At 44.3% G+C, this 72,089-nt stretch overlaps 2 protein-coding genes across 5 annotated transcripts in view; both read left to right on the plus strand.

Moving 5' to 3' along the window:
* The window catches only part of LOC139388355 (ubiquitin-fold modifier conjugating enzyme 1), a 14,075-nt gene extending 13,361 nt beyond the window's left edge, over window positions 1-714 (plus strand). For all 4 annotated transcript variants that reach the window (XM_071134973.1, XM_071134972.1, XM_071134971.1 and 1 more), the window contains exon 7: window positions 210-714. In XM_071134973.1, coding sequence (XP_070991074.1) covers window positions 210-290 — 81 coding nt within the window. In that variant the 3' untranslated portion in view covers window positions 291-714. The remainder of the gene's footprint in view (window positions 1-209) is intronic.
* Window positions 715-3,993: 3,279 nt separating this feature from the next.
* LOC139388510 (DIX domain containing 1b) lies at window positions 3,994-60,125 on the plus strand. Its single transcript, XM_071135207.1, has 20 exons — window positions 3,994-4,056; window positions 7,862-7,991; window positions 15,231-15,356; window positions 15,641-15,854; window positions 16,306-16,410; window positions 20,838-20,908; window positions 21,318-21,400; window positions 27,862-27,948; window positions 30,174-30,227; window positions 37,122-37,172; window positions 38,433-38,537; window positions 43,669-43,722; window positions 44,119-44,190; window positions 44,294-44,404; window positions 51,313-51,453; window positions 52,132-52,198; window positions 58,654-58,762; window positions 58,999-59,107; window positions 59,939-60,018; window positions 60,093-60,125. Exons 1-20 carry the CDS (start codon window positions 3,994-3,996, stop codon window positions 60,112-60,114), a joined length of 1,854 nt encoding a protein of 617 aa, XP_070991308.1. The 3' UTR covers window positions 60,115-60,125.
* Window positions 60,126-72,089: the final 11,964 nt, after the last annotated feature.

The raw sequence follows: 72,089 nt of genomic DNA on the forward strand, positions 1-72,089 counted from the left end.
ACACAACTACAGCACAGACACACACACACACAACTACAGCACAGAGACACACACACAGAACTATAACACACACACACACACACACACACAGAGAACTGTAGCACACAGAGACACACAGACTCAACTTTCAAGGGATATACTTACTTCTTCACAGCTCTATGTCCAGTAACTAACAACCTAACTGACGACCTCTCTCTCCGTGTATGTAGTTGGGTCCGTGGTTGGCGGTGGAGATTCCAGACCTGATCTCTAAAGGACTGATCACACACAGAGAGCAGCAGGGAAGCTGATACCTCCCTTCCCTCTTTGGGAACATGTTTACTGGTGTGGTCCCAGTGAAGGTGATGCTGCTGTTTGTTCTGAGAACCAGAAAACAGACTAATGATGTGGCTACCGACATGTGACCACTCACTCTTCTGTTGCTTTAAAAGGCAATGTTCCTGCGTTCACATTCAAGTTAAACTCTGCAGTTGTCGGCTCAATCAGAAATGACCTTTTAAATGTCGCACTATAACACCATGTTGGATTGAATCTCAGCCTAGATTCCTCTAGAAAACAGGATAACACCATGTTGGATTGAATCTCAGCCTAGATTCCTCTAGAAAATGGGTGTTTTACGATATTTAGTCACATGGCTGAGAAGCAAACTTCAGTGTTTGAGTTGACCGAATGTTGCTCCTGTGTCTCCTGTAATAAAACATGTCTGATACCTGTCATGTGTTTTATGTGTTCTGATTTGATACCTGTCATGTGTTTTATGCATTCTGATTTGATTCCTGTCATGTGTTTTATGCGTTCTGATTTGATACCTGTCATGTGTTTTATGCGTTCTGATTTGATACCTGTCATGTGTTTTATGTGTTCTGATTTGATACCTGTGATGTGTTTTATGTGTTCTGATTTGATACCTGTCATGTGTTTTATGCGTTCTGATTTGATTCCTGTCATGTGTTTTACGTGTTCTGATTTGATACCTGTCATGTGTTTTATATCTGTGTTTTGATGTGTGTGCTTAGCCCCCTCCTGTACTCCTTGTTCACCCATGACTGCATGGCTATGCACGCCTCCAATTCAATCAAGTTTGCAGATGACAATACAGTAGTAGGCTTGATTACCAACGATGACAAGACAGCCTACAGAGAGGAGGTGAGGTCTCTGGTAGTGTGGTGCCTGGAAAACAACCTCTCACTCAATGTCAACAAAACAAAGGAGATGATCGTGGACTTCAGGAAACAGCAGAGGGTGCACCCCCCTATCCACATCGACTGGACAGCAGTTGAGAAGGTGGAAAGCTTCAAGTTCCTCAGTGTATACATCACTGACAAACTGAAATAGTCCACCCACACAGACAATGTGGTGAAGAAGGCGCAACAGAACCTCTTCAACCTCAGGCTGAAGAAATGTGGCTTGTCACCTAAAACCCTTACAAACTTTTACAGATGCACAATTGAAAGCATCCTGTTGGGCTGTATCACCTCCTGGTACAGCAACTCCACTGCCCGCAACCACAAGGCTCTCCAGAGGGTGGTGCGGTCTACCCAACGAATTACTGGGGGCAAACTACCCACCCTCCAGGACAACTACAGCACCCGATGTCACAGGAAGGCAATTTTTTTTTATCAAGGACAACATTCACCCGAGCCACGGCCTGTTCACCCCGTTATCATCCAGAAGGTGAGGTCAGTACAGGTGCATCAAAGCTGGGACCGGGAGTCTGAAAAACAGCTTTTATCTCAATGCCATCAGACTGTTAAACAGCCATTACTAGCACATTAGAGGCTGCTGCCTATAGGCATAGACTAGGAATCACTGGCCACTTTAAGGAATGGAACACTAGTCACTTTATTAATGGCATTACTCATCTCATATGTACTGTATTCTATTCTACGGTATCTTAGTCACTTAATGTTTACATATCTGGCATTACTCATCTCATATGTACTGTATTCTATTCTACGGTATCTTAGTCACTTAATGTTTACATATCTGGCATTACTCATCTCATATTTCCAGTTGAAGTCATAGTTGACATACATCTTAGCCAAATACATTTAAACTCCGTTTTTCACAATTCCTGACATTTAATCCTACAAAAAGTCCCTGTCTTAGGTCAGTTAGGATCACCACTTTATTTTAAGAATGTGAAATGTCAGAATAATAGTAGAGTGATTTATTTCAGCATTTATTTATTTCATCACATTCCCAGTAGGTCAGAAGTTTACATACACTCAATTGGTTTTTGGTAGCATTGACTTTAAATGGTTTAACTTGGGCCATACGTTTCAGTTAGCCACCCACAAGCTTTCCACAATAAGTTGGGTGAATTTTGGCCCATTCCTCCTGACAGAGCTGGTGTAACGGAGTCAGGTTAGTAGGCCTCCTTGCTCGCACATGCTTTTTCAGTTCTGCCCACAAATTTTATAAAGGATTGAGGTAAGGGCTTTGTGACGGCCACTCCAATACCTTGACTTTGTTGTCCTTAAGCCATTTTGCCACAACTTTGGAAGAATGCTTGGGGTCATTGTCCATTTGGAAGACCCATTTGCCACCAAGCTTTAACTGATGTCATGAGATGTTTCTTCAATATATCCACATCATTTTCCATCCTCACGATGCCATCTATTTTGTGAAGTGTCAGGTAGCTAGCTAGTTACCAATAGCTGGCTAGCTAGTTTTATAGTTTGGTAACTTAGCTTCATAATTTTGGCTGCATTCCAAACATGTAAGAGACACACCCTCTCTCCTCAGCCCTCAAATTAAGTGGACACGTCAAATCACAAGGTGTGATGAGTGTAGGGCGAGGGAAGAATGAATGATTTTCAATGGATCACCCTTGCCCAGAAATTCATCACTCATTTGTCCCACGATTGTTTTCAGTCATCATGAAACCACCTGTAGCTGTTGTTTATGCTTTATATGTATTACAGTCAATTATGATTGCATTTCATATCTTGGCTAGAAGGCAATGCATCCGCAGACATGAAATACTAGCCATCCGACTATATTAGGTAAATTGAAAATGACAATGTGTGATGTCAGGAGAATTTGTATTCGCTAGCTAACGTTTCCAATAGCTACCCAAACAAAAACAGAATTACTTTTAGGTTATGTGTTTTTGCCATGTCCATTAGTAGCAACATTTCTAACTTATTTACATTCGATTTTACATAAACATGTATGTTGACTTCTCCATATTGATGTTGGTTTTACATTTTGGCTGACTTTCTTAGCGGATGTACAATCATTGCAAATTGAATTATGGGGTGTTTCAGGCCCTGGAGTGAAAATAATTATACACTCGATCACAAACCAGGGCTGAGGGGCTTACATTTCCAACTTCCCTTGTTGGCTAATTGTTTGGAAGGACTGCAAAGATGGCTGCGGGGATTCCCTCAAGGCCAAAATGTTAGGGTAAGTGGAGGAGGGTGTGTCTTTTATGTGTTTGAAACGCAGCCATTGTCTCACATGCCGAAAATGCAGCTGTGTTGATTAAGTTAGACACTTTCCAGGCCACCGGAGTTTGACACTTGACGACAGTTTGCATTGAATTGTGGGTCATACCAACCCCATAATATCAAAGTACTTCACTGGCAACGTTTGTGATTTTGGACCTCCACCGAGGAAAGAAATCAAACAGCATCCGTTTTCTAGGGGCCGAGGGAGGAAGTGACGTTTTGGGCTGCAGCCTGTTCTCAGGATCCGCCCGCTGTAACCATGGCGACAAGGACGCGGAGGCATGCGCCTGCGCAGTGGTTCTCTGTATCCCGTTTCAGGAGCAGAGAGAATGCTGGAAGCGAGAGGCTAATGTTGTTCTCACGTTTTCCCACGGGAGATGTAAATTTATGATGTCAGATAGCTAACCGTTAACTTTACCCAGTGCAGCTTCCTCATCTGGTACACTTGCTTTGTATGTTCTCTAGCGGTAGTTTAACATAACGGCCCGCCTGTCGCCCGGGTCGGGTGTGTGCGTTGTGTCCGGTTGCAGAAGGAAGGATGAAGGCGTCTCTCTCTAAAGGCATCCGGCTGGACGCTGTTCTCCAGGAGGGCTTCAACGAGGTACCGTTACAACCTAGATACCACTACCGTGCTGGGAGAGTCGTGTGTGCTTGTTTCTGTCTGTAAGATTATTTGGGCTCTTTCTTAGCTAAGTTACTCTCCCCTAGCTTGTTAAGTAGTTAGTTAGTTAGTTAGTTAGTTAGTTAGTTAGTTAGTTAGTTTAGCTGGTTGGTTTAGTAGATCAGTAGAGGTTTAGTTCTGGGTCTGTTTTCAGGGTTCAGAAGTTAGCCTGATGAGATAGACTAAAGCAGTGGTATTCAAAGTGTCGCGACCCTGGGAACTGCAGTGGGGTCGCCAAAATGTAAACAGTACATATTACTGTATAGGACAATATAAAAAGGTTGTTGAGAAAGATCATTTGAAAGAAAATGTTAATGAGTAAATGCATTTGTTTTATTTTCATTTTGATAAGAGATGAAAATGCAATGAATTGAAAGTTAACGTTATTTGTTGATGTAAAAATCTACCTGACCGATTTTAAGCTTGTCATTAGATTTGGGGTTGGGTGGGAGTGCAATACATTATGTTGAAAAAAATTGGGTCCCCAGAAATGATTGGGGGGAAATGGGGTCCCTGCTGAAAAAGTTTGAATAACACTGTTTTAATCTATCAACACCAAACCAACGGTTCAGACTGGCCCAACTTACATTTCTTGTTAACAAAGGCTGAGGGCTGACCCCATTTAATCAACTGGTTGATTGTTTGGTTGATAGGCTGTTGGTCGACCTAGATTTCTTTAGTCAAGCAGTAGCAAAGAATAAATAAAAAATGTCTGTCTGAGTGGACTAATCCATTGTGGAGGCCGTGGGGATGGCATAGTCCATCAGTCTAAGACACCTGTTTGATTGGCTCCTGTCTGAGTGGACTACTCCATTCTGGAAGCCGTGGGGATGGCACAGTCCATCAGTCTAAGACGTGCTATTGAAATGGTATATGGTTATATTAACATCTTATATTACCACAACATGTTATATTACGTAAAAACAATGGTGAATCATTAATAAATATTATTTTATCCCGAAGCTGGATAGTGGTCGCTGTCCATGGTTCTGAAACACATCAGTGCACTGTTGAATTAGTACCTTTTCCTAGACCCCTCAAACTCAAATCTGGACCTCGAAGCCAGTTCCACTGCATTTTGTAATTGTGCATTTATCAGGTATAACAGAAAACCAGCAGGCTCTGGACCTCGTAGGGTAAGACTTGAGTACCCCTGTCCTAGACCATGTTGCTATGTGCATAATAGTGAACCAGCATATTGGTGTTGAGAACAATGAGGCAGCAGTGGAGTTAGGAGACGAGGAAACAGCCATTTCCTTAAATTGTCTAAGAAAAGTGATGAGAGAGGAAACCATAACTTAATTAGGTCTACAATCAATAGTCTAACTGTTAAAATGTGCCTGGCTTTATAAATCATCTGTATTTTTCTACAGAAATAAGACAGATCCTGCTTCTGTTGCCTGTTTGAGTGTTTGTTCAATAGCCTACTGATTCCCTGAGCACCAAGACTCCCACAACCACAACATGTTGGATAAACAAGTTCACAAATGTGGCTGTTTTTAGTCTTTGTTGAAATAAAGGCTTTACTTTTTGTTTTGTCAGAACAGCTTCTCTGGTATTATTTATCATTTATTTAGTGTTGTTGACACTGTTTCAAATTGTCATCAATATAATATTTATAATAATAATAATCTCCTTTTTCTTGATCTCCTTCAGATTGTTAGTTTTTAATAGTAGTAGGCTTAGTATAGAACCACCAAGTCATTATCATTAGTAGACTCTGTATAGAACCACCATGTCATTATCCTTAGTAGGTTCTGTATAGAACCACCATGTCATTATCATTAGTAGATTCTGTATAGAACCACCATGTCATTATCATTAGTAGGTTCTGTATAGAACCACCATGTCATTATCATTAGTAGGCTCTGTATAGAACCACCATGTCATTATCATTAGTAGGTTCTGTATAGAACCACCATGTCATTATCATTAGTAGGCTCTGTATAGAACCACCATGTCATTATCATTAGTAGGTTCTGTATAGAACCACCATGTCATTATCATTAGTAGGCTCTGTATAGAACCACCATGTCATTATCATTAGTATGCTTAGTATAGAACCACCATGTCATTATCCTTAGTAGGCTTAGTATAGAACCACCATGTCATTATCCTTAGTAGGCTTAGTATAGAACCACCATGTCATTATCCTTAGTAGGTTCTGTATAGAACCACCATGTCATTATCATTAGTACACTCTGTATAGAACCACCATGTCATTATCATTAGTAGACTCTGTATAGAACCACCATGTCATTATCATTAGTAGACTCTGTATAGAACCACCATGTCATTATCATTAGTAGACTGTATAGAACCACCATGTCATTATCATTAGTAGATTACGTATAGAACCACCATGTCATTATCATTAGTAGACTCTGTATAGAACCACCATGTCATTATCATTAGTAGACTTAGTATAGAACCACCATGTCATTATCATTAGTAGACTCTGTATAGAACCACCATGTCATTATCATTAGTAGACTTAGTATAGAACCACCATGTCATTATCATTAGTAGACTTAGTATAGAACCACCATGTCATTATCATTAGTAGGTTCTGTATAGAACCACCATGTCATTATCATTAGTAGGTTCTGTATAGAACCACCATGTCATTATCATTACCAGGCCTCTCTCATCTTTCTAAGGGGGAGAACTTGCACAATTGGTGGCTGACTAAATACTTTTTTGCCCCACTGTATCTTCCCAGCTTTACTTCATGGTAAGTGGTGGGTTTATCGTCCCAGCTCTACTTCATGGTAAGTGATGGGTTTATTGTCCCAGCTCTACTTCATGGTAAGTGGTGGGTTTATCGTCCCAGCTCTACTTCATGGTAAGTGATGGGTTTATTGTCCCAGCTCTACTTCATGGTAAGTGGTGGGTTTATCGTCCCAGCTCTACTTCATGGTAAGTGGTGGGTTTATCGTCCCAGCTCTACTTCATGGTAAGTGGTGGGTTTATCGTCCCAGCTCTACTTCATGGTAAGTGGTGGGTTTATCGTCCCAGCTCTACTTCATGGTAAGTGGTGGGTTTATTGTCCCAGCTCTACTTCATGGTAAGTGGTGGGTTTATCGTCCCAGCTCTACTTCATGGTAAGTGGTGGGTTTATCGTCCCAGCTCTACTTCATGGTAAGTGGTGGGTTTATCGTCCCAGCTCTACTTCATGGTAAGTGGTGGGTTTATCGTCCCAGCTCTACTTCATGGTAAGTGGTGGGTTTATCTTCCCAGCTCTACTTCATGGTAAGTGGTGGGTTTATCGTCCCAGCTCTACTTCATGGTAAGTGGTGGGTTTATCTTCCCAGCTCTACTTCATAGTAAGTGATGGGTTTATCTTCCCAGCTCTACTTCATGGTAAGGGGTGGGTTTATCGTCACAGCTCTACTTCATGGTAAGGGGTGGGTTTATCGTCCCAGCTCTACTTCATGGTAAGTGGTGGGTTTATCGTCCCAGCTCTACTTCATTGTATCTCAATAGTTGTTTTATATTATTACATCACTAGACTAGTGTGGATCCCTGGGTCTTTAAATCCAACCCCAACACTAACCATAATACTGTCAAATTTATTGATAGAGCTCTGGATGTAAGGAATTACTATCTATAATATCAACATGATATGAAGTCAAAATTACAACTTTAAACATATTTTGAAGCTGTGTTTTTGGTGTGTTCATGGTGGTGTGTTTGTGTGTGTGTGTGTGTGTGTGTGTGTGTGTGTGTGTGTGTGTGTGTGTAGCAGCAGCTATCAACCTATGTGTTGTGGGTGAACAGCCAGTTGAAGAGGCGACCAGGCCTGAAGCACATCACAGACCTCAGAGTAGACCTGCAGGATGGAGTGGTGTTATCACACCTGGTGGAGATAGTGGGTTAGTACTCACACACACACACACACACACACACACACACACACACACACACACACACACACACACACACACACACACACACACACACACACACACACACACACACACACACACACACACACACCTACCACAACACACACGTCATACCTACCACAACACACACACCACCACAACACACACCACCACACCTACCACAACACACACACCACCACAACAGACACCACCACACCTACCACAACACACACATCACACCTACCACAACACATCTACCACAACACACACATCACATCTACCACAACACAAACATCACAACACACACATCACACCTACAACAGCACACACCACCACACTTACCACAATACACACACCACCACAACACACACACACACACACAGACACACACACACACACACACACACACACACACACACACACACACACACACACACACACACACACACACACACACACACACACACCTACCTACCACAACACACACGTCACACCTACCTCAACACACACACCACCACACCTACCACAACACACACACCACCACACCCACCACAACACACACCACCACAACACACACCCACCACAACACACACATCACACCTACCACAACACACACATCACACCTACCACAACACACACCACTACACCTACCACACCACCACACCTACCACAACACACACACCCCCACAACACACACATCACCACAACACACACATCACACCTACCACAACACACACGTCACACCTACCACAACACACACACCACCACAACACACACATCACACCTATCACAACACACACCTACCATAACACCACACCTAAAACAACACACTTACCACAATACACCTACCACAATACACACACCACACCTACCACAACACACACACCACACCTACCACACCTACCACAACACATACCTACCATAACACCACAACTACCACCACACACACACACCACCACACCTACCACAACACACACACACACACCACCACAGCACACATCTACCATAACACCTCACCTACCACAACACACACACCACCACAACACACACACACCACCACAACACACACACCACCACAACACACACACACCACCACAACACACACCTACCATAACACCACACCAATCACAACACACACATCACACCTACCACCACACACACACACACACACACACACACACACACACACACACACACACACACACACACACACACACACACACACACACACACACACACACACACACACACGTCACACCTACCACAACACAACCTACCATAACACCACACCTAACACAACACACACATCACACCTACCACAACACACACACCACCACAACACACACATCACACCTATCACAACACACACCTATCATAACACCACACCTAAAACAACACACACCACCACACCTACCACACCACACACACTACACCTACCACAACACACAACAACACACCTACCACAACACACTTACCACAATACACACACCACACCTACCACAACACACACACCACACCTACCACAACACACCACACCTACCACAACACACACCTTCCATAACACCACACCTACCACCACACACACACAACCACACCTACCACAACACACACACACCACCACAGCACACATTTACCATAACACCTCACCTACCACAACACACACACCACCACAACACACACACACCACCACAACACACACCTACCATAACACCACACCAATCACAACACACACATCACACCTACCACAACACACACACACACACACCACCACAACACACACGTCACACCTACCACAACACACACCTACCATAACACCACACCTAACACAACACACACCAACACACCTACCACACCACACCTACCACAACACACACACCACACCTACCACAACACACACACCACCACAGCACACATCTACCATAACACCACACCTACCACAACACACACCTACCATAACACCACACCTAACACAACACACACCAACACACCTACCACACCACACCTACCACAACACACACACACACACACACCACCACAACACACACGTCACACCTACCACAACACACACCTACCATAACACCACACCTAACACAACACACACCAACACACCTACCACACCACACCTAACACAACACACACATCACACCTACCAGAACACACACCACCACACCTACCACAACACAAACACACCACGCCTACCACAACACACACCACCACACCTACCACAACACACACACCACGCCTACCACAACACACACAACCACACCTACCACACACACACACACACACACACACACACACACACACACACACACACACACACACACACTACCTACCACAACACACACGTCACACCTACCTCAACACACACACCACCACACCTACCACAACACACACACCACCACACCCACCACAACACACACCACCACAACACACACCCACCACAACACACACATCACACCTACCACAACACACACATCACACCTACCACAACACACACCACTACACCTACCACACCACCACACCTACCACAACACACACACCCCCACAACACACACATCACCACAACACACACATCACACCTACCACAACACACACGTCACACCTACCACAACACACACACCACCACAACACACACATCACACCTATCACAACACACACCTACCATAACACCACACCTAAAACAACACACTTACCACAATACACCTACCACAATACACACACCACACCTACCACAACACACACACCACACCTACCACACCTACCACAACACATACCTACCATAACACCACAACTACCACCACACACACACACCACCACACCTACCACAACACACACACACACACCACCACAGCACACATCTACCATAACACCTCACCTACCACAACACACACACCACCACAACACACACACACCACCACAACACACACACCACCACAACACACACACACCACCACAACACACACCTACCATAACACCACACCAATCACAACACACACATCACACCTACCACCACACACACACACACACACACACACACACACACACACACACACACACACACACACACACACACACACACGTCACACCTACCACAACACAACCTACCATAACACCACACCTAACACAACACACACATCACACCTACCACAACACACACACCACCACAACACACACATCACACCTATCACAACACACACCTATCATAACACCACACCTAAAACAACACACACCACCACACCTACCACACCACACACACTACACCTACCACAACACACAACAACACACCTACCACAACACACTTACCACAATACACACACCACACCTACCACAACACACACACCACACCTACCACAACACACCACACCTACCACAACACACACCTTCCATAACACCACACCTACCACCACACACACACAACCACACCTACCACAACACACACACACCACCACAGCACACATTTACCATAACACCTCACCTACCACAACACACACACCACCACAACACACACACACCACCACAACACACACCTACCATAACACCACACCAATCACAACACACACATCACACCTACCACAACACACACACACACACACCACCACAACACACACGTCACACCTACCACAACACACACCTACCATAACACCACACCTAACACAACACACACCAACACACCTACCACACCACACCTACCACAACACACACACCACACCTACCACAACACACACACCACCACAGCACACATCTACCATAACACCACACCTACCACAACACACACCTACCATAACACCACACCTAACACAACACACACCAACACACCTACCACACCACACCTACCACAACACACACACCACACCTACCACAACACACACACACACACACACCACCACAACACACACGTCACACCTACCACAACACACACCTACCATAACACCACACCTAACACAACACACACCAACACACCTACCACACCACACCTAACACAACACACACATCACACCTACCAGAACACACACCACCACACCTACCACAACACAAACACACCACGCCTACCACAACACACACCACCACACCTACCACAACACACACACCACGCCTACCACAACACACACAACCACACCTACCACAACACACACACCACCACAGCACACATCTACCATAACACCATACCTAACACAACACATACACAAATGACTGACAACACAGCTCTTAGCTCCCTCAGTAGATGCCTACTGGATAACTTATTTGTATTGCTTTTAATCTTTTTAAATGAATATCTTATTAACACTTTGTTCTAGCTAGCTATTTGTGTAGGTAGCTATCAAGTAAACCCAACTACACACACACCACGCCTACCACAACACACACAACACACACCACCACACCTACCACCACATTTACCACAACACACCTGCCACACCACACTTACCACAACACACACACCACACCTACCACAAACTATACCGCACCCACCACACCACCACTGCAGACCACACAACACCATTTAGCCCCATACCACACCACACCACACCATACTACACCACACCATACTACACCACACCATACTAAACCACACCACACCCACCACACCCACTATACCACATCCACCACACTAAACACCACTCCAGACCACACAACGCAACGCAACACACCACACAAACCATACAACACTACACCACACCGTACCGTACTAGACTACACCATTCTACAATACACCATACTAAACTACACCATACTACACCACATTACACCACACTACACCATGCAACACCATGCTACACCACACTACACCACACTACACTATACTACACCACACTACACTATACTACACCACACTACACCACATTACACCACACTACACCATGCAACACCATGCTACACCACACTACACCACACTACACTATACTACACCATGCCACACTACACCATGCAACACCATGCTACACCACACTACACCACACTACACTATACTACACTATACTACACTATACTACACCACACTACACTATACTACACCATGCTACACCACCCCACACTACACCATGCAACACCATGCTACACCACACTACACTATACTACACCATGCTACACCATGCTACACCATGCTACACCACACCACACTACACCATACTACACCACACTACACCATGCTACACCATGCTACACCACACTACACCACACTACACCATGCTACACCACACTACACCATGCTACACCACACTACACCACACTACACCATGCTACACCACACTACACCATGCTACACCACACTACACCATGCTACACTACACTACACCATGCTACACTATACTACACCATGCTACACCACACTACACTATGCTACACCACACTACACTATGCTACACCATGCTACACCACACTACATCATGCTACACAATACTACACCACACTACACTACACCACACTAGACTACACTACACTGCACTACACCACACGACACCATACTACACCACACTACACTACACTACACCACACCACACTACACTACACCACACTACACTACACTACACTACACCACTACACTACACCATACTACACTACACTACACCACATTACACTACACCACACCACCCTACACTACACTACACCACACTTCACCACACTACACCACACTACACCACACTACAATACACTACACTACACTACACTACACTACACTACACCATATACCACACTTCACTACACTACACCACACTACACTATACTACACCACACTACACCACATTACACCACACTACACCATGCAACACCATGCTACACCACACTACACCACACTACACTATACTACACCATGCTATACCACACCACACTATACTACACCATGCCACACTACACCATGCAACACCATGCTACACCACACTACACCACACTACACTATACTACACGACACTACACTATACTACACCATGCTACACCACACCACACTACACCATGCAGCACCATGCTACACCACACTACACTATACTACACCATGCTACACCATACTACACCACACTACACTATACTACACTACACTATACTACACCATGCTACACTACACCATGCAACACCATGCTACACCACACTACACCACACTACACTATACTACACTATACTACACCACACCACACTATACTACACCATGCCACACTACACCATGCAACACCATGCTACACCACACTACACCACACTACACTATACTACACCACACTACACTATACTACACCATGCTACACCATACTACACCATGCTACACCATGCTACACCATGCTACACCATGCAACACCATGCTACACCATGCTACACCATGCTACACCATGCAACACCATGCTACACCACACTACACTATACTACACCACACTACACTATACTACACCATGCTACACCACACCACACTACACCACACTACACCACACTACACCATGCCACACCATACTACACCACACCATGCTACACCTTGCTACACCACACTACACCACACTACACCATGCTAAACCACACTACACCATGCAACACCACACTACACCACACTACACCATGCTACACCACACTACACCATGCACTACACTACACACACTACACTACACCATGCTACACTATACTACACCATGCTACACCATGCTACACCACACTACACTATGCTACACCACACTACACTATGCTACACCATGCTACACCACACTACATCATGCTACACAATACTACACCACACTACACTACTAAAAGTTTGCCACTTGTTTTACTTCTGAGGGGAATACCAATCACAAGTATGATTACCGTTGTGCGAAGGAAGGAATCGGAGTTTCCTCCCTCGTGTGAACACACAGCAGTCGAAGAGAGGCAATAAACAGTGAAGATGTTTTCAACACAATCTCACATCCAGCACTTTGGATGGAGACTTTGACAAAGTGGTTAGTTTTCCTGGAGAATGCTGGGCCATCGTTTAACGGTCCGTCTTTAGTGATTCCCCAGTGGTACAATAACTACAGCCCAGTTTAAGCACCACTTTCGACCAATCCTGATTCTATCAAATAATCAATGATGAAAACTCCAAACCAGGAACTACTGCTGCTCTTAATCACGTAATTCTACGTGATTCTTGACAGATTGTTGCCGTTTACACGCAGAATCTGTCCACGGGAGATGAAATACATTATGATTTGATTTATATAATAACAATTATTCATAACCCTCTCCTTCTCCCACCCCCCCGTCTCCCCCCTGCAGCGGGGGAGGCGTTGGAGGGGGTACATCAGGCTCCTAGGGACCGAGAGGAGAGCAGGGAGAACGTGGAGCGAGTCCTCAACTTCATCACCTCCAGACGTATACGCATGCCTCACACCTCTGCTCGGGGTAACACACACACACACTAACACACACACACTAACACATTAACACACACACTAACACACACACACACACGCACACACACACACACTAAAACCGTCACAAACCGACAGACCTCACATCTCTGCCTGGGGTAACACACACACCGACACACACACCGACCTGTCCCACAGTTCTCACATAATCTCTCTTACTCCTGTGTGTGTGTGTGTGTGTGTGTGTGTGTGTGTGTGTGTGTGTGTGTGTGTGTGTGTGTGTGTGTGTGTGTGTGTGTGTGTGTGTGTGTGTAGATATAGTAGAAGGTGATCTGAAGTCAGTGATGAGGTTGATTCTGGCTCTAGCTGCCCACTTCAAACCATCAGCCAATCAGAGAGCAGCGTCCAGGGGTGGACGGAGCATGGCGGGAGCCGCAGCCAACCACAGGACACTCTCCACAGTTGCCATGGCGCAGAGCGCAGCAACAGCATTGGCAGCCGCACGACACGACGCAGAGGGAACAGCTAGGTACCACACACACACCTCCACACACACACACACCTCCACAGGTACACACACACACCTCCACGGGTACACACACACACCTCCATAGGTACACACACCTCCACAGGTGCACACACCTCCACAGGTACACACACACCTCCACAGGTACACACGCACCTCCACAGGTACACACACACCTCCACAGGTACACACACGTCCACAGGTACACACACACACCTCCACAGGTACACACACACACACCTCCACAGGTACACACACCTCCACAGGTACACACACACACCTCCACAGGTACACACACACACCTCCACAGGTACACACACCTTCACAGGTACACACACCTCCACAGGTACACACACACACCTCCACAGGTACACACACCTCCACAGGTACACACACACACACTCAGTGTGTGTGTGCATGCATGTATAATTGTGTGTGTATAATGTCTCTCCAGTGGTTGGGGTATGCTTGTAGATGAGGATGGAGGTGTGTGTGTTCGTGCTCTGGTCCAGCAGTACGAGAGAGGACCGCCAGACGATCCTGACACAACACCAAGCAGGTAACACTCATATCCCCCCACACAATCATATCCCCCCACTCATACCTCCCAACACACATCACCCACCACTCATACCCCCCCCCACACACTCCTATCCCCCCACTCATACCCCCCAACACACATCACCCCCCACACATCCCCCCCACACACACTCCTATCCCCCCACACACTCCTATCCCCCAACACACATCATCCCCCACTCATATCCCCCCAAACACATATACTCCCCCACACACATTGAGGTTTGATACAAGCCTAAGTAGTATTTCATACCTTTTGCGAGGTGAAATCTTCATGTCAGTGATCTTCAGGTCAGAAAGTCAGAGCTCTAGAAAGAAGCCAGAGTTCGTATTCTGAGTTGGATGATTCATTCCATTCCATTCGATTTTTCCCAGTCGGAGCCCAGTTGTCTTGAACGCTCGTAAGTCAGAGATTTCAGAGTTCCCAGTTGAACGCGACATGAAAGCACCGTGACCATCAGTACAGTAAAAAAGCAAATGATTTCAATGTATGCTCCGCAGGGCCTCAAGTGCCATACCAACTGATCTATTTTGTTATCAAAGCTGGAGTTTTGAAATATAACATTGTTGGAGAAGAACAATATTGGCAGGCTAGGCATATAGCCACTATGCCGAGGTAATATTTTAATGGTACTGTCTCATTCCTCCACAACTGTTTTTATTAGGTACTGTAATGTTTAAAAAAAATCTCAGCGGTAGATCACAGCTTACTTTTTGACTGCGAAATTGATCTTGACTCAGAATAGCTTGGTGACCTGTTTTTCAGATAAACATTCTGATGTGTTGCATCAGACTCGTTGCTTTTCCTGGCTCCTCTCTAGGTTTCTTCCTGGGTTCCTGCCTTTCTAGGGAGTTTCTCCTAGCCACCGTGCTTCTACACCTGCATTGCTTTGCTGTTTGTGGTTTTAGGCTGGGTTTCTGTACAGCACTTTGAGATATCAGCTGATGTAAGAAGGGCAATATAACATTTTGTATTTTATTTGATTGCTTTTTAAAGTATTCGGGATGTAGCCTGGGCCTACTGGTTGTATGACTTTGGGATCGTCCCACCACTGTCCCAGAGTCTGTTTGGAATAGGCTATTTCTTTCTTGACAAGCTGACCAATAGAATAGGTTGACTTTTCTACTATGGGGGATAGTAGATTGACAGGCTAGTGATTTAGCTGTTCGTTACTCATCCTGTTGGCTGATAGTAGATAGACAGGGTAGTGATTTAGCTGTCTGTTACTCATCTAGTTATTCTATAGTAGATTGACAGGCTAGTGATTTTGATGTTTGTTACTCGTCTTGTTGGCTGATAGTAGATAGACAGGGTAGTGATTTAGCTGTCTGTTACTCATCTAGTTATTCTATAGTAGATTGACAGGCTAGTGATTTAGCTGTCTGTTACTCATTTTGTTGGCTGAGGAAATGTAGATGTGAATAGTTTTTCTATAGTAGATTGACAGGCTAGTGATTTAGCTGTTCGTTACTCTTGTTGGCTGAGGAAATTCTAACATCTTCATAGTGCTCATCAGAATTATGAGGAAAGAAAGAAAGAATGGATCCTTGATTTGCATGTTCTGTTAATATGAATTACCATAATCTAAATGTTGTGTTAATATGAATTACCATAATCTAAATGTTCTGTTCGTATGAATTACCATAATCTAAATGTTGTGTTAATATGAATTCCCATAATCTAAATGTTGTTTTAATATGAATTACCATAATCTAAATGTTCTGTTAATGTGAATTACCATAATCTAAATGTTGTTTTAATATGAATTACCATAATGTAAATGTTCTGTTAATATGAATTACCATAATCTAAATGTTCTGTTAATGTGAATTACCATAATCTAAATGTTCTGTTAATATGAATTACCATAATCTAAATGTTCTGTTAATGTGAATTACCATAATCTAAATGTTCTGTTAATATGAATTACCATAATCTAAATGTTCTGTTAATGTGAATTACCATAATCTAAATGTTCTGTTAATGTGAATTACCATAATCTAAATGTTCTGTTAATGTGAATTACCATAATCTAAATGTTCTGTTAATGTGAATTACCATAATCTAAATGTTCTGTTAATATGAATTACCATAATCTAAATGTTCTGTTAATATGAATTACCATAATGTAAATGTTCTGTTAATGTGAATTACCATAATCTAAATGTTCTGTTAATATGAATTACCATAATCTAAATGTTCTGTTAATATGAATTACCATAATGTAAATGTTCTGTTAATGTGAATTACCATATTCTAAATGTTCTGTTAATATGAATTACCATAATGTAAATGTTCTGTTAATGTGAATTACCATAATCTAAATGTTCTGTTAATATGAATTACCATAATCTAAATGTTCTGTTAATGTGAATTACCATAATCTAAATGCTCTGTTAATATGAATTACCATAATGTAAATGTGATTTCTGTTATTCTGAACACTGTGGGTGGACACCCTAATGGCCAGTGGTGTAAAGTACTTAAGTAAAACATATTTTTTGGGGGTATCAGTATTTTACTATTTATATTCATTCCTAAAGAAAATAATGTACTTTTTACTCAAAACATTTTCCCTGACACCCAAAGTACTTGTTACATTTTCGATGCTTAGCAGGTCAGGAAAATGGTCCAATTCACACACTAAACAGAGAACGTCCCTGGTCATCCCTACTGCCTCTGATCTGGAGGACTCACTAAACAGAGAACATCCCTGGTCATCCCTACTGCCTCTGATCTGGAGGACTCACTAAACAGAGAACGTCCCTGGTCATCCCTACTGCCTCTGATCTGGAGGACTCACTAAACAGAGAACATCCCTGGTCATCCCTACTGCCTCTGATCTGGAGGACTCACTAAACAGAGAACATCCCTGGTCATCCCTACTGCCTCTGATCTGGAGGACTCACTAAACAGAGAACATCCCTGGTCATCCCTACTGCCTCTGATCTGGAGGACTCACTAAACAGAGAACATCCCTGGTCATCCCTACTGCCTCTGATCTGGAGGACTCACTAAACAGAGAACATCCCTGGTCATCCCTACTGCCTCTGATCTGGAGGACTCACTAAACAGAGAACATCCCTGGTCATCCCTACTGCCTCTGATCTGGAGGACTCACTAACCAGAGAACATCCCTGGTCACCCCTACTGCCTCTGATCTGGAGGACTCACTAAACAGAGAACATCCCTGGTCATCCCTACTGCCTCTGATCTGGAGGACTCACTAAACAGAGAACATCCCTGGTCATCCCTACTGCCTCTGATCTGGAGGACTCACTAAACAGAGAACATCCCTGGTCATCCCGACTGCCTCTGATCTGGAGGACTCACTAAACAGAGAACATCCCTGGTCGTCCCTACTACCTCTGATCTGGAGGACTCACTAAACAGAGAACATCCCTGGTTATCCCGACTGCCTCTGATCTGGAGGACTCACTAAACAGAGAACATCCCTGGTCGTCCCTACTACCTCTGATCTGGAAGACTCACTAAACACACATGCAGCGTTTGTAAATAATGTCTGAGTGTTGGAGTGTTCCCCTGGCTATCTGTAATGATGTCTGAGTGTTGGAGTGTTCCCCTGGCTATCTGTAATGATGTCTGAGTGTTGGAGTGTTCCCCTGGCTATCTGTAATGATGTCTGAGTGTTGGAGTGTTCCCCAGGCTATCTGTAATGATGTCTGAGTGTTGGAGTGTTCCCCTGGCTATCTGTAATGATGTCTGAGTGTTATTGTGTTCCCCTGGCTATCTGTAATGATGTCTGAGTGTTGGAGTGTTCCCCTGGCTATCTGTAATGATGTCTGAGTGTTATTGTGTTCCCCTGGCTATCTGTAATGATGTCTGAGTGTTGGAGTGTTCCCCTGGCTATCTGTAATGATGTCTGAGTGTTATTGTGTTCCCCTGGCTATCTGTAATGATGTCTGAGTGTTATTGTGTTCCCCTGGCTATCTGTAATGATGTCTGAGTGTTGGAGTGTTCCCCTGGCTATCTGTAATGATGTCTGAGTGTTATTGTGTTCCCCTGGCTATCCATACATGAAATGATTTATATATTTGATAAATTACATTTACTTTGAATAGTTAAATATATTTAGAACCAAATACTTTTGGACTTTTACTGAAGTAGTATTTTACTGGGTGACTTTTACTTGAGTAACTTTCTATTAAGGTAACTATACTTTTACTACAGTATGACTATTGGGTACTTTTCCCACCACTGCTAATGGGTTACGTACCCAATACATATGGTTCTGAGAAATGTCTTAAATGTCCACCACACACGCACGCACACACACACACACACACACGCACACACACACACACACACACACACACACACACACACACACACACACCGCACAAACCACACACCCTCCTGTCAGTAATCAGTGTTTCTATCCTCAGTTCCCCCAGAGCCCCGCCCACCAGCCAATCAGATAACAGAGAGCCGGAGGAGAGCCAACCAGAGAGAAGCAGTAAGATACACACACACACACACAAGTTGGCAGTGTAGGTTTTGCAGTGCACAGGTTAGATTAGTGTCAGTCTGGGTCAGACGTAAGAGTCAGGTAAACATGCACCAATGAATAGGATTCATCATGATTCAATAGATTCAATATGATTCATCAGGCTGAATATGATTCAGTAAGATTCAATCGATTCATTACGATTTAATATGATTTAATATATTCATTAAGATAAGATGGCTTAATAAAGTCACACAGACTTCAACATAAACTTAAATATTTATCTCCCTATTTCTGTGTGTGTGTGTGTGTGTGTGTGTGTGTGTGTGTGTGTGTGTGTGTGTGTGTGTGTGTGTGTGTGTGTGTGTGTGTGTGTGTGTGTGTGTGTGTGTGTGTGTGTGTGTGTGTGTGTGTCTAGCTAAGGCAGGTTGGGAGAGTCCTCTGACTGAGAGCCTGGAGAGAGAGATGCAGGAGACACGGAGAATGGTGTCAGCTCTACAGGTACACACACGTTATGTTTTTCTGTCCTCGTGGGAACCTAAAATACATTTTCAATCAAAATCCTATTTTCCTTAACCTAACCATAACCCTAACCTAAACTTGACCCCAAAACTATACCTAACCCTAAAACTATACCTGACCCTAAAACTATACCTGACCCTAAAACTATACCTGACCCTAAAACTATACCTGACCTTAAAACTATACCTGACCCTAAAACTATACCTGACCCTAAAACTATACCTGACCCTAAAACTATACCTGACCTTAAAACTATACCTGACCCTAAAACTATACCTGACCCTAAAAATATATACCTGACCGTAACTCCTAACCCTAATTGTAACCCTTAACCTAACCCCTAAGCCTAAAATATAATTTTCCCTCGTGGGGACCGGCAAAATTTTTTGGTTGTTTAACTGTCCTTGTGAGAACTTCGGGTAACCTAAAGGATAGTGAAACAAAAACACAATGTTCGAGCCATCTTCAAAGAAAAATACATGTGCTAATACATTCCCAGCCATCACCATGTCTGGAGACACAGGTGATGTCTGGAGACACAGGTGATGTCTGGAGACACAGGTGATGTCTGGAGATGTCTGGAGACACAGGTGATGTCTGGAGACACAGGTGATGTCTGGAGACACAGGTGATGTCTGGAGATGTCTGGAGACACAGGTGATGTCTGGAGACACAGGTGATGTCTGGAGACACAGGTGATGTCTGGAGATGTCTGGAGACACAGGTTATGTCTGGAGACACAGGTGATGTCTGGAGATGTCTGGAGACACAGGTGATGTCTGGAGACACAGGTGATGTCTGGAGACACAGGTGATGTCTGGAGATGTCTGGAGACACAGGTTATGTCTGGAGACACAGGTGATGTCTGGAGATGTCTGGAGACACAGGTGATGTCCGGAAACACAGGTGATGTCTGGAGACACAGGAGATGTCTGGAGACACAGGTGATGTCTGGAGACACAGGTGATGTCTGGAGACACAGGTGATGTCTGGAGATGTCTGGAGACACAGGTTATGTCTGGAGACACAGGTGATGTCTGGAGATGTCTGGAGACACAGGTTATGTCTGGAGACACAGGTGATGTCTGGAGACACAGGTGATGTCTGGAGACACAGGTGATGTCTGGAGACACAGGAGATGTCTGGAGACACAGGTGATGTCTGGAGATGTCTGGAGACACAGGTGATGTCTGGAGACACAGGTGATGTCTGGGTATGAATGATTTATAGAATGTATAAGAGCTGTGTATGAAATGTCTATAATAAATAATAATAATAATAAAATAATATGTTTATGTTTCTAGAGAGTATTATCTCAGAAGGAATATGTTTTAAACTTTGTTTCTAGAGAGTATTGGAGAAGCAATACAGTGGATTCAGAAAGTATTCAGACCCCTTCCCCTTTTCCACATGTTGTTACATTACAGCCTGATTCTGAAATGGATTGAATATAACATTTTCCTCATTCCACACAATAGCCCATAATGACCAAGCAAAAACAGTTTTTTAGTGAATAAACAAACAAACCAGAAACACCTTATTTACCTAAGTATTCAGACCCTTTACACCTCCTCAGGTACACACACCTGTCTATATAAGGTCCCACAGTTAACAGTGAATATTAGAGAACAACCCAAGCCATGAGGTCGAAGGGATTGTCCATTTACATAAGTATTCAGACCCTTTACTCAGTATTTTGTTGAAGCACCTTTGGCAGCGATTACAGCCTCCAGTCTTCTTGGGAATGACGCTACAAGCTTGGCACACCTGTATTTGGGGAATTTCTCCCATTCTTCTCTGAAGATCCTCTCAAGCTCTGTCAGGTTGGATGGGGAGCATTGCTGCACAGCTATTTTCAGGATGTTTGATTGGGTTCTGGCTGGGCCACTCAAGGGCATTAGGAGACTTTTCCCAAAGCCACTCCTACGTTGTCTTTGCTGTGTGCTTAGAGTCGTCCTGTTGGAAGGTGAACTTTCGCTCCAGTCTGAGGTCCTGAGCACTCTGTAGCAGGTTTTCATCAAGGATCTCTCTGTACGTTCATCTTTCCCTCGATCCTGACTAGTCTCCCAGCCCCTGCTGCTGAAAAACATCCCCACAGCATGATGCTGCCACCACCATGCTTCACCGTAGGGATGGTGCCAGGTTTCTTCCAGACGTGGCGCTTGGCATTCAGGCCAAAGAGTTCAACATTGGTTTCATCAGACCAGAGCATCTTGTTTCTCATTGTTCTGAGTCTTTAGGTGTCTTTTGGAAAACTCCAAGCGGGCTGTCATGTGCCTTTTACTGAGGAGTGGCTTCCGTCTGGCCACTCTACCATAAATGACTGATTGGTGGAGTGCTGCAGAGATGGTTGTCCTTCTGGAAGGTTCTCCCATCAACACAGAGGAACTCTGGAGCTCTGTCAGGGTGACCATCGGGTTCTTGGTCACCTCCCTGACCAAGGCCCTTCTCCTCCGATTGCTCAGTTTGGCCGAGCAGCCAGCTCTAGGAAGAGTCTTGGTGGTTCCAAACTTCTTCCATTTAAGAATGATGGAGGCCACTGTGGTCTTCAATGCTGCAGAAATGTTTTGGTACCTTTCCCCAGATCTGTTCCTCAACACAATCATGTCTCGGAGCTCCACGGACAATTTGTTCGACTTCATGGCTTGTTTTTGCTCTGACATGCACTGTCAACTGTGGGACCTTATATAGACAGGTGTGTCTTTCCAAATCATGTCCAATCAATTGAATTTACCACAGGTGGACTCCAATCAAGTTGTAGAAACATCTCAAGGGTGATCAATGGAAACAGGATGCATCTGAGCTCAATTTTGAGTCTCATAGCAAAGGGTCTGAATACTTATGTAAATGTAATATTTCGGTTTTTTTCCCTCTATTTCAAAAATTTGTAACAACATGTTTTTGCTTTGTCATTATGGGGTATTGTGATGTCATTATGGGGTATTGTGATGTCATTATGGGGTATTGTGATGTCATTATGGGGTATTGTGATGTCATTATGGGGTATTGTGTGTAGATTGATGAGGAATTTGTTCTATTTAATTTATTTTAGAGTAAGGCTGTAACGTAACAAAATGTGTAAAAGTAAAGGGGTCTGTATACTTTCCAAATGCACTGTAATTAAATATGCATATTGTTGAGTAGTGGAATAATGTAGTCTTTATATATTTGTTGTCACTTATTCAGCATCCTAAGTATTTGATATGTGTTGTGGTCCACTTAAAGGATTGCTGTAGATGGTGAGTTATTGTTTTTATTTTTCCTATTGCCATTATTTCATTTTTTTCCAAGTTAATTTTCTAACCTGAACTTTGCAGTGTTCCCCTAGTATTTTTGAGATCATCTGCAAATAAGTTTAGTCTATATTCATGTTTACCAATACTGAGACCAGTTACATTTGGGTCCTGTCTAGTTGTTTCTGCAAACGGTTCAGGACAAACAGGAGTGTGGGAGAGGACATTCCTGTCTAGTTGTTTCTGTAACGGTTCAGTACAAACAGGAGTGTGGGAGAGGACATTCCTGTCTAGTTGTTTCTGTAAACGGTTCAGTACAAACAGGAGTGTGGGAGAGGACATTCCTGTCTAGTTGTTTCTGTAATGGTTCAGTACAAACAGGAGTGTGGGAGAGGACATTCCTGTCTAGTTGTTTCTGTAACTGTTCAGGACAAACAGGAGTGTGGGAGAGGACATTCCTGTCTAGTTGTTTCTGTAACTGTTCAGGACAAACAGGAGTGTGGGAGAGGACATTCCTGTCTAGTTGTTTTTGTAACTGTTCAGGACAAACAGGAGTGTGGGAGAGGACATTCCTGTCTAGTTGTTTCTGTAACGGTTCAGTACAAACAGGAGTGTGGGAGAGGACATTCCTGTCTAGTTGTTTCTGTAACTGTTCAGTACAAACAGGAGTGTGGGAGAGGACATTCCTGTCTAGTTGTTTCTGTAAACGGTTCAGTACAAACAGGAGTGTGGGAGAGGACATTCCTGTCTAGTGCCGCTTTTCTAAAGCAATTTCATCACATCATGTATTATTTGTGTATATTTCTTACATAGGTCATTTATTCAATATTTGTAATACATTTATTATTTGAGCTGGAAAATTGAAAGTTTTGAATAGAAAAGGCCATTCAAAATGGTTGAAAGTGTTAAACTTTGTTTCCAGAGAATATTATTAAAGAAGGACGATGTGAATGTTTATAGTGAATAGTATTGGAGAAGGAATATGTGAATGTTTCTATTTTAAAAAACAATGTATTTCTTTATTCTGACACCTGCTAGATAGTTACGGTTTCACCAGCTAGAGCATTTATTATTTTTAATTAAAAGACTCCAGTCATGGACTGTTCTCTCTGCTAGCGTACGTCATGCGGTACCGATGCACCAAGTCTGGAACCAGCAGGACCCTGAACAGCTTCTACCCCCAAACCCTAGACTGTTCTCTCTGCCACCACACAGCAAGCAGTACCGATGCACCAAGTCTGGAACCAACAGGACTCTGAACAGCTTCTACCCCCAAACCATAGACTGTTCTCTCTGCCACCACACAGCAAGCAGTACCGATGCACCAAGTCTGGAACCAACAGGACTCTGAACAGCTTCTACCCCCAAACCATAGACTGTTCTCTCTGCCACCACACAGCAAGCAGTACCGATGCACCAAGTCTGGAACCAACAGGACTCTGAACAGCTTCTACCCCCAAACCATAGACTGTTCTCTCTGCCACCACACAGCAAGCAGTACCGATGCACCAAGTCTGGAACCAACAGGACTCTGAACAGCTTCTACCCCCAAACCATAGACTGTTCTCTCTGCCACCACACAGCAAGCAGTACCGATGCACCAAGTCTGGAACCAACAGGACTCTGAACAGCTTCTACCCCCAAACCATAGACTGTTCTCTCTGCCACCACACAGCAAGCAGTACCGATGCACCAAGTCTGGAACCAACAGGACTCTGAACAGCTTCTACCCCCAAACCATAGACTGTTCTCTCTGCCACCACACAGCAAGCAGTACCGATGCACCAAGTCTGGAACCAACAGGACTCTGAACAGCTTCTGATAAACTAAACATTTACCCTTTTTTTTTTTTTACTAAGTCAAGCATGACAACACACACACTGGACTCTACCCACCCACTCACACATACTGACACCCCAACACACACACTGGACTCTACCCACCCACTCACACATACTGACACCCCAACACACACACTGGACTCTACCCACCCACTCACACATACTGACACCCCAACACACACACTGGACTCTACCCACCCACTCACACATACTGACACCCCAACACACACACTGGACTCTACCCACCCACTCACACATACTGACACCCCAACACACACACTGGACTCTACCCACCCACTCACACATACTGACACCCCAACACACACACTGGACTCTACCCACCCACTCACACATATTGACACCCCAACACACACACTGGACTCTACCCACCCACTCACACATATTGACACCCCAACACACACACTGGACTCTACCCACCCACTCACACATACTGACACCCCAACACACACACTGGACTCTACCCACACACTCACACATACTGACACTGACACACCAACACACACATACACACACTACATACGCCCACACACGCACAACATACACACCAATTTTAGAATAAGGCTGTAACGTAACAAAATGTGGAGAAAGTCAAGGGGTCTGAATGATTTCCCGAATGCACTGTTTATGTTCATATCTACCTCAATTACCTCGTTCCCCTGGTACTTCCTGTATATAGCCATGTTATTTTCTACTTCCTGTGTATATAGCCATGTTATTTTCTACTTCCTGTGTATATAGCCATGTTATTTTCTACTTCCTGTATATAGCCATGTTATTTTATACTTCCTGTATATAGCCTTGTTATTTTCTACTTCCTGTGTATATAGCCATGTTATTTTCTACTTCCTGTATACAGCCATGTTATTTTCTACTTCCTGTATATAGCCTTGTTATTTTCTACTTCCTGTATATAGCCATGTTATTTTCTACTTCCTGTGTATATAGCCATGTTATTATCTACTTCCTGTGTATATAGCCATGTTATTTTCTACTTCCTGTATATAGCCTTGTTATTTTCTACTTCCTGTATATAGCCATGTTATTTTCTACTTCCTGTATATAGCCATGTTATTTTCTACTTCCTGTATATAGCCATGTTATTTTCTACTTCCTGTATATAGCCATGTTATTGTTATTCTTCGTGTCACTATTTACATTTGTATTACATTTCATCTGTCTTTAACTGCATTGCTTGAAAAGGACCCATAAGTAAGCATTTGTTGGTCTAACCCTGTTTTGAAAGCTATTGGTTTGTGTGTGTGTGTGTGTGTGTGTGTGTGTGTGTGTGTGTGTGTGTGTGTGTGTGTGTGTGTGTGTGTGTGTGTGTGTGTGTGTGTGTGTCTAGGCCCTGTTACTTCATGGGTGTCTGCCAGATGATGAGCAGGAGACGTTGAATCTGACTCTGGGAGAAGATAACCCTGAACAACAACTGGTAACACATCTTTTTATTTTATTTTTTATTTCACCTTTATTTAACCAGGTAGGCCCGTTGAGAACACCTTTATTTAACCAGGTAGGCTAGTTGAGAACACCTTTATTTAACCAGGTAGGCCAGTTGAGAACACCTTTATTTAACTAGGTAGGCCAGTTGAGAACACCTTTATTTAACCAGGTAGGCCTGTTGAGAACACCTTTATTTAACCTGGTAGGTCCGTTGAGAACACCTTTATTTAACCAGGTAGGCCCGTTGAGAACACCTTTATTTAACCTGGTAGGCCCGTTGAGAACACCTTTATTTAACCTGGTAGGCCCGTTGAGAACACCTTTATTTAACCTGGTAGGCCCGTTGAGAACACCTTTATTTAACCTGGTAGGCCAGTTGAGAACAAGTTCTCATTTACAACTGTGACCTGGCCAAGATAAAGCAAAGCAGCGCAATACAAACAACAACACAGAGTTACACATGGAGTAAACAAACATTCAGTAGAAAAAGTCTATATACAGTGAGTGCAAATTAGGTAGAATAAAAGTGGTAAGGCAATAAATAGGCCATGGTGGCGAAGTAATTACAATATAGCAATTAAACACTGATAGATGTGTAGAGGATGAATGTGCAAGTAGAGATACTGGGGTGCAAAGGAGCAAGATAAATAATTAAATACAGTATGGGATGAGGTAGGTGGATGGGCTGTTTGCAGATGAGCTCTATGTTCAGGTGCAGTGATCTGTGAGCTGCTCTGACAGCTGGTGCTTAAAGCTAGTGAGGGTGTCACGACTTCCGCCAAAGTCGGTTCCTCTCCTTGTTCGGACGGCGTTCGGCGGTCGATGTCACCGGTCTTCTAGCCATCGCCGATCCACCTTTAATTTTCCATTTGTTTTGTCTTGTTTTCCCACACACCTGGTTTTCCCTCATTACTCGTCATGTATTTAACCCTCTGTTCCCCCCCATGTCTGTGTGTGAAATGATCTGTTACGTTTGTTGTGTGATGCGTCAGGCTGTTATTGTTTTGAGCCCCTGGTATTGTATTGTTGTCTGACTAGGTCACTATTCCCTTTCGCCTTTGGAGTGTTGTGATGCTGTTGCATCCGACTGTTCTGCTTCTATTCACTCATCCTGCACCTGACCACCTGACTCCAGTTGACCAGTTGCTACGGTTGGGTGTTGCTATGGTAACCAGTGAGCTGAGATAAGGCGGGGCTTTACCGAGCAGACACTTGTAGATGACCTGGAGCCAGTGGGTTTGGCGACGAGTATGAAGCGAGGGCCAGCCAACGAGAGCGTACAGGTCGCAGTGGTGGGTAGTATATGGGGCTTTGGTGACAAAATGTATGGCACTGTGATAGACTGCATCCAATTTGTTGAGTTAGAGTGTTGGGGGCTATTTTGTAAATGACATCGCTGAAGTCGAGGATCTGTAGGATGGTCAATTTTACGAGGGTATGTTTGGCAGCATGAGTGAAGGATGCTTTGTTGCGAAATAGGATGCCGATTCTAGATTTAATTTTGGATTGGAGATGCTTAATGTGAGTCTGGAAGGAGAGTTTACAGTCTAACCAGACACCTAGGTATTTGTAGTTGTCCACATATTATAAGTCAGAACCGTCTAGAGTAGTGATGCTAGATGGGCGAGCAGGTGCGGGTAGTGATCGGTGGAAGATCATGCATTTAGTTTTACTTGCATTTAAGAGCAGTTGGAGGCCACGGAAGGAGAGTTGTATGGCATTGAAGTTTGTCTGGAGGTTTGTTAACAGTGTCCAAAGAAGGGCCAGAGATATACAGAATGTATCTCTCCCTCTCAACTGGTAACACCCAAACACAGCTCTCCCTCTAGGACAGATCGTTGTTCTCTGTGCAGATCATATATCTCTTTCTTTGTGTGTGTGTGTGTGTGTGTGCGTGTGTGTGTGTGTGTGTGTGTGTGTGTGTGTGTGTGTGTGTGTGTGTGTGTGTGTGTGTGTGTGTGTGTGTGTGTGTGTGTGTGTGTGTGTGTGTGTGTGTGTGTGAGAGAGAGAGACAGGTATCAATTTTCCCTCTGTATTCATCAACTTTGTGTTTCCTATTTCTCACACACAGCCTCTCTCCCCTTCTGCTCTCTATCCCTCCCCTCGCTCTCTCCCTCTCTCTATCCCTCCCCTCGCTCTCTCTATCCCTCCCCTCCCTCTCTCTATCCCTCCTCCCTCTCTCTATCCCTCCCCTCTCTCTCTGTGTCTCTCTAGGTGGTAATTCGTAGTCATCTAGATCAGAGTATGGAGGAGACTCAGGAGCTGAAGGTAAATACTGTTTTCCAGAACATTATCAAGTGATTTAAGAAGTTATGTTGCCATACAGTGAGCTCCAAAATGACTGGGACAGTGACTCATTTTGGCTCTGTAGTCCAACACTTTGCATTTTAAATGGTAACCATGAGGTTAGTGCAGACTGTCAGCTTTAATAATGATGGTATTTTCATCCATATCGGGTGAACCGTTTAGAAATGACAGCATTTGTTTTAGGGGACCAAAAGTATTGGGACAAATTCACTTATGTGTATTAAAGTAGTGAAAAGTTTAGTATTTGGTCCTATATTGCTAGCACACAATGATTACATCAAGCGTGTTACGACAAACTTGTTGGATGCATTTGCTGTTTGCTTTGTTTGGGCCAGTATGCAAACTGAAGTGGGTAAGGTGGAGGTGATATGATCCTTGACTAGCCTCTCAAAGCACTTCATGATGACAGAAGTGAGTGTTACGGGGCGATAGTCATTTAGTTCAGTTATCTTTGCCTTCTTCGGTACAGGAACAATGGTAACCATCTTGAAGCATGTGGGGGCAGCAGACTGGGAGAGATTGAATATGTCTGGAAACACACCAGCCAGCTGGTCTGCTCATGATCTGAGGATGCGGATAGAGATGCCGTCTGCGCCAGCAGCCTTGCGAGGGTTAACATGTTTAAATGTTTTACTCACGTCAACCACTGAGAAGGAGGGGGGGGGGGGCAGTCTTTGTTAGCGAGCCGTGATGGTGGCACTGTATTATCCTCAAAGCGGGCAAAGACGGTGTCTGTAACGTGGCTGTTTTTGTAGTCTGTGATTTCCTGTAAACCCTGCCACATACGTCTCGTGTCTGAGCCGTTAAACTGCGACTCCACCTTGTCCCTGTACCGGCATTTAGCTTGTTTGATTGCCTTGCGGAGGGAATAACTACACTGTTTATATTCAGCCATATCACCTGACATCTTTCCATGGTTAAATGTGGTGGCTGGCGTTTTCAGTTTTGTGCGAATGCCGCCATCCATCCACAGTTTCTGGTTAGGGTAGGTTTTAATAGTCACAGTGGGTACAACATCTCCAATGCAATTCATTATGTAACTGTAATTTGCCTAATAACAAACTTGCATGCCGTCTATAAATACAAATAAATGAGCCTTGTTGGTTAAGCTAAAGAAAAAGGTCTTTATATAACAAGTCATACTGTGGGGTGTTGAACCCAGTCAGGTCTTTATATAACAAGTCATACTGTGGGGTGTTGGACCCAGTCAGGTCTTTATATAACAAGTCATACTGTGGGGTGTTGGACCCAGTCAGGTCTTTATATAACAAGTCATACTGTGGGGTGTTGGACCCAGTCAGGTCTTTATATAACAAGTCATACTGTGGGGTGTTGGACCCAGTCAGGTCTTTATATAACAAGTCATACTGTGGGGTGCTGGACCCAGTCAGGTCTTTATATAACAAGTCATACTGTGGGTTGTTGGACCCAGTCAGGTCTTTATATAACAAGTCATACTGTGGGGTGTTGGACCCAGTCAGGTCTTTATATAACAAGTCATACTGTGGGGTGTTGGACCCAGTCAGGTCTTTATATAACAAGTCATACTGTGGGGTGTTGGACCCAGTCAGGTCTTTATATAACAAGTCATACTGTGGGGTGTTGGACCCAGTCAGGTCTTTATATAACAAGTCATACTGTGGGGTGTTGGACCCAGTCAGGTCTTTATATAACAAGTCATACTGTGGGGTGCTGGACCCAGTCAGGTCTTTATATAACAATATAACAAGTCATACTGTGGGGTGCTGGACCCAGTCAGGTCTTTATATTACAAGTCATACTGTGGGGTGTTGGACCCAGTCAGGTCTTTATATAACAATATAACAAGTCATACTGTGGGTTGTTGGACCCAGTCAGGTCTTTATATAACAAGTCATACTGTGGGGTGTTGGACCCAGTCAGGTCTTTATATAACAAGTCATACTGTGGGGTGTTGGACCCAGTCAGGTCTTTATATAACAAGTCATACTGTGGGGTGTTGGACCCAGTCAGGTCTTTATATAACAAGTCATACTGTGGGGTGTTGGACCCAGTCAGGTCTTTATATAACAAGTCATACTGTGGGGTGTTGGACCCAGTCAGGTCTTTATATAACAAGTCATACTGTGGGGTTTTGGACCCAGTCAGGTCTTTATATAACAAGTCATACTGTGGGGTGTTGGACCCAGTCAGGTCTTTATATAACAAGTCATACTGTGGGGTGTTGGACCCAGTCAGGTCTTTATATAACAAGTCATACTGTGGGGTGCTGGACCCAGTCAGGTCTTTATATAACAAGTCATACTGTGGGGTGCTGGACCCAGTCAGGTCTTTATATAACAAGTCATACTGTGGGGTGTTGGACCCAGTCAGGTCTTTATATAACAAGTCATACTGTGGGGTGTTGGACCCAGTCAGGTCTTTATATAACAAGTCATACTGTGGGGTGTTGGACCCAGTCAGGTCTTTATATAACAAGTCATACTGTGGGGTGCTGGACCCAGTCAGGTCTTTATATAACAATATAACAAGTCATACTGTGGGGTGTTGGACCCAGTCAGGTCTTTATATAACAAGTCATACTGTGGGGTGTTGGACCCAGTCAGGTCTTTATATAACAAGTCATACTGTGGGGTGTTGGACCCAGTCAGGTCTTTATATAACAAGTCATACTGCGGGGTGTTGGACTCAGTCAGGTCTTTATATAACAAGTCATACTGTGGGGTGTTGGACCCAGTCAGGTCTTTATATAACAAGTCATACTGTGGGGTGTTGGACCCAGTCAGGTCTTTATATAACAATATAACAAGTCATACTGTGGGGTGTTGGACCCAGTCAGGTCTTTATATAACAAGTCATACTGTGGGGTGCTGGACCCAGTCAGGTCTTTATATAACAATATAACAAGTCATACTGTGGGGTGCTGGACCCAGTCAGGTCTTTATATAACATGTCATACTGTGGGGTGCTGGACCCAGTCAGGTCTTTATATAACAAGTCATACTGTGGGGTGTTGGACCCAGTCAGGTCTTTATATAACAATATAACAAGTCATACTGTGGGTTGTTGGACCCAGTCAGGTCTTTATATAACAAGTCATACTGTGGGGTGTTGGACCCAGTCAGGTCTTTATATAACAAGTCATACTGTGGGGTGTTGGACCCAGTCAGGTCTTTATATAACAAGTCATACTGTGGGGTGTTGGACCCAGTCAGGTCTTTATATAACAAGTCATACTGTGGGGTGCTGGACCCAGTCAGGTCTTTATATAACAAGTCATACTGTGGGGTGTTGCACCCAGTCAGGTCTTTATATAACAAGTCATACTGTGGGGTGCTGGACCCAGTCAGGTCTTTATATAACAATATAACAAGTCATACTGTGGGGTGCTGGACCCAGTCAGGTCTTTATATAACAAGTCATACTGTGGGGTGTTGGACCCAGTCAGGTCTTTATATAACAAGTCATACTGTGGGGTGTTGGACCCAGTCAGGTCTTTATATAACAAGTCATACTGTGGGGTGCTGGACCCAGTCAGGTCTTTATATAACAAGTCATACTGTGGGGTGTTGGACCCAGTCTTTATATAACAAGTCATACTGTGGGGTGCTGGACCCAGTCAGATCTTTATATAACAATATAACATGTCATACTGTGGGGTGTTAGACCCAGTCAGGTCTTTATATAACAAGTCATACTGTGGGGTGTTGGACCCAGTCAGGTCTTTATATAACAAGTCATACTGTGGGGTGCTGGACCCAGTCAGGTCTTTATATAACAATATAACAAGTCATACTGTGGGGTGTTGGACCCAGTCAGGTCTTTATATAACAATATAACAAGTCATACTGTGGGGTGTTGGACCCAGTCAGGGCTTTAACAGAACAATATATGTTATTACCTCGTACCCATGTATATAGCCATGTTATTACCTGGTACTTCTTGTATATAGCCATGGTATTACCTGGTACTCCCTGTATATAGCCATGGTATTACCTGGTACTCCCTGTATATAGCCATGTTATTACCTGGTACTCCCTGTATATAACCATGTGATTACCTCCCTGTATATATTCACTTTTATTACCTGGTACTCCCTGTATATAACCATGTGATTACCTCCCTGTATATATCCATGTTATTACCTGGTACTCCCTGTATATAGCCATGTTATTACCTGGTACTTCCTGTATATAGCCATGTTATTACCTCCCTGTATATAACCATGTTATTACCTGGTACTCCCTGTATATAGCCATGTTATTACCTGCTACTCCCTGTATATAGCCATGTTATTACCTGGTACCCCCTGGATATAACCATGTTATTACCTGGTATTCCCTGTATATAGCCATGTTATTATCCCTGTTATCATTACTCATTGTGTATTATGTTACTATTTTTCTGTTATTATGTCACTGTTAGTCTACACCTGTTGTTTACCAAGCATTTCCCTGTTAGTCTACACCTGTTGTTGTTAGTCTACACCTGTTGTTACCAAGCATTTCCCTGTTAGTCTACACCTGTTGTTTACCAAGCATTTCCCTGTTAGTCTACACCTGTTGTTTACCAAGCATTTCACTGTTAGTCTACAACTGTTGTTTACCAAGCATTTCCCTGTTAGTCTACACCTGTTGTTTACCAAGCATTTCACTGTTCACTGTTAGTCTACACCTGTTGTTGTTGTTTATCAAGCATTTGGGGGGGGTGGCAGCGTAGCCTAGTGGTTAGAGCGTTGGACTTGCAAGTTCAAATCCCCGATCTGACATGGTACAAATCTGTCGTTCTGCCCCTGAACAGGCAGTTAACCCACTGTTCCTAGGCCGTCATTGAAAATAAGAATTTGTTCTTAACTGACTTGCCTAGTTAAATAGGTAAAAAAAAAAAAAACACTGTTAGTCTACACCTGTTGTTGTTAGTCTACACCTGTTGTTTACCAAGCATTTCACTGTTAGTCTACACCTGTTGTTTACCAAGCATTTCACTGTTAGTCTACACCTGTTGTTTACCAAGCATTTCACTGTTAGTCTACACCTGTTGTTGTTGTTAGTCTACACCTGTTGTTTACCAAGCATTTCACTGTTAGTCTACACCTGTTGTTTACCAAGCATTTCACTGTTAGTCTACACCTGTTGTTGTTGTTAGTCTACACCTGTTGTTTACCAAGCATTTCACTGTTAGTCTACACCTGTTGTTTACCAAGCATTTCCCTGTTAGTCTACACCTGTTGTTACCAAGCATTTCACTGTTAGTCTACACCTGTTGTTACCAAGCATTTCACTGTTAGTCTACACCTGTTGTTACCAAGCATTTCACTGTTAGTCTACACCTGTTGTTACCAAGCATTTCACTGTTAGTCTACACCTGTTGTTTACAAAGCATATCATTGTTAGTCTACACATGTTGTTGTTAGTCTACACATGTTTTTACCAAGCATATCACTGTTAGTCTACACCTGTTGTTACCAAGCATTTCACTGTTAGTCTACACCTGTTGTTGTTAGTCTACACCTGTTGTTTACCAAGCATTTCACTGTTAGTCTACACCTGTTGTTGTTAGTCTACACCTGTTGTTTACAAAGCATTTCACTGTTAGTCTACACCTGTTGTTGTTAGTCTACACCTGTTGTTTACCAAGCATTTCACTGTTAGTCTACACCTGTTGTTTACCAAGCATTTCACTGTTAGTCTACACATGTTGTTTACCAAGCATTTCACTGATAGTCTACACCTGTTGTTACCAAGCATTTCCCTGTTAGTCTACACCTGTTGTTTACCAAGCATGTGACAAACACATTTAATTTGATTTGTTAGTGTGGGATTGGCATGCGGGGTGAGGGGTCCGTGGGTGGCTTCTAACCATTGTTTTGGATTCCTTATGTCTTACTTATTGGTAGGAATAAGTTTGGTCCAAACCGGATGTTGGGTTCTATTTTTATTGAAAATTATTTGAATCCTATAAATTAAATTGGTCAATTTGGGTGAAATCAGTGTTCCTAATTTATCTGAGATGATTTGAACAATATAATGATTGAGGAATGTAACTCCAGAACCAATCTGAGATAGTGGGTGTCATGGCGTGGAACGACTCCATTGTGTTTTTTCATTGTCACCTTTATTTCACCAGGTAGGCTAGTTGAGAACAAACTCTCATTTACAACTGCGGCCTAGATATAGAGTGTCTCCCCCTTTGAAGAGGGGGATGACCGCGGCAGCTTTCCAATCTTAGGGGATCTCAGACAATACGAATGAGAGGTTGAACAGGCTAGTAATAAGGACTGCAAACATTTTTTGAGTATGATTTTAGAAAGAGAGTGTCCAGACTGTCTAGCCCGGCTGATTTGTAGGGGTCCAGATTTTGCAGCTCTTTCAGAACATCAGTTATCTGGATTTGGGTGAAGGAGAAATGGGGGAGGCTTGGGCAGGTTGCTGTGGGGGGTGCAGGGCAGTTGACCGGGGTAGGGGTAGCCAGGTGGAAAGCAGGGCAATTGACCGGGGTAGGGGTAGCCAGGTGGAAAGCAGGGCAGTTGACCGGGGTAGGGGTAGCCAAGTGGAAAGCAGGGCCAGCTGTAGAAAAATGCTGTCTTTTTCCCCCCCACCAGAAAAGCTTGTATTTGTCTACTAGCACTGACTTTGATAAATTGTTTATTGAGGAAAATTGTACTTACTATGGTTGTGATATGTGGTTGTCCCACCTAGCTACCTTAAGATGAATGTACTGACTAGGACTGTGATATGTGGTTCTCCCACCTGGCTATATGGGGATGAATGTACTGACTATGACATATGGTAATCTCAACTAGCTACCTTAAGATGAATGCACTAACTGGAAGTTAAATGACTAAAATGTGTGTGTGTGATGGTTGTGTTGTTACAGAGAGAGCTGTTGCATTGTAAACAGGAGGTACGGAACCTGCGTGGAGTCAAGGTGAGTCTAACACACAGCTTACCAATATTCAAACCTTGACTGGAGGTTACTATGAAATTCTGGGCAAAATGGCAAACTCATTTATTGAGTAAGATGGCTCATTCATCACAAAACCTACTGATATTGCCAATTACTTTAATGATTTTTTCATTGGCAAGATTAGCAGATTTAGGCATGACATGCCAGCAACAAGCGCTGACACCACATCCAAGTATAGCTGATCTAATTACGAAAGACAAGAATTGTCATTTTGAATTCCGTAAAGTGGAAATAATGAACAAATGATTGTCTATCAACAATGACAAGCCACCGGAGTCTTACAACTTGGAAAATTACTGAGGATTACAGCAGATGATATTGCCACTCCTATTCTCCATATCTTTAATCTAAGCCTACTAGAAAGTGTGATCCCTCAGGCCTGGAGGGAAGCTAAAGTCATTATTCTACCTAAGAATAGTAAAGCCTCCTTTACTGGCCCAAATAGCCGACCAATCAGCCTGTTACCAACCCTTAGTAAACTTCTGGAAAAAATAGTGTTTGACCAGGTACAATACTATTTTACTATAAACACGGCACTTACACAAATTACTGGTGATTGGCTGAGAGAAATTGATGATAAAATGATTGTGGGTGCAGTCTTGTTAGACTTCAGTGCAGCTTTTGACATTATCGATCATAGTCTGCTGATAGAAAAACATATGTGTTATGGCTTTACACCCCCTGCTATATTGTGGATAAAGAGTTACACAGAGGGTGTTCTTTAAATTACAGGTTGTAATGCAACAAAATAGGGAAAACGGGGTGAATACTTTTGCAAGGCTCTGTATATGATATGGTCATTATTTGAACTGGCTAGCCAGCTAACTTAACGCTAGCCAGCTAACTTAACGCTAGCCAGCTAACTTAACGCTAGCCAGCTAGCTTAACGCTAGCCAGCTAGCTTAACGCTAGCCAGCTAGCTTAACGCTAGCCAGCTAACTTAACGCTAGCCAGCTAGCTTAACGCTAGCCAGCTAGCTTAACGCTAGCCAGCTAACTTAACGCTAGCCAGCTAACAAGCTAGAAATGAACCAGAACATTGTTTTTGATAAAGTTTTGATGTCTACACTATTATTCTACAATGTAGAAAATAGTAAAAAATAAATAAGTGCTCTCTCTCTCTCTCTCTCTCTCTTTCTCTCTCTCTCTCTCTCTCTCTCTCTGTGTGTGTGTGTGCTCTCTGTGTGTGTGTGTGTATATATATGTATGTATGTATATATAGGAGGCACAGCAGCAAAGATTGTTTGCCCAGGAGGAGTGTATGTTGCAGCTAAAACAGGAGCAGCTCAGAGCCAGCATGACCCAGGACCAACTCACCAGCCTCAACGTATGACACACACATACCACACACTCACTCACGCTCAAAAACTTTATTTGAATCAACAAATCACATTACAGGTCAGAATAATTCAAGCATTTCATAGGTCATGGATATATGGACTCTCATGGATACAGAAAGCACCTTCTCCATACAGCTAGGCTGCCCATGACGGCTAACACGGAACAGTACCTCGCTCGTTGCTTTGCCTTGGTTTTAGACCTGCAATCTGAAGGCCACATACTGTCAGCCTATGTACATGGCAGAGACTTCCAAATACCAGCGCTCCAAGTTTGCAGTGATAAACAGGGCTGTCCCGACATGACACGAGGGGCTGGTATTTTACTAAATTGTCAGCACAGGTCTGCTCCATGTAGAGGTCAAAAGAGCAACAGACTTAAAAAATGTTAACCTCCCTCTTGCGTCCTTAACCAAACTCAGTAAGGTCATCTGATAACATCAGTTACTTTTGGATTAATTTTTGTAGAAGAAGACAAAAAGGATTCATCCAAATGCATTTGGTGTGTCATCATAGTGGTTGAACAAACTTAAACTTACACCTTTTTTCAATTCTGAATATCATATCATAGAGAAACACCCTTTATGAATGAAAAAGTAATCAAAGAGGTAACTGTAATCTCATATTTTCACTAAATGTATTCGCAATCATTTCTTACGATCGACAAAAACTTTTGAACATTAGATCGGCAGTTTCTAACCTGAATTTCGGCTTTGGCTTTGACTCAACCGCCCTGGGCTCTTTGTGTACCTCCGAGCCAATCTACGGGCTACCCAAGAGGGAACCCCCAAGAGGGAACCCCCAAGAGGGAACGCCCAAGAGGGAACGCCCAAGAGGGAACGCCCAAGAGGGAACCCCCAAGAGGGAACGCCCAAGAGGGAACGCCCAAGAGGGAACGCCAAAGAGGGAACGCCCAAGAGGGAACCCCCAAGAGGGAACGCCCAAGAGGGAACTCCCAAGAGGGAACGCCTGCAAAAAAGAGGCAAGAGATCAGGCGTCCTGTTGAGACTAAAGCAAATGGAAAACTGGCCACCACTTCCCTCCATTCTATTGGCCAATCATTTGAAAATAAGATGGATGACCTCCTATCAACGGGACTCTCGTAACTGCAATATGATTTGTTTTTCTGAAACATGGCTTTCGGACAAGATACCCCCCATGGCTATCCAACTCGATGGATTCTCTATTCACCTGAGCAGACGGGTCATTGGATTCAGGGATTCCAGAGGGGGAAGAGTATGTCTCTTCATCAACAACAGATGCTGTGCAGACTTCTCAACCTATTGTTCACCCATCTTGGAATACCTAATGGTCAAATGCCAACCCTTCTACCTCCGAGAGAGTTTTCATCTGCTGTATATATTCCACCTCAGGACAACCACAACAAGCTGGCACTAACCAACTGTATGAGGCTATAAACAAGCAGGAAGCCATGCATCCATAGGCTGCTTTTCTTGTTGCCTGTGATTTTTTTCTTTCTGTGATGCCTAACTTTTATCATCATGTCTCCTTCGCCACTAGGGGGTGATAAAGACCTAAACCACTGTTACTGCTACAACCCACAAGCAAGCATACCTTACAAAACCTCCCTTACAGGGCCGGCAGCCTTGCGAGGGTTAGCACGTTTAAATGCTTTACTCACGTTGGCTGCGGTGAAGGAGAGCTCTCAGGTTTTGGTAGCGGGTCGTGTCGTTGGCACTGTATTGTCCTCAAAGCTAGCAAAGAAGTTGTTTAGTTTGTCTGGGAGCAGGACATCGTGGTCAGCGACGGGGCAGGTTTTCTTTTTGTAGTCTGTGATTGACTGTAGACCCTGCCACATCCGTCTCGTGTCTGAGCCGTTGAATTTTGGCTCTACTTTGTCTCTATACTGACGCGTAGCTTGTTTGATTGCCTTGCGGAGGAAATAGCTACACTGTTTATATTTGGTCATGTTTCCGGTCGCCTTGCCCTGATTTAAAGCAGTGGTTCACGCTTTCAGTTTTGCACGAATGCTGCCATCAATCCACGGTTTCTGGTTGGGGAATGTTTTAATAGTTGCTGTGGGTACAACATCACCATTGCACTTGCTAATAAACTTTCTCACCGAATCAGCGTATTCATCAATGTTATTGTTTGCCACTATGCGGAACATATTCCAATCCACGTGATTGAAGCAATCTTGAAGCGTGGAATCAGATTGGTCGGACCAGCGTTGAGCAGATCTGAGCATGGGCGTTTCCTGTTTTAGTTTCTGTCTATAGGCTGGGAGCAACAAAATGGAGTCATGGTCAGATTTTCCGAAAGGAGGGCGGGGCAGGGCTTTGTATGCGTCACGGAACAATGATCCAGGGTTTTACCAGCCCTGGTAGCACAATCGATATGCTAATACATTTAGGGAGTCTTGTTTTCAGATTAGCCTTGTTAAAATCCCCAGCTACAATGAATGCAGCCTCAGGATATGTGGTTTACAGTTTACATAGAGTCAAATAAAGTTCGTTCAGGGCCATCGATGTGTCTGCTTGGGGGGGATATATATGGCTATGATTATAATCGAAGAGAATTCTCTTGGTAGATAATGCGGTCAACATTTGATTGTAAGGAATTCTAGGTCAGGTGAGCAAAAGGACTTGAGTTCCTGTATGTTATGATCACACCACAACTCGTTAATCATAAGGCATACCCCCCCGCCCCTCCTCTTACCAGAAATATGTTTGTTTCTGTCTGCACGATGTGTGAAGAAACCAGGTGGCTGTACCGACTCCGATAGCGTGTCTCGAGTGAGCCACGCTTCCGTGAAACGAAGAACGTTACAATCTCTGATGTCACTCTGGAAGGCAACCCTTGCTCAGATTTCGTCTACCTTGTTGTCAAGAGATGCAAGGAAGCCCGAGAGGCAGCCTCAAACATTTTTTGGGTGTGCACACGAGGAGTGTGGCAGAGTCAGGTTGGAGACCTGAGCCCACTCCCCGTGCTTACCGTAGCGAACATGTGACTGGTCAGGCCCCGTGCTATAGGGTGATGCTCACGGTGTCGAGGCGGAGCATTCACAAGCCGGTGTGCTCGGTGCCAGCGTCCCGGTACCAGAACGGGTGGTGCCAGCTCTGTGCTCGAGACCGCCAGTGCACCTCCACGGCCCAGTGTATCCGGTGCCTCGGCCAAGGAAGAGGCCTCCTGTATGTCTCCCCAGCCTGGTGAGTCCTGTGCCTGTTCCCAGAACCAGGTATCCTGTGTATCTCCCCAGCCCGGTTCGACCTATGCCTGCACTCTGGAGGGGCCGGGCTAAAGTGGTCATCCAGCCTGGATGAGTGGTGTCCAAGGCTGCGCCCCAGAGCTCCAGTGCTCCGCCACAGCCCGGTTCGTCCGGTGCCTCCTCTACGCACCAGGCCTCCTGTAGGTCTCCCCTGTAGCAGCCCCACGCACCAGGCTGTCTCTGCGTCTCCTCCCTCCAGAGTCGCCCTCCAGTCCAGAGCTTCCAGAGGCGCCCTCCAGTCCGCACCCTCCAGAGGAGCCCTCCAGTCCGCACCCTCCAGTCCAGAGCTTCCAGAGGCGCCCTTCAGTCCGGAGCTTCCAGAGGCGCCCTCCAGTCCGGAGCTTCCAGAGGCGCCCTCCAGTCCGGAGCTTCCAGAGGCGCCCTCCAGTCCGGAGCTTCCAGAGGCGCCCTCCAGTCCGGAGCTTCCAGAGGCGCCCTCCAGTCCGGAGCTTCCAGAGGCGCCCTCCAGTCCGGAGCTTCCAGAGGCGCCCTCCAGTCCGGAGCTTCCAGAGGCGCCCTCCAGTCCGGAGCTTCCAGAGGCGCCCTCCAGTCCGGAGCTTCCAGAGGCGCCCTTCAGTCCGGAGCTTACCACGAGGGTCCCTTCAGTCCGGAGCTTACCACGAGGGTCCCTTCAGTCTGGAGCTCTCTACAAGGGTCCGGGGTCGGCGGCGAGGGTTCTCGCTCTAGAGGCGCCACCTAAGTGGGCCAAGCCAGAGGTGGAGCGGGGTCTACGTCCCTCACCAGAGCCGCCACCGTGGAGAAATGCCCACCCAGAGTATCCCCTATAGGTTCAGGTTTTGGAGTCCGCACCATTTGGGGGGGGGGGGGGGGGGGGGGGGGGGGGGGTACTGTCACACCCTGACCTTAGAGTTTTTTATGTCTCTATTTTGGTTTGGTGAGGGTGTTGTATTTCTTTGTTTTCACCGGGTATGGTTCTCAATCAGGGACAGCTGTCTATCATTGTCTCTGATTGGGAACCATACTTAAGTAGCTTTTCCCCACATGGTTTTGTGTGGGTAGTTAATTTCTGTTTAGTGTTTTGCACCTTTCAGGACTGTTTTGGTTATTCCCTTTGTTATTTTGTTATCGTGTTCAGTTTTAATAAAGAAAGCATGAACACTTACCAAGCTGCGCTTTGGTCCGATGATTCCTCTTCTTCAGACGACAAATACCTTGACCTATATATACTTGCATTCCTATGTTTCAAATTCGCGTTGTAGTTCTTGTTTTTTATTTTAATTAAATGTTTCCTTCTATTTTCTATTATTATCTGTGTTTATTATCACTGCATTGTGGGAAAGAGGTCTCAAGGTAACAATGTCACTGTACTGTTTTACACCTGCTGTATCCTGTGAACGTGGCCAATAGGGGGGCGGCAGGGTAGCCTAGTGGTTAGAGTGTTGGACTAGTAACCGGAAGGTTGTGAGTTCAAACCCCCGAGCTGACAAGGTACAAATCTGTCGTTCTGCCCCTGAACAGGCAGTTAACCCACTGTTCCCAGGCCGTCATTGTAAATAAGAATTTGTTCTTAACTGACTTGCCTGGTTAAATAAAGGTAAAAAAAAAAAAAAAAAAAAAAATAAAAAAATAAACGTTAACTTGATTACAATATTTTAGCTGTTAATGTAACTGGTTACCGTTTTTTTGGTAATCAGATGACATGTAATCCGTTACTTCCCAACCATCATCAACATCAAACCAACTTCCTTTTACACAAGAATGTTAATGGATGTGTTCTGGCTATCAGGTCAACGAGGAGGTCTGACAATACACTGATAGTGGGACTACCTGTCTCACCGCAGTAGCTATTAAGTTCCTTCTACACACACACACACATACACACACACACACACACACTCCCATCCATATTGACCCAGTCGGTTGTGTCATAGGCGGAGCTACAGAGGAAGTTGGATGAGAGGAGCAGGTTGCTGAGTGAGTGCAAGGTAAGACACACATCCTCTCTCTCTCTCTCTCGCTCTCTCTCTCTCTGAGGTTCTCAGTCTGGGACTGTACAGAGGAGTAGGATCTCTCTCTCTCTGAGGTCTACAGTCTGGAACTGTATAGGGGAGTAGGTTCTCTCTCTATCTGAGGTCTACAGCCTAGAACTGTATAGGGTAGTAGGTTATCTCTCAGGTCTACAGTCTGGAACTGTACAGGGGAGTAGGATCTCTATCTGAGGTCTACAGTCTGGAACTGTACAGGGGAGTAGGTTCTCTTTCTCTGATGTCTACAGTCTGGAACTGTACAGGGGAGTAGGTTCTCTCTCTCTGCGGTCTACAGTCTGGAACTGTACAGGGGAGCAGGATGTTCCATTTATGTGTGTGTGTGTCTGTATGTAGAAGGAACTTGGACAGAAGGACCGACTGCTGCAGCAGCACAAACACAAACTGGAGGATGGCCAGCTGCAGAAGGTAGTACCACAGACACACAGACAGACAGACACTACACCACAGATCTTTGTTCTTTTTTTCAGTTTTACATATACATCATGTGTGTTTGCATATGTGTGTACAGGCTGGCTTGCAGAGAGAGCTGGAGTGTAAAGACAACATGTTGCAGGAGATGATGAGTCGTCATGGTGACCAGGCCCCGCCCCACCTCATGGCCACACCCCTTCCCTCTGGGGTAAGTCTACTGGCTTTTATTTAGAAAAGAGCCTAGCAACAAATGCAGCTACTTTTGAGGCTACCTTGGAGAGTTTAGCCACTGAGTTTTTTTTAAGCTGCTTTTAATTGCAAAAAAAAAGAGGCCAATAATAGATTTGATTGATCTGGGGACCTACAAAAGGGGCCGCCAGTTGCCGATCCCCGATCTAGTGCCTTCTAGCGAAAAGCCAATAGTGATTCTCACAGAAAAAACATTGGGAACACTGCTGGCAGTTTTATGGAAGTAGAAAAACTTGGACATAATTCTTGTTCTTCAGCACTGAACTCCTATTACACTTTTAAGCTGGAAACGCAGTTCAGACTTTTATATTTGTGTAAACTGGTCTGGATTGACATTTTCATATCTTGTCTACTTTTTAAACTGTTAAACTTTGCGTCCTCCGTCCATTTCATGGCATTTCCTCAACATTCTAAAGGTCCCATTGTGATGTCATCACTTCCAACATTCCATTGACTGTAAATGCAACAATGCAACTTTTGACACAAATCATCAACTTTCACCACTTTTCCAACAATTTAGACAAGTTAGATGATATGATAACTTGGTCTACTTCCTTGCAATTCAAATTATTATCTGGTACCGATCCAACGTTATAGCTGTTTTAGTAACCGCATTAACAACATTTTCGGGAACTTTTTATAATCTGACATTTTTACCACTTTCCCAAAAAGTTAGATGGTATGACATTTCCGCCTACTTCTCTACTACTGAAATCTGTTGTCGGAACAATTTAATGATACAGCAGTTGTAGTAACTGCATGAACATAAAATATGTTAGCAATCTAATGACGCAGCAGTTGTAGTAACCACATTAACATATTTTCCCGCAACTTTTTCAAAACAACTGCCGTTTTGACCACTCCCCCAACAAGTCAGAGAAAAACTTATAGCGTATGAAATGTTCCTTTACTTCTCTGCTTTTCAAATGTGAGGTAGAGCTGTTTTAGTAACCCATCAACTGCTTTCATTAAATATGCAGTAAGTCATGTCAGAAGTCAGCAGATTCATTACTTACCAACAACAGCTGCAAATTTCAATGAATCTACTGTACATCACATAATAAAGTTCACTTTCCTTGCTTTGTCTAACAACACTATCATGAATCTAGAAAATATGTTTTGTGGATCATAGTGCAGTATTTATATAGCACAAATGGAGAAGGGCTGGCTGTATGTTGATCTTGCTGCTTTGATTGGGTAGAGCGAAGCTGTCTCCATTCACTCGCTTCATATTTCACCCGATCACTTCTCATCTTTCAGTTTTCACACGCAACAACTTTAGTTTAGACACTGACCACAACTACTGACCACAACCACACAACTACTGACCACAGCTACACAACTACTGAACCACAACTACTGATCACAACCACAAAACTACTGACCACAACTAGCTACTGACCACATCTAGTGACCACAACTACTGACCACAACGACACGAATACTGACCACAACTAGCTACTGACCACATTGAGCTACAACGACTACTGACAACAACTAGCTACTGACCACATCTAGCGACCACACCTACTGACCACAACGACACAAAGACTGACCACAACTAGCTACTGACCACATTGACACAACTACTGACCACAACAACACGAATACTGACAACAACTATCGACTGACCACAACTAGCTACTGACCACAACGACACAAATACTGACCACAACAAGCTACTGACCACAACTACTGACCACAATGACATAAATATTGACCACAACCACTGACCATAACTAGCTAATGACCACAACCACTGACCAGAACTAGCTAATGACCACAACCACTGACCATAACTAGCTAATGACCACAACCACTGACCATAACTAGCTAATGACCACAACAGCTGACCATAACTAGCTAATGACCACAACCACTGACCATAAATAGCTACTGACCACAACCACTGACCATAACTAGCTAATGACCACAACCACTGACCAACCACAAAACTACTGACTACAACTACAATTACTTACCACAATTAATAAACCACACAACTACTTACCAAAAGTTCTGATCAAAACCACACAACTACTGAACCACACAACTACTTACCAAAACTACTGACAACTACTGACCACAACAAATGAACCACACAACTTCTGACCAAATATACTGACCAAAACAACCGACCACAACCACACAACTACTGAACCACACAACTTATGACCACAAACACAAAACTACTGACTACATCTACTGACCACAACCACACCACTACTGAACCACACACATACTTACCAACACTACTGACCACAAATACTGAACCACACAACTAATGACCACAACCATAAAACTACTGACCACAACTAAAATTATAACTACTTAAATGTGCATACATTTGCATATAATACTCACCAACAATAATTGTAACTCTTGAACCGTTCAAGCTATACACCAAGACCACTTTCACATATTCAAGCTACCCTATCCTAATCAATACATTTAATTATTTCATCTACACACTGAAAAAACTAGTCACCACCATTACTACTGCAGACACTACCACTACTATAACTTAATTCAAAGCCATAAATACTTTAAAACAAGCTAGCAAGCACACATACCTTTCTAGTTAGGTGCACTTGCTGAAGGCAAAGCACCACTCTAGATTTCTTCCATAGTCTTATTATTATTCTATTCATTCTGCCCACTCTCGAATATAAACTATTTAATAAGCTATTTATTAAAATGAAACCAACTTCCAAATGTCCAGACTGCCCCAACTTACATTGCTAGAGAAAATATTTGTTGATAGCATTTCTACTTTTTGAACTATAACAATATTTCAATGGGGAGAAAAGGCCATCGTCTTGAATGGGTCCATGGTCAGCACACATCTTCAGGGCTTTGTGTGAGTAACCCCCACAAACAAAATCGGTTGCACTGCACATAGTTTTCATGGGCCTTGTTTCGTGTGCATAATCTCTATGAAGCAATTGCGCGGCATGGTCTCTCGGAAAAGTCCTCCCCAAAATGACTCCACATCCATGCTCTTTCCATCGTACGCCCCGCGGACATCAGACCAAAATGACTCCACATCCATGCTCTTTCCATCGTACGCCCCGCGGACATCAGACCAAAATGACTCCACATCCATGCTCTTTCCACCGTACGTCCCGCGGACATACAAGAGTGCAATAAATGCTTAGAGATCATCCATAGACATGTCTCACGTACTGTTTCCTTTTCTGTGAGCAACAATCTCTGATGTGCTGGAATATCTGCATGTCACATAAACTCGTCTCTACCCAAACCATCCCTCCCAGACTCCTGTCTCACCATGCCATCTCTCTCAGACACCTGTCTCTACCGAAACAGTCCCACCCAGACTCCTGTCTCACCATGCCATCCCTCTCAGACTCCTGTCTCACCGTGTCATCTCTCCCAGACTCCTGTCTCACCATGCCATCCCCCCCAGACTCCTGTCTCACCATGCCATCCCTGCCAGACTCCTGTCTCACCATGTCATCCCTCCCAGACTCATGTCTCACCGTGCCATCTCTCCCAGACTCCTGTCTCACTGTGTCATTCCCACCGGACTCCTGTCTCACCGTGCCGTCCCTCCCAGACTCCTGTCTCACCGTACCATCCCTCCCAGACTCCTGTCTCACCGTGCCGTCCCTCCCAGACTCCTGTCTCACCGTGCCTTCCCTCCCAGACTCCTGTCTCACTGTGCCATCCCTCCCAGACTCCTGTCTCACTGTGCCATCTCTCCCAGACTCCTGTCTCACTGTGTCATTCCCACTGGACTCCTGTCTCACCGTGCCATCTCTTCCAGACTCCTGTCTCACTGTGTCATTCCCACCGGACTCCTGTCTCACCGTGCCGTCCCTCCCAGACTCCTGTCTCACCGTACCGTCCCTCCCAGACTCCTGTCTCACCGTGCCGTCCCTCCCAGACTCCTGTCTCACCGTGCCTTCCCTCCCAGACTCCTGTCTCACTGTGCCATCCCTCCCAGACTCCTGTCTCACCGGCTCAGGCATCGGAGGCTTGAAGTCAACATCAGAATCAGAAAACTCTTCATCAGCAACGTTGATTTCAAGCTCACTATCTGATCCTCCATCCGACTCCAACTCATCTAAATTCTGCAGCATTTGCAATTTTGTCAGTGCCTCCATTCGTTTGGTTTGCTTTGTGAACTACACATATGTTGTACTCTGTGTCTGATTTGACACTCTGAGGAGAAATTATCTACCATTTCCAACCTTTCAAAATAACATAATTATACCGCCCACAACACCCACAATTCTTCATTCATCATTACACTATTGTTCTAAATTCAATCACTCTTCGCCCTCCTCATCATTTAGTTCATGAAGTCACAATTATCAGTTTCTATCGCCCATTTATCCATGCTCTTTCTGATACTATATAGAAATCACAATGATTCACCTGCATGTGACTCTGAAGGAGGATTTGATAAAGTGATGCTCCTTTCCCTGCATCTGTCAATTACCAGATACCAACTTTCCCAGAAATACTCCTCAGTTTCGTCAGCTGTCTCAGTGGCTGGTCTCAGACGATCCCGCAGGTGAAGAAGCTGGATGTGGAGGTCCTGGGCTGGCCTGGTTACACAAGGTCTGTGGTTGTGAGGCCGGTTGGACGTACTGCCAAATTCTCTAAAACGACGTTGGAGGCAGCTTATGGCAGAGAAATTAACTTCTCTGGCAACAGCTCTGAGGGAAATTCCTGCTGTCAGCTTGCCAATTGCACGCTCCCTCAAAACTTGAGAAATCTGTGGCGTTGTGTGACAAAAATGCACATTTTAAAGTGGCCTTTTATTGTCCACAGCACAAGGTACACCTGTGTAATGATCATCCCGTTTAATCAGCTTCTTGATATGCCACACCTGTCAGGGGGATGGATTATCTTGGCAAAGGAGAAATGCTCACTAATAAATGTATGCACAAAATTGGAGAATAATAAGCTTTTTGTTCGTGTAGAAAAATGTGGGATCTTTTATATCAGCTCAATATGACCTCTCTGTGGAAAGATGAGACTCTCACGAACACGATGGTGTTTTCCGTTTTGTTCTACAACCGATGTGTCACGTTCGTCGTAATAATGATCGGACCAAGGTGCAGCGCGATATGGTTTCCACATATTTATTTAGTGAAACGCACAAAACAAAGAAAGAATGAAACAAACAATGAACCGTGACTACAGAAATGCTACGTACACTCACTCAAAACAATATCCCACAAACACCAGTGGGAAAAATAACTACTTAAATATGATCCCCAATTAGAGACAACAATTAACAGCTGCCTCTAATTGGGAATCATACTAAAACACCAACATAGAAAAAACAAACTAGAACCCCACATAGAACATATAAACTAGACTAAACCCCTAGTCACGCCCTGACCTACTCTACCATAGAAAATAAAGGCTTTCTATGGTTAGGACATGACACAATGTGCAAACTTCTGTCTGTAGTGTCCAAACTGTTTGGGCTACACACTAATATGATCCCTCTGTGGAAAGGTGAGATGCTCACAAAAATGTACATGTGGCTTAGACTGATGGGTTTTAAACAGCATATTCATTACAAGGGTGCACCTTGTGCTAGGGACAAAAGGCCACTAAAATGTGCAGTTCTGTTACACAACACAATGTTTTGAGGGAGTGTGCAATTGGCATGCGTGTTGGAAATTCAGTACTGAGAGAGACTTGGTCTTGGTCATTTCTTCAAACGAACAAAGAATTTCTCCACAAACTGTCAGATACGGTCTCAGGGAAGCTCCTCTGCGTGCTCGTCGTCCTCACCAGGGACTTGACCTGACTGCAGTTCAGGATCGTAATCACTTCAGTGGGCAAACGCTCACCTTCGATGGCGACTGGCACGCTGGAAAAGCGTGCTCTTCACGGATTAATCTCAGTTTTAACTGTACTGGACAGATGGTAGACAGTGTGTATGGCGATGTGTGGCATAGTGGTTTGCTGATGTCAACGTTGTAAACAGAGTGCCCCATGGTGGCTCATGTGCAGGCATAAGCTACGGACAATGAACACGATTGCATTTTATCTATGGCAATTTGAATGCACAGAGATACCGTGACAAGATCCTGAGGCCCATTGTCGTGCCATTCATCTACCGCCATCACCTCATGTTTCAGCATGATAATGCCCGGCCCCCTGCCGGAAGGATCTGTACACAATTCCTGGAAGCGGAAAATGTCCCAGTTCTTACATGGCCTTTATACTCACCAGACATGTCACCCATTGAGCATGTTTGGGATGCTCTGGATTGACTTGTATGACAGAGTGTTCCAGTTCCCACCAATATCCAGCAACTTCACATAGTCATTGAAGAGGAGTGGGAACATTCCACAGACCACAATCAACAGCCTGATCAACTCTATGTGAAGGAGATGTGTCGCGCTGCATGAGGCAAATGGTGGTCACACCAGATACTGACTGGTTTTCTGATCCACACCCCTACTTTTTTTAAGGGATCTGTGACCAACAGATGCATATCTGTATTCCTAGTCATGTGAAATCCATAGATTAGGGCCTAATTAATTTATTTCAATTGACTGATTTCCTTATGAACTGTAACTCAGTAAAATCTTTGAAATTGTTGCATGTTGTATATATTTTTTTGTTCAGTGTACATATTGTGTGTGTGTGTGTGTGTGTGTGTGTGTGTGTGTGTGTCTGTGTCTGTGTCTATCTGTGTGTGTGTGTGTGTGTGTGTGTGTGTGTGTGTGTGTGTGTGTGTGTGTGTGTCTGTGTCTATCTGTGTGTGTTTGTGTGTGTGTGTGTGTGTGTGTGTGTGTGTGTGTGTGTGTGTGTGTGTGTGTGTGTGTGTGTGTGTGTGTGTGTGTGTGTGTGTGTGTGTGTGTGTGTGTGTAGGCTGAGGAGCTGCAGCTGGTGCGGTCAGCGTTGAGGAGTCTGAGAGGAGTGTTCCGAGAGCAGGATCCTCAACACCACACTCTGGATACACTGGAGCAGGGCATCACATCACTGACCGACAGACTGACACACACACACCAGGTACAGGTACACAGATCCACCAGGTACACACCAGGTACACAGACCCACTAGGTACACAGACGCACCCAGGTACACACCAGGTACACAGACCCACCAGGTACCCACCAGGTACACAGACCCACCAGGTACACAGACCCACCAGGTGCACAGACGCACCCAGGAACACAGACCCACTAGGTACACAGACGCACCCAGGTACACACCAGGTACACAGACCCACCAGGTACACACCAGGTACAGGTACACAGACCCACCAAGTACACAGACCCACCAGGTACACACCAGGTACACAGACCCACTAGGTACACAGACGCTCCCAGGTACACACCAGGTACACAGACCCACCAGGTACACAGACCCACCAGGTACACACCAGGTACACAGACCCACTAGGTACACAGACGCTCCCAGGTACACACCAGGTACACAGACCCACCAGGTACACAGACCCACCAGGTACACACCAGGTACACAGACCCACCAGGTACACAGACCCACCAGGTATCCACCAGGTACACAGACCCACTAGGTACACAGACGCTCCCAGGTACACACCAGGTACACAGACCCACCAGGTACACAGACCCACCAGGTACACAGACCCACCAGGTACACAGACTCTCTCTTTCAACTTGTGCTATTAGAAATCCCTTGACTGTCGTGTGTTGTGTTCCTTAGGGGAAGGGGAAGTCTTCAGGATGCAACAGAGCCACACACAACCAGCACGACTCCTGGCCTCCAAGCAGTAAGATCACACACCGATGCCACAACGCATTATATTTTACAGCGAATGCTGCAGCAGAGGCGAACTCTTTCGTCCATTCGTGAGCGACACATTGGTGGTGGCTCCGTGGGAAACTTAATAAAAATAATTAAGTAGGTCATCTTAATATTATTTCACACCTTGATAGCTCTTCTTTGTCTATAAAAAATTATGGGAACGTTTGAAAAAGTCCCAGGACACATGAGAATATATTTGTTCGTATGGACAGTAGATGAAAATATTTGGATTGTTAAAGGCCAACATTTGGTAGTTTCAATGAAAAAACACTTTGTAACATGACTATAGAAAGGGATTGGGGAACTCGTTTAAACCCGCCTATAGGGCTTATCTTCTTCCTGAAGAACAACCATTCACTGTTTATAATATCAAAAATAGTCTACCATGTAACTTACAGTATATCAAGGCCATGTCTACTTACTAAAAATAAAAAAATTGGATGAAGCCGCTTTTTCTCAAAAATAGTTATAACATATATTATCTATATTATACCTTATGTATACAGTTGAAGTCAGAAGTTCACATACCCTGAGGTTGGACTCAGTAAAACTCGTTTTTCAACCATTCCACAAACTTCTTGTTAACAAGCTATAGTTTTGGCAAGTCAGTTAGGACCTCTACTTTGTCCATGACACAAATTATTTTTCCAACAATTGTTTACAGGCAGATTATTTCACTTATAATTCACTGTATCACAATTCCAGTGGGTCAGAAGTTTACATACACTAAGTTGACTGTGCCTTTAAACAGCTTGGAAAATTCCAGAAAATGATGTCATGGCTTTAGAAGCTTCTGATAAGCTGACTGAGTCAATTGGAGGTGGACCTGTGGATGTATTTCAAGGCCAACCTTCAAACTCAGTGCCTCTTTGCTTGACATCATGGGAAAATCAAAAGAAATCAGGCAAGACCTCAGAAAAGAAATTGTAGGCCCCCACAAGTCTGGGTTCCCAGAACAACAGCAAACGACCATGTGTACATGCTTGACGAAACAGGTACAAAAGTATCTATATCCATAGTAAAATGAGTCCTATATTGACATAACCTGAAAGGCCGCTCAGCAAGTGTAACAGTATAACTTCAGACCGTCCCCTCGCCCATACCCGGGCGCGAACCAGGGACCCTCTGCACACATCAACAACAGTCACCCACGAAGCATCGTTACCCATCACTCCACAAAAGCCGCGGCACTTGCAGAGCAAGGGGAACTAAAACTTCAAGGTCTCAGAGCAAGTGACGTCACCGATTTAAATGCTATTTAGCGCGCACCGCTAACTAAGCTAGCCGTTTCACATCCGTTACACAGGGAAGAAGCCACTGCTCCAAAACCACCATAAAAAAGCAGACTACGGTTTGCAACTGCACATGGGGACAAAGATCATACTTTTGGAGAAATTTCCTCTGGTCTGATGAAACAAAAATATAACTTTTTGCCCATAATGACTATCATTTGGAGGAAAAAGAGGGAGGCTTGCAAGCCGAAGAACACCATCCCAACCGTGAAGAACGGGGGTGGCAGCATCATGTTGTGGGGGTGCTTTCCTGCAGGAGGGACTGGTGCACTTCACAAAATAGATGGCATCATGAGGAAGGGAAATTATTTGGATATATTGAAGCAACATCTCAAGACATCAGTTAAAGTTTGGTCGCAAATGGGTCTTCCAAATGGACAATGACCGCAAGCAAAGTTGTTGCAAAATGCCTTAAGGACAACAAAGTCAAGGTATTGGAGTGGCCACAAAGCCCTGAACTCGATCCCATAGAAAATTTGTGGGCAGAACTGAAAAAGCGTGTGCGGCCTACAAACCTGACTCAGTTACAGCAGCTCTGTCAGGAGAATGTGCCAAAATGCACCCAAGTTATTGTAGGAAGTTTGTGGAAGGCTTCCCAAAACGTTTGATCCAAGTTAAACAATTTAAAGGCAATGCTACCAAATACTAATTGAGTGTATGTAAACTTCTGATCCACTGGGAATGTAATGAAAATTAAAGCTGAAATAAATCATTCTCTCTACTATTATTCTGACATTTCACATTCTTAAAATAAAGTGGTGATTCATCAGAGAAAATGACTTTACCCCAGTCCTCAGCAGTCCAATCCCTATACCTTTTGCAGAATATCAGTCTGTCTCTGATGTTTTTCCTGGAGAGAAGTGGCTTCTTTGCTGCCCTTCTTGACACCAGGCCATCCTCCAAAAGTCTTTGCCTCACTGTGCGTGTAGATGCACTCACACCTGCCTGCTGCCATTCATGAGCAGCTCTGTACTGGTGGTGCCCCGATCCTGGAGCTGAATCAACTTTAGGAGACGGTCCTGGCACTTGCTGGACTTTCTTGGGCACCCTGAAGCCTTCTTCACAACAATTGAACCGCTCTCCTTGAAGTTCTTGATGATCCGATAAATGGTTGATTTAGGTGCAATCTTACTGGCAGCAATATCCTTGCCTGTGAAGCCCTTTTGGTGCAAAGCAATGATGATGGCACATGTTTCCTTGCAGTTAACCATGGTTGACAGAGGAAGAAAAATTTAAATTCCAGTCTGTTATTCGAACTCAATCAGCATGACAGAGTGATCTCCAGCCTTGTCCTCGTCAACACCGACACCTGTGTTAATGAGAGAATCACTGACATGATGTCAGCTGGTCCTTTTGTTGCAGGTCTGAAATGCAGTAGAAATGTTTTATTGGGATTCAGTTAATTTGCATGGCAAATGGGACTTTACAATGAATTGCAATTAATCTGATCACTCTTCCATGTAGTCATGGCTCTATGTAGTACTGTGTGCCTCCCATAGTCTGTTCTGGACTTGGGGATTGTGAAGAGACCTCTTATGTCTTGTGGGGTATGCATGGGTGTCCGAGCTGTGTGCCAGTAGTGTAGACAGACAGTTTGGTGCATTCAACATTCAACACCTCTCACAAATAAAAGTAGTGATGAATTCAATCTCTCCTCCACTTTCAGCCAGGAGAGATTGACATGCATATGATTAATGTTAGCTCTCTGTGTACATCCAAGGGCCAGCCATGCTGCCCTTTTCTGAGCCAATTGCATTTTTCCTAAGTCCTTTTTTGTGGCACCTGACCACACGACTGAACAGTAGTCAAGGTGCAACAAAACTAGGGCCTGTAGGACCTGCCTTGTTGATCGTGTTGTTAAGAAGATAGAGCAGTGCTTTATTATGGACAGACTTCTCCCCATCTTAGCTACTACTGCATCAATATGTTTTGACCAGGACAGTTTACAATCTAGTATTACTCCAAGCCGTTTAGTCATCTCATCTTGCCCAATTTCCCCATTATTTATTACAAGATTTAGTTGAGGTTTTGCGTTTAGTGAGTGTTTTGTTCCATATACAATGCTTTTAGTTTTAGAAATATTTAGGGATAACTTTATCCTTGCCACCCATTCTGAAACTAACTGCAGCACTTTGTTAAGTGTTGCAGTCATTTCAGTTGCTGTAGTCGCTGACGTGTATAGTGTTGAATCATCCACATACATAGACACTCTGGCTTTACTCAAAGTCAGAGGCATGTCGTTAGTAAAGATTGAAAAAAGCAAGGGGCCTAAACAGCTGCCCTGGGGAATTCCTGATTCTAACTGGATTATATTTGATAGGATTCCATTAAAGAACACCATCTGTGTTCTGTTAGACAAGTAACTCTTTATCCACATTATAGCAGGGGGTGTAAAGCCATAACACATACGTTTTTCCAGCAGCAGACTATGATCAATAATGTCAAAAGCCACACTGAAGTCTAACAAGACAGCACCCACAATCATTTTATCATCAGTTTCTCTCAGCCAATCATCAGTCATTTATGTAAGTGCTGTGCTTGTTGAATGTCCTTCCCTATAAGCGTGCTGAAAGTCTGTTGTCAATTTGTTTACTGTAAAATAGCATTGTATCTAGTCAAACACAATTGTTTGTGTTGGTAACAGGCTGATTGGTTGGCTATTTGAGCCAGTAAAGGAGCTTTACTATTCTTGGGTAGCAGAATGACTTTAGCTTCCCTCCAGGCCTGAGGGCACACTCTAGTAGGCATAAATTGAAGATGTGGCAAATAGGAGTGTCAATTTCGTCTGCTATTATCCTTAGTAATTTTCCATCCAGATTGTCAGACCCTGGTGGCTTGTCATTGTTGATAGACAACAATAATGTTTTCACCTCTTCCACACTGACTTTACAGAATTCAAAAGTACATTCTTGTCTTTCATGATTTGGTCTGAAAAACTTGGATGTGTAATGTCAGCGTTTGTTGCTGGCATGTCATCCCTAAATTTGCTTATCTTGCCAATGAAAAAGTCATTAAAGTAGTTTGCAATATCAGTGGGCTTTGTGATGAATGAGCCATCTGATTCAATAAATGAAGGAGCCGAGTTGGCTTTTTTCCCCAAAAATTTAAGTTGCCCTTTTTACTATCATTCTTTATATAATTTATTTGTTTCATAGTGTAGTCTGTTTCTTTTTATTTTGTTTAGTCACATGATTTCGCAATTTACAATATGCTTGGTTTGCCAATCAGTTGTGCAGCAAGACGTATTTGCCATTCCTTTGGCCTCATCCCTCTCAACAATACAATTTATCAATTCCTCGTCAATCCAAGGGGATTTAACAGTTTTTACAGTCATTTTCTTAATGGCTTATTAGTAACTGGAATAGTAGTTTCATAGATGTGTCAAGTGCCGCGTCTGATTGCTCCTCATTACTCACCACAGACCAGCAGTGTCTGGTTGCTCCTCATTACACACCACAGACCAGCAGTGTCTGGTTGCTCCTCATTACTCACCACAGACCAGCAGTGTCTGGTTGCTCCTCATTACACACCACAGACCAGCAGTGTCTGGTTGCTCCTCATTACTCACCACAGACCAGCAGTGTCTGGTTGCTCCTCATTACACACCACAGACCAGCAGTGTCTGGTTGCTCCTCATTACACACCACAGAGCAGCAGTGTCTGGTTGCTCCTCATTACACACCACAGACCAGCAGTGTCTGGTTGCTCCTCATTACTCACCACAGACCAGCAGTGTCTGGTTGCTCCTCATTACACACCACAGACCAGCAGTGTCTGGTTGCTCCTCATTACTCACCACAGACCAGCAGTGTCTGGTTGCTCCTCATTACACACCACAGACCAGCAGCGTCTGGTTGCTCCTCATTACTCACCACAGACCAGCAGTGTCTGATTGCTCCTCATTACACACCACAGACCAGCAGTGTCTGGTTGCTCCTCATTACACACCACAGACCAGCAGTGTCTGGTTGCTCCTCATTACACACCACAGACCAGCAGTGTCTGGTTGCTCCTCATTACTCACCACAGACCAGCAGTGTCTGGTTGCTCCTCATTACACACCACAGACCAGCAGTGTCTGGTTGCTCCTCATTACACACCACAGAGCAGCAGTGTCTGGTTGCTCCTCATTACACACCACAGACCAGCAGTGTCTGGTTGCTCCTCATTACTCACCACAGACCAGCAGTGTCTGGTTGCTCCTCATTACACACCACAGACCAGCAGTGTCTGGTTGCTCCTCATTACTCACCACAGACCAGCAGTGTCTGGTTGCTCCTCATTACACACCACAGACCAGCAGCGTCTGGTTGCTCCTCATTACTCACCACAGACCAGCAGTGTCTGATTGCTCCTCATTACACACCACAGACCAGCAGTGTCTGGTTGCTCCTCATTACTCACCACAGACCAGCAGTGTCTGGTTGCTCCTCATTACTCACCACAGAGCAGCAGTGTCTGGTTGCTCCTCATTACTCACCACAGACCAGCAGTGTCTGGTTGCTCCTCATTACACACCACAGACCAGCAGCGTCTGGTTGCTCCTCATTACTCACCACAGAGCAGCAGTGTCTGGTTGCTCCTCATTACTCACCACAGAGCAGCAAACATTCTTTACATCATCAACATATGAATCATTACAAAACGTATTGTATGACCTCTTATTCACTATAATAGGTCCAGCCTTTGGAACGTAGGTTTTCCTAGATATGGCTACTATATTGTGATCACTACATCCAATGGATCTGGATACTGCTTTAAAGCAAATATCTGCAGCATTAGTAAAGATGTGATCAATACATGTTGATGATGTCATTCCTGTGCTGTTTGTAACTACCCTGGTAGGTTGACTGGCAACCTGAACCAGTTTACAGGCTGTGGTTACAGTTTGCAGTTTTTTCCTGAGTGGGCAGCTTGATGATAGCCGGTTAATATTTAAAATCACCCAGAAAAAATACTTCTCTGTTGACACAATTTTTGAAGGAGGTACCACTGTATTGTACACGGTCGTTGAGTGCACAAGGGGGTCTCCGCAGGCCTTCCCTGGCATGTGTTGCTTGACAAAAAGTCAAGTCAGCCACACACATGAAATGTCCCCTTTTTCTGATGGTGTGTGTGTGTGTTTCAGAGATGGCCCACTCCTACAGTAGTCCATTGCTGAGCTCGTGTGGTTCCACTAAGGTCCTCTACTTTACAGACCACTCACACACACCCTGCATGATCCACATCAACAAGAGGTACGTGTGTTTACCTAACTTCTAATCATAAGTCAAGGGGTATGAATACTTTCTGAAGGCACTGGAGACTATTCACATTCAGCCAACGTATTTATTTGTATGTAGAGATGTATTAAACAAAAGCAATGACAGGATCATGTGCAACGGAGGAACTATAAAATGTCAAGAGTCAGGATGATCATGTAGGGTGCATAGTCCGGGTGAGAAGATTATTGGAAACATTTGATGTGTGTTAGGTTGGGGAAAGTCACTCTGAGAGATGTGAAGACTGCAGTAGACAGAGATGACAACTACAGATTCCACTTCAAAGCCCTCGACCCCGAGTTTGGTACCGTTAAAGAAGAGGTGAGGAGGGAAGGAGAAAAGAGAGATGAGGGAGAGTAGAGCAGGGGGAGTGAAGAGGGGAGAGGAAAGGAGAAGAGGGGGTTGACAAGTGGAGAGGGGAGGAGAGTAGGGGCAGAGGACAGGAGGGGGTGGAAGGAGGGGGAGGAGGAGGGGCAGAGGACAGGAGGGGGTGGAAGGAGGGGGAGGAGAGGAGGGGGCTAGAGAGGAGAGAAGGGGCAGAGGACAGGGGGGGGGGGGCGGAGAGGAGGGGCGGGGGAGGAGAGGAGGGGCAGAGGACAGGAGGGGCAGAGGGGAGGAGAGGAGGTGGAGGAGAGAAGGGGGAGGAGAGGAGGGGCAGAGGACAGGAGGGGGGCGGAGAGGAGGGTTAGAGGACAGGAGGGGCGTGGGAGGAGAGGAGGGGTAGAGGACAGGAGGAGAGGAGGGGCGGGGGAGGAGAGGAGGGGCAGAGGACAGGAGGGGGCGGAGAGGAGGGGTAGAGGGGAGGAGAGGAGGGGGGGCGGAGAGGAGGGGGCGGAGAAGAGGGGAGGAGAGGAGGGAGAGGAGGGGTAGAGGACAGGAGGGGGCGGAGAGGAGGGGCGGGGGGAGGAGAGGAGGGGGGGTAGAGGACAGGAGGGGCGGGGGAGGAGAGGAGGGGTAGAGGACAGGAGGGGCGGGGGAGGAGAGGAGGGGCAGAGGACAGGAGGGGGGAGAGGAGGGGGAGGAGAGGAGGGGTGGAGAGGAGGGGGTGGGAGGAGGGGGGCGGAGAGAAGGGGTAGAAGGAGGGAGGGGTCTGGTGATCTATACCTGAATACAGTCACACTTGATATTTTGTGTGTGTGTGTGTATATATAGGTATTTGAAGACGAGGCGTTGGTTCCAGGCTGGGAGGGGAAGATAGTGGCCTGGGTGGAGGAGGACAACGGAGAGGAGAGGTACGCACTCAAACACATACACACACACTTCTCCGTCAGTGTTCAGTCTGTCATTGTTCTTTACTTTTCCACAGGATTAAAGGACCTAGCTGCTGAGGAACTAGAGGACCTAGCTGCTGAGGAACTAAAGGAACTAGCTGCTGAGGAACTAGAGGACCTAGCTGCTGAGGAACTAAAGGAACTAGCTGCTGAGGAACTAGAGGACCTAGCTGCTGAGGAACTAAAGGACCTAGCTGCTGAGGAACTAAAGGAACTAGCTGCTGAGGATCTAAAGGACCTAGCTGCTGAGGATCTAAAGGACCTACAGTTGAAGTCGGAAGTTTACATACACTTAGGTTGGAGTCATTAAAACAACTACTCCACACATTTATTGTTAACACACTATGGTTTTGGCAAATCTTCTTTGTGCATGACACAAGTAATGTTTCCAACAATTGTTTACAGACAGATTATTTCACTTATAATTCACTGTATCACAATTCCAGTAGGTCAGAAGTTTACATAAACTAAGTTCACTGTGCCTTTAAACAGCTTGGACAATTCCAGAAAATGATGTCATGGCTTTAGAAGCTTCTGATAGGCTAATTGACATAATTTGAGTCAATTGGAGGTGTACGTGTGGATGTATTTCAAGGCCTACCTTCAAACTCAGTGCCTCTTTGCTTGACATCATGGGAAAATCAAAAGAAATGTAAACCTCCGACTTCAACTGCTGCTGCTGAGGAACTAAAGGACACGCAGTGCATTCGGAAAGTATTCAGACCCCTTGACTTTTTTCAAATGTTGTTACGTCACAGCCTTATTCTAAAATTTATTTGTTTTTAAATACACAATACCCCATAATGACAAAGCAAAAACTGGTTTTCAGACATTTTTGCAAATGTATTTAAAAAAAAATGTAAAATCACATTTACATAAGTATTCAGACCCTTTACTCAATACTTTGTTGAAGCACCTTAGGCAGCGATTAAAGCCTCAAGTCTTCTTGGGTATGACGCTACAAGCTTGTCACAACTGTATTTGGGGAGTTGTTCCCATTCTGCTCTGCAGAACCTCTCAAGCTCGGTCAGGTTGGATGGGGGGCGTTGATGCACACTTATTTTCAGGTCTCTCAAGAGATGTTGGGTTCAAGTCTGGGCTCTGGCTGGGCCACTCAATGACATTCAAAGACTTGTCCCGAAGCCACTCCTGCGTTGTCTTGGATGTGTGCTTAGGGTCATTGTCCTGTTGGATGGTGAGCCTTCGCCCCAGTCCGAGGTCCTGAGCACTCTGGAGCAGGTTTTCATCAAGGATCTCTGTACTTTGCTCCGTTCATCTTTGCCTTGATCCTGATTAGTCCTGAAAAACATCCCCACAGCATGATGCTCCCACCACCACGCTTCACCATAGGGATGGTGCCAGGTTTTCTCCAGACATGATGCTTTGCATTCAGGCCAAACAGTTCAATCTTGGTTTCATCAGACCTGAGAATCTTGTTTCTCATGGTCTGAGAGTCTTTAGGTGCCTTTTGGCAAACTCTAAGCGGGCTGTCATGTGCCTTTTACTGAGGAGTGGCTTTCGTCTGGCCAGTCTACCATAAAGGCCTGATTGGTGGACTGCTGCAGAGATGTTTATCCTTCTGGAAGATTATTCCATTTCCACAGACGAGCTCTGTCAGTGACCATCGGGTTCTTGGTAACCTCGCTGACCATGACCCTCCTCCCCCGATTGCTCAGTTTGGCTGGCCAGCCAGCTCTAGGAAGAGTGTTTGTTGTTCCAAATTTCTTCCATTTAAGAAAGGGCCTAGCGAGGTGTTGCTGAGGAACACACTGTTACTAAAGGACCTAGCGAGGTGCTGCTGAGGACCACACGGTTACTAAAGGACCTAGCGAGGTGTTGCTGAGGACCACACGGTTACTAAAGGACCTAGCGAGGTGTTGCTGAGGAACACACTGTTACTAAAGGACCTAGCGAGGTGCTGCTGAGGAACACACTGTTACTAAAGGACCTAGCGATGTGTTGCTAAGGAACACACTGTTACTAAAGGACCTAGCGAGGTGCTGCTGAGGAACACACTGTTACTAAAGGACCTAGCGAGGTGTTGCTGAGGAACACAGTGTTACTAAAGGACCTAGCGAGGTGCTGCTGAGGAACACACTGTTACTAAAGGACCTAGCGAGGTGTTGCTAAGGAACACACTGTTACTAAAGGACCTAGCGAGGTGTTGCTGAGGAACGCAGTGTTACTAAAGGACCTAGCGAGGTGTTGCTGAGGAACACACTGTTAATAAAGGACCTAGCAAGGTGTTGCTGAGGAACACACTGTTACTAAAGGACCTAGCGATGTGTTGCTGAGGAACACAGTGTTACTAAAGGACCTAGCGAGGTGTTGCTGAGGAACACACTGTTACTAAAGGACCTAGCGAGGTGTTGCTGAGGAACACAGTGTTACTAAAGGACCTAGCGAGGTGTTGCTGAGGAACACAGTGTTACTAAAGGACCTAGCGAGGTGTTGCTGAGGAACACAGTGTTACTAAATCCTTTGAGAACTGTGCCTTATGAAGGACATGCTTGGTTTTAAAGGTTTTTATTTAGAATTAAGAATGAATTATATTTTGTATTGTTTACAGAGGAGAGTGTTTTTGCAGTAGAGTTGAACATCAGAACACTGAGCTGTTGCAAAAGCAGGATCAGTAAGTTAAGCCAGATAACTCTTATTAGGGGTAAAATATAGTTCTTGATTTACTGATATATTTATAAAGCTGAACTTGAATATGGTTGTCAAGTCAGTTATACAATGATGCCAGGTATACCTTGACATTATTGTCATGATGCCAGGTATACCTTGACGTTATTGTCATGATGCCAGGTATACCTTGACGTTATTGTCATGATGCCAGGTATACCTTGACGTTATTGCCATGATGCCAGGTTATCCTTGACGTTATTGCCATGATGCTAGGTTATCCTTGACGTTATTGCCATGATGCTAGGTTATCCTTGACGTTATTGCCATGATGCTAGGTTATCCTTGACGTTATTGCCATGATGCCAGTTATACCTTGACGTTATTGCCATGATGCTAGGTTATCCTTGACGTTATTGCCATGATGCCAGGTATACCTTGACGTTATTGCCATGATGCCAGTTATACCTTGACGTTATTGCCATGATGCTAGGTTATCCTTGACGTTATTGCCATGATGCCAGGTTATCCTTGACGTTATTGCCATGATGCTAGGTTATCCTTGACGTTATTGCCATGATGCTAGGTTATCCTTGACGTTATTGCCATGATGCTAGGTTATCCTTGACGTTATTGCCATGATGCCAGTTATACCTTGACGTTATTGCCATGATGCTAGGTTATCCTTGACGTTATTGCCATGATGCTAGGTTATCCTTGACGTTATTGCCATGATGCCAGTTATACCTTGACGTTATTGCCATGATGCTAGGTTATCCTTGACGTTATTGCCATGATGCTAGGTTATCCTTGACGTTATTTCCATGATGCCAGGAATACCTTGACGTTATTGCCATGATGCCAGTTATACCTTGACGTTATTGCCATGATGCCAGTTATACCTTGACGTTATTGCCATGATGCCAGTTATACCTTGACGTTATTGCCATGATGCTAGGTTATCCTTGACGTTATTACCATGATACTAGGTTATCCTTGACGTTATTGCCATGATGCTAGGTTATCCTTGACGTTATTGCCATGATGCTAGGTTATCCTTGACGTTATTGCCATGATGCCAGTTATACCTTGACTTTATTGCCATGATGCTAGGTTATCCTTGACGTTATTGCCATGATGCCAGTTATACCTTGACGTTATTGCCATGATGCTAGGTTATCCTTGACGTTATTGCCATGATGCCAGTTATACCATGACGTTATTGCCATGATGCTAGGTTATCCTTGACGTTATTGCCATGATGCCAGGTATACCTTGACGCTATTGCCATGATGCCAGGTATACCTTGACGTTATTGCCATGATGCCAGGTATACCTTGACGCTATTGCCATGATGCCAGTTATACCTTGACGTTATTGCCATGATGCTAGGTTATCCTTGACGTTATTGCCATGATGCCAGTTATACCTTGACGTTATTGCCATGATGCTAGGTTATCCTTGACGTTATTGCCATGATGCCAGTTATACCATGACGTTATTGCCATGATGCTAGGTTATCCTTGACGCTATTGCCATGATGCCAGGTATACCTTGACATTATTGCCATGATGCCAGGTATACCTTGACGCTATTGCCATGATGCCAAGTATACCTTGACGTTATTGCCATGATGCTAGGTTATCCTTGACGTTATTGCCATGATGCCAGGTATACCTTGACGTTATTGCCTTGACGCCAGGTATGCCATGACGTTAATGCCATGATGCTAGGTTATCCTTGACGTTATTGCCATGATGCTAGGTTATCCTTGACGTTATTGCCATGATGCTAGGTTATCCTTGACGTTATTGCCATGATGCCAGGTATACCTTGACGTTATTGCCATGATGCTAGGTTATCCTTGACGTTATTGCCATGATGCTAGGTTATCCTTGACGTTATTGCCATGATGCCAGGTATACCTTGACGTTATTGCCATGATGCTAGGTTATCCTTGACGTTATTGCCATGATGCTAGGTTATCCTTGACGTTATTGCCATGATGCCAGGTATACCTTGACGCTATTGCCATGATGCCAGGTATACCTTGACGTTATTGCCATTATGCCAGGTATACCTTGACGCTATTGCCATGATGCCAGGTATACCTTGACGTTATTGCCATGATGCTAGGTTATCCTTGACGCTATTGCCATGATGCCAGTTATACCTTGACGTTATTGCCATGATGCCAGGTATACCATGACGTTATTGCCATGATGCCAGTTATACCTTGACGCTATTGCCATGATGCTAGGTATACCTTGACGTTTTTGCCATGATGCCAGTTATACCTTGACGTTATTGCCATGATGCCAGTTATACCTTGACGTCATTGCCATGATGCCAGTGTCAAGTCTCTGACATTATTTTAAACGTGTTTTAGTCGGCTAACTGATTGATCCTGCGGTCTGGAACAGCCCCACGTCTCTGTTCAACCACCAGACCTCCATGTTTTAATAAACACTCCGAACCACCAGACAGACATGTTTTAATAAACACTCCGAACCAGACAGACATGTTTTAATAAACACTCTGAACCACCATACAGACATGTTTTAATAAACACTCTGAACCACCAGACAGACATGTTTTAATAAACACTCTGAACCACCAGACAGACATGTTTTAATAAACACTCCGAACCAGACAGACATGTTTTAATAAACACTCCGAACCAGACAGACATGTTTTAATAAACACTCCGAACCAGACAGACATGTTTTAATAAACACTCCGAACCAGACAGACATGTTTTAATAAACACTCTGAACCACCATACAGACATGTTTTAATAAACACTCTGAACCACCAGACAGACATGTTTTAATAAACACTCCGAACCACCAGACAGACATGTTTTAATAAACACTCCGAACCACCAGACAGACATGTTTTAATAAACACTCCGAACCAGACAGACATGTTTTAATAAACACTCCGAACCAGACAGACATGTTTTAATAAACACTCCGAACCAGACAGACATGTTTTAATAAACACTCCGAACCAGACAGACATGTTTTAATAAACACTCCGAACCAGACAGACATGTTTTAATAAACACTCCGAACCAGACAGACATGTTTTAATAAACACTCCGAACCAGACAGACAGACATGTTTTAATAAACACTCCGAACCAGACATACAGACATGTTTTAATAAACACTCTGAACCACCAGACAGACATGTTTTAATAAACACTCTGAACCACCAGACAGACATGTTTTAATAAACACTCCGAACCAGACAGACATGTTTTAATAAACACTCCGAACCAGACAGAGATGTGTTTCTATTAAATCGACTTGTTGCGTGATGACTTAGTGCACATAAAAATACCTTTTGCGGGTAAAATCCCATTTACCGAATAAAAATTACATGTTAAATTGCATTTTCAACTCTACTGATGTTGCGTTATAGTAAGTGTGCCCATTCTGGTATTGGCACATGCGTTCTAGCCAAGAGCGCTGTTGGCTAGAGTGCATGTATGGCCTACATAATGAGATTATTATGGACAAAATAGTACCATTTTGTAAAACGGCAGCCAAGCGTCGATGATCATGTCACCATAATAAGACCCTCAATATTTATTGGAAATACGCATCACTGTGCACTTTCACCACCCTGTGAAGTTCATCATTTATTTAATCTGTAGCCAAATAAACTGCATGCTTTCCTGACAAGTTGTAGTGGGAGGACTATGCGTCATCCTATGACTCCAAGTTTACTTCGATATGATGGTTATTATATTAATATTTGCGCATAAAAGCATTTGACATTTCTCGCATAATTAATTTTACTGACACAAAAACATCCCACCTTGTCTAGCGTATTTTGTTTTGTCGACATTTGGAAAGTTTCCCCCCAAAAAAGTGTTTCCATCAGGCCTGTCAGGACATTTTTTATCCGACATGTACTTTACTCTTATTAAAAGGTTGGATGGAAACCTGGTTACTATAAACTCCTAGTCCGCCATAGTGGACACGTCATAATACCCATAAAACCTAGCGGTCAAACACGGAAATTGTTCCAATTGTTTTTCCACCATTAATTTTTCACAGGTAATTTTCTCAAACACTTCAAATGGAGTATGTATTTGGTATAGGCTTACCTTGGCGTGATGTTTTTATAAACGTGTAAATTGTATCAATATATTTGACTCAAATTTGAAATGCTAATTAGCTACAGAGAAGACCTCAGCAAGACTACAACTTCCTGCAGGAAGCTGCTGCAGGTCATCTCTAGCCGACAGTCAGCTACAGTTCACCAGCGCAATCCGAGCCCTGAGCCCAATCCATGATGAATCCATGTGCTGTATTGAAATCAATTGAATAAAGTGTTGAAAATATGTTTGTATTACTTAGCCTAGATATACAGTGCCTTGCGAAAGTATTCGGCCCCCTTGAACTTTGTGACCTTTTGCCACATTTCAGGCTTCAAACATAAAGATATAAAACTGTATTTTTTTGTGAAGAATCAACAACAAGTGGGACACAATCATGAAGTGGAACGACATTTATTGGATATTTCAAACTTTTTTAACAAATCAAAAACTGAAAAATTGGACGTGCAAAATTATTCAGCCCCTTTACTTTCAGTGCAGCAAACTCTCTCCAGAAGTTCAGTGAGGATCTCTGAATGATCCAATGTTGACCTAAATGACTAATGATGATAAATACAATCCACCTTTGTGTAATCAAGTCTCCGTATAAATGCACCTGCACTGTGATAGTCTCAGAGGTCCGTTAAAAGCGCAGAGAGCATCATAAAGAACAAGGAACACACCAGGCAGGTCCGAGATACTGTTGTGAAGAAGTTTAAAGCCGGATTTGGATACAAAAAGATTTCCCAAGCTTTAAACATCCCAAGGAGCACTGTGCAAGCGATAATATTGAAATGGAAGGAGTATCAGACCACTGCAAATCTACCAAGACCTGGCCGTCCCTCTAAACTTTCAGCTCAAACAAGGAGAAGACTGATCAGAGATGCAGCCAAGAGGCCCATGATCACTCTGGATGAACTGCAGAGATCTACAGCTGAGGTGGGAGACTCTGTCCATAGGACAACAATCAGTCGTATATTGCACAAATCTGGCCTTTATGGAAGAGTGGCAAGAAGAAAGCCATTTCTTAAAGATATCCATAAAAAGTGTTGTTTAAAGTTTGCCACAAGCCACCTGGGAGACACACCAAACATGTGGAAGAAGGTGCTCTGGTCAGATGAAACCAAAATTGAACTTTTTGGCAACAATGCAAAACGTTATGTTTGGCGTAAAAGCAACACAGCTGAACACACAATCCCCACTGTCAAACATGGTGGTGGCAGCATCATGGCTTGGGCATGCTTTTCTTCAGCAGGGACAGGGAAGATGGTTAAAATTGATGGGAAGATGGATGGAGCCAAATACAGGACCATTCTGGAAGAAAACCTGATGGAGTCTGCAAAAGACTTGAGACTGGGACGGAGATTTGTCTTCCAACAAGACAATGATCCAAAACATAAAGCAAAATCTACAATGGAATGGTTCAAAAATAAACATATCCAGGTGTTAGAATGGCCAAGTCAAAGTCCAGACCTGAATCCAATCGAGAATCTGTGGAAAGAACTGAAAACTGCTGTTCACAAATGCTCTCCATCCAACCTCACTAAGCTCAAGCTGTTTTGCAAGGAGGAATGGGAAAAAATGTCAGTCTCTCGATGTGCAAAACTGATAGAGACATACCCCAAGCGACTTACAGCTGTAATCGCAGCAAAAGGTGGCGCTACAAAGTATTAACTTAAGGGGGCTGAATAATTTTGCACGCCCAATTATTCAGTTTTTATTTTGTTAAAAAAGTTTGAAATATCCAATAAATGTCGTTCCACTTCATGATTGTGTCCCACTTGTTGTTGATTCTTCACAGAAAAATACAGTTTTATATCTTTATGTTTGAAGCCTGAAATGTGGCAAAAGGTCGCAAAGTTCAAGGGGGCCGAATACTTTCGCAAGGCACTGTATATGTTTGTACAGTATGTCGACGGTGGTGTCTATTTCAGCTTTACTTGGCTTATCATGAAGTGGCGGGCCAGCAGGCTGACCTCGGCCGTCAGGTGAACGGTGTTTCCTCCGACACATTGGTGCGGCTGGCTTCCGGGTTAAGCGGGCGGGTGTTAAGAAGCGCGGTTTGGCGGTCATCTTTCGGAGGACGCATGACTCGACCTTCGTCTCCCGAGCCCGTTGGGGAGTTGGCAGCGATGAGACAAGATCGAATTTGGGGAGAAAAATGGGGTAAAAAAATGTATACAAATGTTGTCATTGATGAGAATGAATCTAAAAATCGATTGACATTCAGAATTGATTTTGTTTAGACATCCAGCTGGTATTGTAGTTTCATGACCAGAGACAATCTTCCAAGGCACAGTATTTATTTATTCAGAGTATTTATTTATTCACAGTATTTATTTATTCACAGTATTTATTTATTCAGAGTATTAATTTATTCACAGTATTTATTTATTCAGAGTATTTATTTATTCAGAGTATTAATTTATTCACAGTATTTCTTTATTCAGAGTGGTACATCCATTTATACAGTCTTGATTTATAGGATCCTTCCCACTATTTGATTGACATGTCAACTGATAAACTTTTAATTTATAACTTGTGATTTTATGGAAAAACTTCACATGTCCTCATGTGAAAATTAGTTAAATATTCTATAGCTGTAATGAAATTTTACTTTACTAACTTTAACTTAACTTTATTTAAATAGCACAAGGTGTTCAAAGTCATGCATTAATGAGCATGTGGCACTTAACATCCTTCCTCTCTAGGTGACAAGGGGATTCTCTACCACATGCGAATGTCTCCATGGAGCTCATAAGCGTAGCCTGCAGCCTATTTTGGCTGTTCACAATAAGGGCCGTATGGATGTGGAATGCGAGTGGAGGAAGCGAGCAGTACCCAACCAGGTGCAGTCAGTGGAGGACCTGTACCCGGCTGAATTGGGGCTAGCCATTGTAAGTTCAGAGTCACTCGTCCCAACAGTGCGTTTGTGCTGGAGGTGAGCAAAAGCTCGGGAGAGAGGGGTGAGTTTGGCGGAGGTACCTGTACCAGACAGAGGGAGACAGACCAAGGCAGACGGTGAACAGAGAGGGGTGAGTTTAGTGGAGATACCTGTACCAGACAGGGAGGACAGACCAGGGAGAGAGGGGTGAGTGTGGTGAGGGTACCTGTACCAGACAGGGGGAGACAGACCAGGGAGAGAGGGGTGAGTGTAGTGGAGGTACCTGTACCAGACAGGGAGGACAGACCAGGGAGAGAGGGGTGAGTGTGGTGAAGGTACCTGTATCAGACAGAGGGAGACAGACCATGGCAGACGGTGAACAGAGAGGGGTGAGTGTAGTGAAGGTACCTGTACCAGACAGGGAGGACAGACCAGGGAGAGAGGGGTGAGTGTGGTGGGGGTACCTGTACCAGACAGGGGGAGACAGACCAGGGAGAGAGGGGTGAGTGTAGTGGAGGTACCTGTACCAGACAGGGGGAGACAGGACAGGGAGAGAGGGGTGAGTGTGGTGGAGGTACCTGTACCAGACAGGGGGAGACAGGCCAGGGAGAGAGGGGGAAGTGTGGTGGGGGTACCTGTACCAGACAGGGGGAGACAGGACAGGGAGAGAGGGGTGAGTGTGGTGGAGGTACCTGTCCCAGACAGGGGGAGACAGGACAGGGAGAGAGGGGTGAGTGTGGTGGAGGTACCTGTACCAGACAGGGGGAGACAGGACAGGGAGAGAGGGGGAAGTGTGGTGGGGGTACCTGTACCAGACAGGGGGAGACAGGACAGGGAGAGAGGGGTGAGTGTGGTGGAGGTACCTGTACCAGACAGGGGGAGACAGGACAGGGAGTGAGGGGTGAGTGTGGTGGAGGTACCTGTACCAGACAGGGGGAGACAGACCAGGGCAGACGGTGAACAGAGAGGGGTGAGTGTGGTGGAGGTACCTGTACCAGACAGGGGGAGACAGACCAGGGCAGACGGTGAACAGATCACCAGGTGGAATCCAAGCAGCAGTGCAGCAGGCAACGGGACTAGGTGTCACACCCACTTGGGAGAAACCTTTATTTCTGAAGGCAGATTTATTGTAGAAAATACCAGTGAATGGTCTTTGAACAGCAGGAGGGACTTCAATGACTCCTGACACTTGTTGGGCCCAAAGGCCTTTTACTTCACACCTTAGTGCTAAATTAATTTGTATCTGGCTCAGTTCCAGGTTGTAATGATGTGGTCAGGACTCTGCTGTTTGTTGGCTAGAGCACCCTCCGTATAGCTTGGAAAACTAAAACCTTGGAAGCAGTAATCTCGCCGGTTAATTTTGGTCAGAATTAGGTTGTAGGTTTGGAGTTTTGATCTGGAGCGAAGGCCATGCTGTGGAGTGTAGCATCCTGCACATGTACCTGCCGAAAAATACAAGTTTATCTTACTCCAAATCTATCCTTTTGTAAAAAATAAAAAAAATAAAAAAAACATGTTGAAAAATGTGAGAGCTCCCATCAAGCTGTGTCTCTCTCTCTGAGGGGGGCGTTTCCTGGGAATTAATGGGAATATATGCAAATTAGTATTAATACCATATACATGTAAATGTAGATGTTTTTTGCATTGGATATCTCCATATCATATGGAGACAGAAACATAAACCTTTTAACCTTATCCTAAGTAAGTAGACAAATTGCAAATTACAAAATCCTTCCAATAGAAAAAACAAACAATTAAGTTATGAATGGACTTTAATTAAATGGGTTGACTCTTCACATGGAATGATTTCCCTGAACAACAAAAGGGAATATTGAATGATCCCCAATGATCCATCACATCTCCCAAATATCTTTTCAACATCTGTAAAATGATAGTCTAGAAACTAAAGCTTTGGTTGTCTTCCTCTCAGGCTTCCATGTCTTCTCCCTGGACCTCCTCAATGTCCACCTCTTGAACATCAGACTCTGAGGCCTCATCATCACTGTCACTTTCAATCCTTGTTGAGGATGGCTCGCTGTCAGGCTCAAAAAGCCTCAAACTTGCCTGGATGGCCACCAATTTTTCACTCCTTTCACTGCTTACCACTCTCTCCCAAAATACATCATCTAGGAGGATCCTCTTGATGGGGGTGTCCATATCAGCAGACTATGATATGGCCATTTCTTGGAGAGACTCCTTCGCCTCCAGGAGACTGTCAAGCATGATGACAACACCACCCCAGCGGGTGTTGCTGGGCAGCTTCAATGTGGTGCTCTTATTCTTCTTACTTTGCTTGGTGAGGTAGATTGCTGCTATAACTTGATGACCTTTCACATACCTAACCATTTCCTTGGCTATTCTTGTAGAGTGTATCCATTGTTTTCAGTGCCATGATGTCCTTGAGGAGCAGATT

The sequence above is a fragment of the Oncorhynchus clarkii genome, chromosome 29 (genome assembly GCF_045791955.1).
Source record: "Oncorhynchus clarkii lewisi isolate Uvic-CL-2024 chromosome 29, UVic_Ocla_1.0, whole genome shotgun sequence".
Classification (NCBI taxonomy): domain Eukaryota; kingdom Metazoa; phylum Chordata; class Actinopteri; order Salmoniformes; family Salmonidae; genus Oncorhynchus; species Oncorhynchus clarkii.

Excerpts from the sequence above, each read along its gene's own strand:
- LOC139388510 (XM_071135207.1), top strand. The coding sequence starts at position 3,994 with ATGAAGGCGTCTCTCTCTAAAGGCATCCGGCTGGACGCTGTTCTCCAG. Across the intron at positions 27,949-30,173 it reads ATAACCCTGAACAACAACTG|GTGGTAATTCGTAGTCATCT; the intron begins GTAACACATCTT and ends GTGTCTCTCTAG. Across the intron at positions 59,108-59,938 it reads TTGGTACCGTTAAAGAAGAG|GTATTTGAAGACGAGGCGTT; the intron begins GTGAGGAGGGAA and ends GTGTATATATAG.